The sequence below is a fragment of the Dipteris shenzhenensis genome, chromosome 25 (assembly GCF_047967505.1).
Source record: "Dipteris shenzhenensis isolate YYH24624 ecotype China chromosome 25, Dip_SZ_1.0, whole genome shotgun sequence".
NCBI lineage: Eukaryota > Viridiplantae > Streptophyta > Polypodiopsida > Gleicheniales > Dipteridaceae > Dipteris > Dipteris shenzhenensis.
Genome location: NC_141620.1, coordinates 24570179 through 24642267, shown reverse-complemented (window position 1 = coordinate 24642267; position 72089 = coordinate 24570179). Strand labels below are relative to the sequence as shown.

The window sequence follows — 72089 nt, the reverse complement described above, 5'->3', positions numbered from 1 at the left end:
TCCTTGTAAACTCATCCTAAATTAATAAAGTGTGCCCTAGAGTGAAGCGTGCCCTAAAGGGTTGATCCTTGTAAACTCTTTGTGAATTAATAAAGACTATAATTTTAAGTTGATTTCTTTCTTTGTTATTATTTCCTTTCTTTGAATTGTATGTAAGTTAAATAGAGAAAGACAAAATATTTTTTTTTTCATATTGCATGTAAAGAAATTGGAGATTGCAATGAAAAAGATAGACTACAAAGAATATAAAAAAGGACACTTTATTATATTCATAGGAGCAAAATACAACATCGAGAATCTGATCGCCCAAGGTGCAATAAATGCTACATCTCTAGCCATCACCCAAGGTGTAATAAATAAAACAACCCTAAGTACCCTTGGGTTTCCTAAGGCATATGATGAACTGCATATCTTTGTCAGATGCAGTGACCCTCTTCCTATGGATGGCAACTAGCTGTGTATCATCTAGGAGGTCTGTCAAGTAGGCCTCAGCTACGTGCTGTAAACCAAGAAGGGCATCTATCGAAATACGCCAAGGGGCCTCCACTATCCTTGGCCTATACCACCTAGACATTGTGCTCTAGTTGAGGTCTTGTATGACCTCATGCACTACCCTTGCAAAGCTCGGCCTTTGGGATGAGGAGCTCCACAGACTTTTGGTACTTTGTATCTCCCGAAGTGCCATAGTGCCTGGTTTAAACCTATACCTCTTCACTGGAGGAGGACCTCTTTGGCTTGGATGTATTGGTGGATGACCTCCTCTCCCTGGGGCTGGACGACACTGTGGCTGTTGTGCTCTCCCTGGGGTTGGACGGCGAGGTGGCTGCTACTCCACGTGCTTCTTCGACCTCTGCTCCTCACGTATTTTTTGGGTCTCTTCATTCTCTGATTCCGTCTCCTCCGTATCTTTTTGGGGCTTCTGTGGCTTTCGCACTGGAAGCTTCTGGCGGGGGTGTTCTGAGGGGGGGTTTGAATCGTCGTCACTGGAGGAGCTCCAATTAGAAGAGGAAACTACTAGAGCAGTGAGCTTCTCTGCCTTCTTCTTTGTCTTGGCCATGGGGGATGGACAAAGAGGGAGAGAGGGTGCGAGAGTGAGAGAGGGGTATGGGGGATCACGGGCAAGTGGGAGGGGGTGTTGGAGTGTGAGAGGGGAGAACTCTTAAAACAATGAAATGAAAATGAGACCAAATTCCTTTATATAGGGCCCAAAACCCTGATTTTTTAAAATACTTGTTTTCAACATAAACTCGTAGAACATAAACTTGGTGCAAGCTTGAGCTCAACATAACCTCCAAAAGCATAAAATTGGCGCAACCTAGATTTGGAAACCTATAATTAACATCGAACAACTTAAAATTTTCCTTTTTTTTGCATTGATACGCTGACTTTATTGCATATCATCTAACTAAAATTACAAATAAATTTTGAAATTTATGAATGGGCATCCACATTGGAAGAGTCTACACCATCAGTTTCATCTGACTCCACCCATATGCGCCCTTCTCTGTGACGGGTTGCACGCCACCTTGCATGATTTTGTCTTGCATTTGATGAATTGTATATTTTTCTTCTACGTTCAGCATTAACATCTCACACTGCATGGGACACTAAGGACTGTTTGAATGCTAGTGTTGCAGCTGCTTTTATTTTGATATGCCTGTACCACCATTGAACCAACTGAACCATCAGACTTGACTTAGTTCTACCACCCCCATGTTGGGTTGCCCTGTTATACGCACAATGTGCTTGCCAATGCAATCTTTCCATGCCCTAAATGGACCACACTCCAATGCTTCCCCATGCCATGTATGGTGCATGTGCATATAAACTATGCTGCCAAGCAAGAAAACAAATAAGTATGGGACAAATCAATATGTACATCTTAATATGTAGTTAGAGATTACCATGTACTGTGTGAAATGATTCTGTCCCCAAGCGATCTCCATATTCTAGCTAAAGTCATTCACAACATTGATAAAATGGTGCGCATCATGATCTTCGAACCTTTTCTTTTGTAGCAAAGGTACCAAGCTATCAAGAGCTAACCAAACTTGAGCTTTTTACAATCTTTTTTTCTCCTTTCCCCCTCGTTCACAACAGGCATTTTGTAACTTTCGCCATACATCAAACTCATTAGCACGTTTGAGCCTATCATTCTTTTTCTTTGTAGAAAGAAATTTTAAAGCCTTGACACCTCCAAAACTTGGCTTACAAGGAACATTGCCTATTTTTCCAGATCTTTTCTCATCTTCTATAATCTTGACTTGCCCAGAGTGTAATCCCATATTTGAAAGCACTATTTCAATTCTTGCAATCATTCTCTCACTTTCTTGTTGGGGCTTTAAGTTATATGCATCAATGATATATAGGTGCACTAGCTTTTCAATTACTCTAACAATGGCATGAAGGGAACAAATGTGTTGGAACATCACGATCTGGTGCCTTTCTCTGATCGATCTCTACAAGTTCACAAGCCTATTGCTTTTGGTTCTTTTTCCCTACCTGCAATGGTACTCTCTTTTGCATTCACAATGGACAAGGATGGCTTGTATTTGCTGTTGAGATATCGAGCTCCACTCGTGATATGCCAGGGTGACCGTTATGCATTTATGTCACCAACTTGTTAGCTACAGATGCAGTTGGTACACCGCCCATGAATAATAGCTAGATGACAGCTATCTTTATGTACTCTAGTTAGTGGCTCAGTTAGTATGCCACCTAGGTTAGCTGAGTTTGGTTGAAACCCACATATAGGGTTCACCTATTCCTTTTGCACTAAGAGAGTACTTTTGGCTTTCAGCCTCCACCTTTGTGTGTATTCTCCCATTGTGTATGTGAGAAAGCTGCAAGTGAGATTCCTTACTTCTCTCCCACTCTCTTCACATGGTATCAGAGCTCGCGGTTCATGGTAAGGAGCTCAAGAAAGCAAACCAAGTTCACAGTGCCTTGGTAAGAGGATCAGTGTTGCTTTCCTTTCTCAAGTTTGGGAGCAAATCTCTATAGGTAGCACAACCGGAAAGTGCAAGAGTGCAATGTCTCAGATTGGGATGCCCTTCGTGGTGCAGCGAGGGCATAATATATGCTGCGGGTCAGGGCAAAGCCCTTGGTGGCATTATTTTTTTGATTCGAGGCCGCTTTGGGGCCTGTTTTGGTGGCGGAAGTTTTTTACAAGCACTCAAAAAAGCGCCTTGTTTTTGCTATGCGACCACTGTTCTGTAGGTTGGTGAAAAGTTGCTGCAGAAATTGCATCGTATGCTTGTGTACAGAGATATTGGGAGTGACAGAATCATTCTTATTGCCTGTTGATGCAAACTCATCACTAGGAAGTGACTGTGTGGTCAAATACCACTTTCATTAGTTTTGCAGATTTGCCCTTGTGAGGCAGAAGTTGTGCTTTTTGGAGTGACAGAATATTTTTACAGTGTTCTGTAATGGCGTCTAATGCTCTTTCATAGATAGTCACTGAAAATCTTCACAAGAACAACTTCCAAGCATGGAAGTTTAGAATGACGAATTTCCTTAAGGGAAAAGGCTATTGGGAGTTCATTACTAGAGCTGAACAAGAACCAGTTATTCCTAATGTTCCCAATCAAAAGGAGTTGCAAGCATTAAAAGGCTAGCATGCAAGAGCAAGAAAAGTTATGTACTGGATGTCTATCAGTATTTTAGATTCTATGATTATGCATATTCAGGATGCAAGCACACTGAAGGAGGCATGGGATACTTTGACAAAAATGTATAGCACAAATACCCAAGCCAGGAAAATGCAGCTTAAGCAGGAGTTGCATAATGTGCAGAGAGAAAATATGAGCATCAATGACTACCACATGAAGGTGAAGAAGATTGCAGATGCACTTGCATCCATTGGGTCACTAGTGGAAGATGATAAGTTTAGTTTCTGTGACCTTGAATGGTCTAGGAAAGGATTATGCACAGTTCTGGACATCCATTGCCATCCGTGAGAATTTTCCTGATTTTGGGGAGTTGATTGCTCTTCTAATTTTTGAAGAGCAAAGAAACGGTGGTGCATCTTCTATAGGAGGAACTTCAAAAGAAATTGTCTTCTACTCAAATGCTGGAAGAGGTAGAGGCAGAGGTAGAGCAGGCCGATCTAGAGGCCATGGTAGAAATTAGAATATGCAGCAAATTCAAGAAAACCAATCCTATGCAGGAGGACGTGGTAACTTTAGAGGTAAGGGGAGCCAAAAAGGTCATGGTGGATGGCAGAGAGGCCAAAATGCAAACTGCAATGTTGAATGCTACTACTGTGGTAAAATGGGTCATATGGTTAAAGATTGCTATAAAAAGCAAAATGACAACATGACTGCAAATTGCAGCAAGGCAATTATGCATCCTCTAGTAGACAGGGTGATGACAGAAATGAGCATTCGTTTATGGTGCAGCACATGACCAATTCTGTGACAAGTGCAGAAGAATGCAATGATGTGTGGTATGTTGACTCAGGTGCATCAAACCACAACACAGGTCATGTAGAATGGATGCAAGATGCAAGGAAAATGGAAACACTAGGATTTGTGGAGACTGGTGATGATACTGCACATCCTATTGTGCAGATTGGTAAAATTCCTTTGTCTATGCAGGATGGGAAAAAGAAATACCTATCTGATGTATTTCATGTCCCGAATATCACCAAGAACTTGGTTTCTATTGGTCAAATGGTTGAGCAGGCTTGCAGGTCAGATTTAATCCTCATGGATGCTTTGTTGAGGATATGAAAATTAAAGGTCGCTTGATAGCAAAAGGGAAGAAGAAGAGCAGGATGTTTATGTTGGATGTGGACATGCCTGAATTGAGTGTAGCAATGTTTGCACATGGGACCGGTGTAGTTGCAAATATTGATATCTGGCATAAACACATTGGTCATGTTAATGTACAGCGACTTAAATTAATGTAGGCCCAAAATATTATTACAGGATTGCCTAAGTTCCAGGTTGTAGAAATGCATAAGTTATGTGAAGCCTGTCAATTTGGAAAACAGGCAAGGAAACCATTTCCTAGACATGTTCAAGAGAGTAAGAGGCCATTGGAATTAATCCACTCTCATGTGTGGACTACTAAAGCTACATCTATTGGAGGCTATCATTATTTTGTCACTTTTGTTGATGACTACAGTAGAAAAGTTTGGGTGTATTTTATGAAAAAGAAAAGTGAAGTGTTTGGGCATTTCCAAGCCTTTAAAGCTATGGTTGAAAAAGAAACAGGCTTGCAAATAAAATGCCTAAGGTCAAATGGAGGGGGAGAGTACCTCTCAAATGAGTTTGCAAGGTTCCTACAAGAGCATGGCATAAAGCAGCAATATTCATGCAGTCATACCCCACAATAAAATGGACTTGCAGAAAGGAAAAACAAGCATATTGGAGAGGTATCTCGTGCCATGCTCAACAAAAAAGACCTGCCAGATTATTCTTGGGCTACATTAGTTGCTATAGCAGTCTACATAATGAAAAGGACTCCCACTACAGCAATACATGGCATGACACCAAGAAGAGGTATACTAGTAGGAAACCAGATATTTCTCATTTGAAAGTTTTTGGTTGCATTCCCTATGTTCATGTGCTAGATGAGTTGAGATCCAAGTTGGATCCAAAAGCTGAGAAGTGCATCTTTATTGGTTATTCTCTGCAGGAGAAATGGTATAGATGCTATAACCCTTCTACTCGTAAGTTTATAGTGAGCAGAGATGTTGTATTTGATGAGATGATCAGCTGGCATAAACCAGTAAATGTGATTGATGATGTAGATGCACAAAATGGTAATGTTGCACAGAATTCATTGCAGCAATCATAAAATATTAGTGGACCTGTAGTGTCCTCTAGCAGTGATTCACATACTTCGCCATGGATAGGCAGATTGAGATCAGGAGGATCTCTTCAAAGCAATGCAGATAGTGGTATGCAAGTATCATGAAAGGGAAAAGAGAAAGTAGATCAGCCCATGGCTAATGTGAATGCAGGTCACTCTTATGTGGATGGTGAATCCAGCGGCTCAGAACAGAGCCGTGATGATGAGTTGGGTATTCCTTCTATTGTTACACATGGAGTAAAAAGACAAGGGATGTTTTGAGAGCATCTGGTAGTGAGCCTATTTTATGCAGATCTACTAGAGCTAGGTATCCTATGGATAGGCTGAAATATGATGGATTTACAGCCATTCACTAAGCCTATATGGTCAAAGTGATACATGAACCGGAACCCACTTCTTTTGAGCAAGCCATGGGAAAAGAAAAATGGGAGAAAGCCATGGATGAAGAAATGGATGCCTTGGAAGCAAATGCTACATGGGAATTGGTGCCTTTTCCTAAAGACAAGAATGCAATTGGCTGCAAGTGGGTTTATAAGGTGAAGCACAATGCAAATGGTTCTGTGAATAGATACAAGGCAGGATTAGTTGTCAAGGGGTATGCACAGACATATGGCATTGATTATGAAGAAACATTCAGTCCAGTTGCAAGGATGGCAACTGTAAGAGCAGTCATTGCTATGGCTGCATCAAAGGGATGGTCTTTACATCATATGTATGTAAAGAATGCCTTCTTGCATGGTGATTTGCAAGAAGAGGTCTATATGGGGCAGCCAGCACATTATGTTCATGCCGTTTGTTTGCAGGTTGAAGAAATCCTTGTATGGCTTGAAGCAAGCACCCAGAGCATGGTCTGACAAGATAGGACAGTATCTTGTTACTATTGGCTTTCAGATTTCCAAGGTAGATTTCTCACTTTATGTGAGAAAAATAGACAAAAGCATTATGTTGATGATTTAATCATCACAGGTGATAGTGATGAAGATATCCTTCATGTGAAAATGCTATTGAAGCAGAAGTTTGAGATGAAGGATTTGGGAGAGCTATGTTACTTCTTGTGCATTGAGGTAATTAGATCCACAAGTGGGATATGGCTCTTGCAGAGGCGTATAGATTGGACATGCTATCCAAATATGGGATGATAGGCTGTAAGCCTATTTCAGTTCCTTTGGAGCAAAATGTGAAGTTGAGCGCAGATGCAGGTGAGCTTCTGGAAGACCCTACTATGTACAGACGCATAGTAGGGAGTTTGATTTATATGACTATTACCAGGTCAGATTTGAGCTATGCTGTTGGGTTGGTAAGTTAGTTTATGCAGGCTCCAAGGAAATCACATTTGGATGCGGCTAGATGCATACTGAGGTATGTGAAGTCCACATTGCAGTATGGACTGTTTTATGAGACTAGGGTTCAAATACAGTTGCATGGATACACTGATGTTGATTGGGTTGGTAATATTTCTGATAGACGATCTACCAGTGGATATGTGTTCTCTTTTGGGAGTGCTGCAGTCACTTGGAGCAGCAAGAAATAGCCTACAGTTGCCTTGTCGAGCACAAAGGCTAAGTATAGGGGTGTAGCAATGGCTGCATGTGAGGTAGCTTGGTTGCATAAGCTACCAGTTGTCATTTATTGTGATAACATGAGCAGTATACACTTGGCAAATAACCTAGTCTATCATGCTAGAACAAAGCACATTGAGGTAGATTATCACTATGTGCGGGAGAAGGTTCTAGCATGTTTTATTGATCTAGTTTATGTCAGCACAGAGGATTAGATAGCTAATATATTCACGAAGGCATTGGGTGCAAAGAAGCTGTGCAAGTTCAGAGACCTGCTTGGTGTTCAAAAATTGGGATTGAGCTCGAGGGGGAGTGTTGAGATATCGAGCTCCACTCGTGATATGCCAGGGTGACCGTTGTGCATTTATGTCACCGACTTGTTAGCTGCAGATGCGGTTGGTACACCGCCCATGAATAATAGCTGGATGACAGCTATCTTTATGTACTCTAGTTAGTGGCTCAGTTAGTATGCCACCTAGGTTAGCTAAGTTTGGTTTGAGACCCACATATAGGGTTCACCTATTCCTTTTGTACTAAGAGAGGTCTTTTGGCTTTCACAACTAAGAAGAGGAAAACTGTCTTTTTAGCCTCCTCCTTTGTGTGTATTCCCCCATTGTGTATGTGAGAAAGCTGCAAGTGAGACTCCTTACTTCTCTCCCACTCTCTTCACATTTGCTTTATGTGCCACATTAAACATACATTTAATAGTCTTGAGGTCAGCAGCAGCTAGATGCCATTCCACGCAGTAGGATCCATAGCCCTCAACCTCAAGCAACTCACCATTGTTATGACCTTTGATCACACTTGGGATATCTGTTTGGTCAAAGAACCACTTCAAAATTGAATGTGACTCCTTTGGCACCTGTAAAACCAACTCACATTCTATTTCAAAATATTCCAAGCATTTTCCATTATTACCAAATCAAAATTCAAATTTCCATGGTACCTCAAATGCAGCTAGCCACCAAATCTCCTGTTCTGATTGAACACTGAACTGCCTTGCATCATCAAGCTCAACCTAAAGGTCCAATATTCTATTCATCAATGTCAAACTGACTCTTTCTAATTTTTGACCTTTGACAACCTCACTTTCATCAAGCTTCAGTATGATCTTTAGTTGACCATTGCATTCTTCCACAAGCATATCATAAAACTTGAACATGGACTGCAAAACTCTTTGAACATCCATCACAAAGTTGTTGACTGTGAGTTCCAATTCTTTAGATTCTCCAGCCTTCCCTTTCACAGTTAGTGTACTACATACATGCTGAGGCTCACCAAATAAATCAAGTACACCCAAATCGAGAGCATGCCTTGCCTTATCAACATTAGTGGGTTTTGGAAGCGGGGTTTTAACTTTTGTTCCAACAGAAAGGCATGCTTTCTTTAAGCTCTTAAATATGAGATGATATGCCCTACTACTTATCCCTGCAGTGTCACAAACTCCCTAGCATTAGTTGCATTGAATTGCTCCACAACTTTGCTCATGGAATCAGATGTTATCTCTTATTTTAGACTTTTGAATTTGGGATGTTGTATAGCAGACTCCAACATTTTTTTCATAAACACTTCACCCAGAGCACAAGATTGTTCATCATGGACAGACATGAGTTCTAAAACAGTCCTACAAGCTGTCACTCAATGCTTCCAGTGACCACTTTTCTTGGATATTTCATCCATTGGATACAATTTCCTCTTACGAAGTCTTGGACCCATAAGAGTATCCTTCATGAATGCTAATGTTCTTTCCAATGTTCTGATCTCATCTTTAAGAGATGTGTTTTGCATCTGTAATTGAATTACATTTACAGTGTGCTCTCCCAACTGAGCATCTAATGTTTGAACCTTTTCCTACAATTCATGATTTTTATTCTCTATGCCATCATACCATTTTTCTTTTGTAGCCATCTGAATAGTTGTGGCTTGCATGGATGATACCAAATGTTGATTCCAAGACTCTAACATTGAAATCCTTTTGTCTCTTTCGTTAAGCAAACATTCATAGTGGGTGTGAAGGCTCCTTGCTCCATGAGCAATCAACCTTTTACAATATTCTAACAAACCATTCTCACCCTTACATAGAAAATGTATTAAGCTGGTCAACCCATGGAATTGAGGGGCTTGACAAGTTTGTGGATCTATTGGATATATCTTCCCATCTAACCACAAATCCATATGAGTTTTTCCTTGATTTCAAAGAGCACCTCCTGAGGTTCAAGATGCTTCTTTTCTTGAAAAAAAAAAATTTATGGATCACATATTGATCCTGCAATTGTACGATCACATGGTAATATGGGAGATCTCCTCAAATGGTGCCATCAATAGTCGCAGACTTTACAGAGACTGTGATAAGCCATGATACAAGGTAGGTGATGTTTGAGGAGGGATGAGAAGGACCATGAATGATTACGAGGGAGGAGAAGCAAGCAGAGGACTAGGTGTAAGGATGAGGGCAGACGAATATGCATGAGTAGGAGGAGTAGAAGCAACAGGAGCAAGCATAAGTATGAGGCAACAAGGGCTTGCATGAGTAGGAGGAAGGAGGAGTAGGCATGAGCATGAGGGAAGAGGAGAATGGATGAGCATGAGGGAGGAGGAGGAGCAAGAAAAAGCAGTAGGGGGGAGGAGGAGGACGCATGTGGGAGGAGGGAGGAGGAGGAAAAAGCAGCAGGGGGGAGGAGGAGGATGCATGTGGGAGGAGGGAGGAGGAGGCATGTGGACAAAGGGAGGGGGAGGCGGGGAGGGAGGAGGAGGAGGAATGGGACGTGTGGAAGAGGAGGAGAGAGGAGGGGGACAAGGAGGAGGATTTGGGAAGGAGGAGGGAATTCAAATTCAAATTTTAAAATTCAAAAGTTTGACTTTGGAGGATGGGGGGAGGAGGGAGAGAGAGGGAATTCAAATTCAAAATTCAAAATTTTGACTTTGGGAAAAGTGCCCCCTCCTTGGTGTAAGAGGTGTAAGAGATGGCCCCCTCCTAGGTGTAAGAGGTTGGATCAACTGGGCTTAATCCACCTAGGTAGGGGGGGTGAGGACTCCCTTGGACCCCACAAGAGGGCTTGCATTAGGCCTAATCCATTTCTTAACCCATTCCTTATGAGGCCCTTTTGAGACCCCAATTCTCCCCTGATGAATGATAGATTTAATCATGTAGATTATAAGCTAAAAGGGGGTTCATAGAGTGCAAGATTGTATTAATCAACAAGGGAACTTGATGACAAAGATTGTTCTTTTTTGTTGAAAGTTTCTCGGTTGCCACTGCAAATTCTTGAAATTTTAAAGAGCATTACATAGAACATCTAATCTTCTTGGAATCCCCTCTTTAATAAAAGGCCGTTGCATATTCCTCAATTTTCAAATTTTCATGCAACCTCTTATTAAAAATATTTGTTAAAAACCTCAACTTTAGATTTAAAAATTTAGATTGAACCACCATTGGGTGGTGCCTAGTGCAATGACTCCTACTTCATGGTGGTGGACAATAAATCATACTAGGAATAGAGATGTACTAGGAATTGAGACATACTAGGATGGTCTTTGTCTCAAGTCCCTTGGTGGGCGATTGTTGGTTATAGATGATGGCCATTAAAAAGGAATGAGGGGTTTGTTCCAAGGGTTGGATTTTGGTTGTCTAAAATTTAAACCACCATGGGCATTGCCTAATGCAATGATGCTACCCCATGGTAGTGTGAACCTGAATGTATTGGGATGGTCTTTGTTCCCAAGGTTGCGATGAGTCTCATTGATAGATGTTTTCCATGAAGAAAAGAGTACCAAGGGTTGGATTGTGGTTGTCTAACATATTTGAACCACCACGTGCACTGCATAGTACAATGCTCCCTAACCCATGGTGGTAGGACTTGAGCCCACCAAGAAAGTATTTATTGCTAGAGTTGATTTAATTGATAGATGGTGTTCTTGATAAGCATAAGAGTTGGGTTGTACTACATAAACATTTGAACCACCACATGAATTGCCTAGTGCAATGACCCTACCCCATGGTAAAAAGAGAGAGAAATTTAATTTTTTTAGGGTTTCGTGGCTTATATATTGGCTCTTCCCTCCTCTCTTCCTCCCTTTTCTTTTACCTTCCTCTCCTCTCTTCCTCCCTTTTCTTTCACCTTCCTCTCCCCTCCCCTCCCCTCCCCTCTCCCTCTCTCTTTCCTCTTCTTCCTCTCGGTGTCGTGCGATTTGTCTTTGTTGGGAGGCAAAGGGGGAGGGGAAAGAGGAAGGTGACAGGAAGAGAAGAAGAGGGAGAGGGAGGCAAAAGAGAGAGGGAGAGGGGAGGGGAATGGAAGAGAGGGAGAGGAGAGAGGGAGAGGGGAGAGGAAGAGGAGGGAAGATAGGAAGAAGAGAGAGGGAGAGGGGAACGGAGGCATGCTTCCCCTTCCTCACCCTCCCCTTTCCTTCCCTTCCCTCTTCCTTCCCTTCCCTTCCCTTTCGTCCCCCCTCCCGTCTCCTTCGCTTCCCCCTTCCTTCCCTTCCATTCCCTTCCCCAACCTCTTCCCTTTCCCCTTCTATCTCTTTCTCTCTTACCCCCCTCCCTTTCTCTCTTTCCCTCTCCCTCCCCTTAGACAATAGCTGTAGTGTGAATCTCATACCAACACGAATGAACTAAAAGCCCCACGGGCATGTTCGTGTCATGTGGGCAAGTGCAATGCACCGCTCTTGCCATATGTACCAATGGTGGCTAACCATCTCTTATGTTGAACCAAGGGCATGTGCAGTGTCGTGTGACACCATATCTACCAGATTTTAGAGTTTTTAAACTCTCAAAAGGTGCTTATTAATACCGTAATGATATCTTGAAGATTTTAGAGGATTCCTATGGTAAATTAATGTCATGCATGGGCCATATATGTATGCGTACATATACATACATACATGCAGATATATAATTTTCTCATGCATATAAATTATTTTTGTTAATTTAAATTATTAAAAAGTGCAACATGTGATTTAGTTGGAGGGTTGGGAAATTCCCAACCCTTCAAATTGCATTCTATTGCACACTTCCTTCTAGTGCATAGTTTTTATGCCAGGGTTGTCCAAAGAAGTTTAGAAAGCATAGTAGAGAGAGAGAGAGAGAGAGAGAGAGAGAGAGGTTTATATAAAAGGTGGGCATTCTATTGGATAATTAAATTTCTTGATTTGCTAATTTTAGGTAGGTCAATGTTGGCGGGAGGTGGGACACACACGTGCACACACAGAGGCATGCAAGCATGCACCCACACAACACACACACACACACACACATAGTAGATAGATAGATAGATATATATATATATATATATATATATATATATATAGAGAGAGAGAGAGAGAGGTGTTTCATTTTTTGATGCAAGGTGTAGAAGAAAAGATGGAAAAGAGAAGGCAAGTATATAAAGTTTAGAGAGTTAATTATAACTTATGAGGCTAAATAGATAAAAGGAGGCCACCTTGAAGAGAAAAAAGCAAAATAATACAAACCAATTATATTGTATTTCCCATTGTTACAAAGGACTACAACAAAAGATAGGGAACTCTGACTTTGTATTAAATTTCTTAAATACATCATATAGTCTCTGCTTTTCTCGAATGGGTTGTACATTGTTAAGTCACTATTTTGTGCTAGCAAGTACCAAAAAGATCTGCCTTACAAGAAAGATTAGGTTTGCTTACCATATAGTGTGTTATGTTGCAACTTTTCCAAGCTTGTTCATTGATTTTCCAAAAGCTTTAAGCTCCTCTTCTAATGCATGGTGATTGCTCTTGGCCCGTGTCTTTTTGTCACAAAGTATGAATAGCTTGTCTAATGATTTCCATACTTCTGGTTTAACATTTCTAGCAACACCATCTACCTCATCATCTTTGATAGCATTATGCACAAGCTTCCAAAGGCCATATCTCACCCTTGAAACGTATCTTGATTATCTACCAAGCTTCTCTTACCTTTGTGGTTCTAATAAAAACCTTCTAGCTTTGACTCCACCAATTGACAGTTTGCTAGGAACATCCTTTCCATTTGTTGAGTTCTTAAGGGGATCTTAAGGTTTGTTATGATATGAACATCTCCTCCATGAAGACCCTTGTCCGATGATACTTTTTCTAATGCAGCAATTTCTTTTTTCCTATGCTTTTCTAGTCAAAGCTTTCAAGCAAATCCAATATATTAAAAAACTGACTTTTCAATGATTTGACAAAGCATGCAATGTGCATATATGTACATTGCACAAAGGAATGTCCAAGATTGCTCTGAATTCTGGATCAATCTTACCTCTATTAGGGACTCTCCTCCACCATTTAGGATCCATGACATGGGCTGGCTCCTTGTAGTGAAGGCATGGATATTTTGAATTACCTCCTTTGCTATGTTGAACATGCACTTGAGGGTCTTGAGGTCGGCCACCCCATACACCAATCAACTTGGAAATCACCTTTGCCTTCGACATGAAGTTTCCCTCCTTGAACTTGGTTTTTTATGACTGTTGGTATTTTGTATAGTGGAACACCCAAAATAGAGTTTGGAGGTCCTCTATCTTAATTTGCCATTGGAAAATGCAACTCTATTAAAGCATCAAGACATTATAAATAGAGTCAGACATCAACACATTATAAATATGAAAAACCATTTAATGTCCAAGTTTGTGCTTACCTCAAATCCGCCCAACCACCACATGTGCTTCTCTAAGTGTACACTGAAATATTTTGAGTCTCCTTTTGTCATTGATGGATGAAGAGCTCTATTCATAAGCATGATGGTCACTCTTTCAATCTCTCTCTCCTTAACAATTTAACATTCATCCAGCTTAGTAATGAATATTAGTCATCCCAAGCACTCTTCAAATGTAATTCCATAGAATTCAACCACCTTCTTTGTAATTGTTCAAGATCAACAAGATATTGTTCCAAGGATTATACATAGTGCTACCAATACGCAACCAATGCCTAATAAAATCAACTACTTGTTGGTTGAGTAAACCTCTTAACTTCCCTACTTTGGTAGGATTTGAAAGAAGCACACGTTTAATCCTCTGATCTTTTAAAGTTGATGATACTACTTTGAAAATAGAAGAGTAACCTTTCCTACTAACTCCACTCTCATCAAGAGCCTCTTGGATTAAGTTCACATCAACTTTGTTGCTTTCCACAAATTGATGCACGTCGCGTTGATGGTTTTAAACTTATTTTCCTCAATCATCCCTTTTGCAATAGTAGTTGAAAATCCAAATTTTCTCTACAAACAGCGCTTGTACATAAGAGTTTTGCTCGATTTCCATCTACATAACAAGATTGAACATAGCTACATTCCAAATAGCAAAAGCAATTTAAAAACTTACCATTGTTCTTGAACTCGTTGCTTGCACCCTCCACTTTTTGCTTTGAATTTTGCAAGGTTGCAAAGTTTTCTTTTTATAAGCCTATCTCCCAATGGGGTTTCTTTTGAGCTTTCTTTCGATAACTTCTCTTTCATCTTTGTATGTTCTTCAATTTCATTATGTAGTTTGTCATTCAATCAAAAGTTTTTGGCTATCTATTGCATTTTCATGTTTGCCTATTGCTCATATAGACACTTAAACATATGCATAATTTCAGATTGAGCTGTGATGTATCCATGCATACCTTTATTTATGTCACCCACAAGCTTGACTAAAGTTATCGGATTTGAAAATGTAGTGGTAGAGTTTTTTAGTAGACATTTTGGATAAATGCTTCCATCACACCATAAGTTGATATGATGTAAGCCTTCTCTCCTCTTGTTCTCTCTTTGCATGGCACCTACGTACTGTTGTTTTGGCAAAGGCGTGTATTCTTCCACTAAATCAATATGAAGATGGTGCTGCCATCTCTTGTTGGCTTTTTCTATAGTATTTTAGTTGGGCACTACCATTTTGAGAGCAATATGTTTCTATTCCTTCATAATCTCATCATCTTTTCATAAGGCAAAGAGTTCATATGCTTGAAAGCTTGAAAAACAAGGCTACGGCACGATTAGTTATGGTGTCCTGTGGAGCTAATTGGATCATGGAGGTGGCTGCAAAATTATTGACAGAGTAGTGGCTTGTAGGAGCATTGGATGCAAATGATTGTGGGATACTAAGTGTTGAATGTAGAATATCTTTATTCTTCTATCCTCTGACATGTTTACAGTACTTGTATATATTTTATTGAGTATTTCATTATTTTTTCATATTTTTAAACGAACAAAAAAAGAAGAAATCGTGAATTTCTCTCAAGGCCCCAAAATGAGCTTCCTTTTTTCTAGTGGGGGTAGGGGAGGCAAGAGAGAGCGGAGAAAGAGGGGGCGGGGAAGGGGGCTGTAACAAGGATGTGAACATATTTTGTTGGCAAGGGCAAGTGCCATGCTTGCCGCCGACTCATTCTATACCACCATCTTTTGTATTATATTCATTTGGCTTGTACATATTGAGACTCTTTATATTTTATGCTTCATCACATCCGGGCACCAAAATGCCTGGTGTGATGAGCGGACCGAAGGATTGGCTCGCACCATGTCATGACCACGAAAGCTCATGATCTGCAGAATCCAAGGTGTTGAGATATGGAACAGTGAACATGACTTGGTACTAGGTTGGCACTAGGTCATCTAAGTGACCATTGTGTAAAGGTTCAATGAAAAGGTGCATCCACGAATGGGTACATGCCCTAAGCCAAAGAAGGCACGTTTGGAATTCAGACATCACTTCAATCTAGCTCTCTTTGGAAGAATGAGATCTCAAAAGACAAGGAAGAAAAGGATGCCTTGCACCAATGCGTTTCACCCTGATGCACCAAGGTAGCACACCACTGGCAACAACGGAACCTTGACAGTCTGAAGAAAAGGCAAAATTTTGCACAGCCCAAGATGAACCTCAGGAGGAATGGCTCATGTAAAAATGACAAACTCTGAGACACGATGCAAAACTTATCTGATCATGAAAGTTTTTGAAACAGAGTCAGACGTGATATTTCTTGATGAGGAAAGTGTTTGCTTGTCTCGATTTGGTAACTCTATAAAACAACCATTTGACCCAAACTAATTAAGAGATCTCAACAAGAGCGAAACAGAAGAAGGTGAGAGAAAGGGAGAGCCAAAAGAGAGAGCCACACAAGTTTTGGTGGGTATAAAACACCCTAATCTTCCATGTCATCCATATATATAAGTGTTTGAGTATTGTACATAACCAAGGTTAAGATACATTGACCTTTAACCCCCACAACCTCCCACTTAAAGGCCAATGTGCCTTTAAGGGAGAAAAACCAATGGACATACTATCCAATGCCCATCAATACACGACAATACTCAAACAATATATTAATTTACATAATTCTTGCTTGATTGTCCTAGAAAATTTGCAAGTAACACCGTATCAATTGCTTCTTCTCTTTTATTAACAACTTGATAATCAATAACTTGAGGGAAAGTTGCCCTCAAGTAGCTACGTCAGATTAGGCCCTATCAACCATCATTATTCTCTAGTAGTTGAATAAGGGTAGTGCTACAAACAACTCTCTTGAACCTTGCTACGCCTCGAAAACAAAATCTAAACCTTGTTGTAGCAATATCAACAAGAGGCACAGGGTGCCGATAGCATGCCTCTATTGAAGGGACTCAAAGATGGGAGGAAAGGATGGTTGCATTCAAAAATTGGACATAAAGTGCAGAGGTATACAACAAGCAACTATTCGAACAAAGGAGCCCTTTCCATACGAATCACCTTTTACCAAAAAATACAGGAGGGAGAGCGGGCAAAATTTCACCGGACAACAAATCGACCATAATTAAAGGGCATATTGGAAGGAAATTTGCAGATCCTTTTCCTACATGTACACAGTTGCCCTTGCCACCTCCAGAAGATGACGATAGAATTGCAGGACCGTAGGGAAGATCGAAGCAGAGCCATTTGGCAATTTCACATCAGCAGCACAAGGAGCAATAGGTACAGATAGGTCAATTTGCAAGCCAAACAATGAACAACAACAGCGGGAGGAGCTAGAAGTAAATCAGCTTATAAGCGCTCCAGTATCATCATCACGTCTCCAAGAACCCTCAAGAAAATTTGGATGGTAAAAATAGTAGTGATGGCACCAGCATCTGCATCTGATCAGACATTGGCAGTAAGGAATTTACGAGTTCAAGATTCAGATGTAGAGTTCAGGTTACGATGGAAATCAACTGGGTCCTCTCCTGCGCATTTTGGGTGCAAATTCGACAACTAAATGTCTTGCTACATGCTGGTCTTGAGCTTGACGATGGTGCTGCAATTCAAGTCCACAACAGGGATAGTTGTCAGGATTTCAACGGTGAAATCCGAAGTGAAATTAGAGTTATATTAACGAAGTTATCACAATCACTGTCGGATGTATCACTTTCTATTTCATCCCCATCGGATTTGTTGTCTAATTCCCTTGTATTGGATTCATATTCACTCTGTATCATATTTTTCTTTCTTGGATTGTGTCCTTGGCGATTCCCTTGTATTGGATTCATATTCACTGTTTGTATCATATTTTCCTTTCTTGGATTGTGTCCTTAGCGACCCACATCTTCTGTTGGCTCTTTTGGCCGCATCAACTAATTCATTGAATCTGTTTGGACCCAGAATCGCAGAAAATATTTGGTGAGTGTCTCAGTTGTCAATCTTTCCACTGAATCCAACCGTGCATTGAGATTATGGAATTTTTTAGCGTAATCTTCAACAAATAGCTTCTTCTGTCTTAGTTCTCTTGATTTTTACCAAATGTCAGTGTTGCAATTGAACTAAATTCTACAATTTACTAGATCATATTTGAGTGGAGGCCACCACTTCACAGGTTACATTCATTCACTCTCTCAATAGGTGACGAATTGTTTCGTCAAATTGAGAGTGCTCCATTTTTCCTCCCACCAATGCTGATGGAATCGCTCTTACCATCCCCACGCAGCGTTCAACCCAGAGAGACTCAAGGCATCCACCTTGAAACTTCAGTTCAACAGGACATCATCCACCTTGAAACTTGACATCCTGGCAGGAATTTTCCACCTTAATCTCGCTCCTCTCCAATCTTTACTCTAGGGCTACAGCTAGAATGCCACTGTTACGGCGCGTGACAATCTATGTGCTTCGATTGCAAAGGAACATTTTCCACTGGCGTAGTAAGATGAGTAACAGTTGGGTTTAGATAGGAAAACCTTGAGGAAGCAGAGACACAACAGGGCAATAGGGCAACACAGGCAAGACAGCAAAATCAACAGCACGGCGACACAACATCCTTCCAAAATCGTCATACCACCTTTTAAGGCATGTCCACTTTAGAAGGGAAATCATCCCATCGTCAAAGGAAGAGACTAAAGAAGCCGGTAAACGCGAGGAAGAGGAAGACCCAAATCACCAAAACGCAGCAAAAGAACTCTCGATTCTCAAACAGGAAGAGAAAATTGAGATGTCTACAAAGAACCACATGTCCGATGCGCTTTAGACGCAGATCTTTCTTGTTGCTATAGCCTGCCCCTAGCTGGGAGCTGTGCTAATAATAATATAAGATGGGCATTTAAATTTAAAAGACGATTTTACAAAAAACTACTACTTTTTGAACGCTTCTACTAGCTTTGAAGGTTGCGTCCTTGTGTTTTCTTTATTGAGCAACGCCTGCAGGAATTGTCTAGGCTTTTGTAATCAATTTTGGCCCATGCCAAGCTTGCTGTTCTCATATTTTTCTTTGACATTGCGACGGTCGCAACTTCACTTGAGTGCTCAGGTTTCATTTCACCCTTGATGTTTTCTTTGGCCGCTATGTTAGCTTTGGAGTCAGATAAGCGTCCAAGAGCTAGAGTTCGAGGTGAGTCTGAGTTCTTTAGCCTCTCACCCTTCTACACGGCAATCTTTTGTAGTAACTAGTGCTTTCTTTGTCGCCTCTTATTGGATTCTCCCAAGAACTTTATCGTCAAAGTGAACATCACTCCCAAAGGCAAGTTGGTAAGTTAACACAATATGAAGCAAAGCATATAGAAGTTGGGTCCACAGCTCTCCTTTGTAGATCGATGAACTTGGGTCTAAATGTGGATATGTGGGTATTACTTAATATATAATTAGGTAGCTTGAAGGGATGGATAACATAAAGAGAACTGCAAAGACTCCTATAAGAAGAGTTGTTACAAAGCCTGATGCTCAAACAAATTTCAATGAGACCTGTCATCTAGCTTTATGGATCTTGAGAAATGATAAAATCACCAGGAGGTTTGTGATGCTACTCATTACAATCTTGTAGCTACAAGTTATGGGATCGTTCTTTCAATATTAAAAAAAAGTTATGGGATCGTTGGGACTGTTGCCTTCCATACTAGTGCTGCGCACTTTTCAATCATTAATTGCAATACCACTAAATTAGAAAGACCATCTACCTTATGCACCATAAGTGAACCATTAAAGCTACAGAAATGAAAGAAATTCTTATACTCAAAAATACAGGTCTTGTAAGTGTGACAACTTGAGTTGGGTGTTGAAACTGTCATGCGATTTGCTGCTTAAAATGGTCACTTAAATTGTGTTTGTTTGGATAATTTATCAGAGAACTCTTTCATGCTGAAATCAAATGCAATGCTTTCATCAAAGGAAGCCATTTTACTCTGATCTGCACATTTGTGCATAGATGCAACAATTTCATAGCCATGTGAAAGATATCAGATATAATACCTGGCACAGTTAAGAAACAAACCAGAGGCTGCAAACATCCTCAGCAGTAAAATATTTTCACAGACGATTTGTGTTCTTCTGTTTGTATGCTTTTTTGGTTTAGGAAGCGCAAAATCCGTCCAAGTTAAGAAAATTCAAAGTTGAGGGATGACCGAAAAAGAAACAAAAACAAGAATTAGTGGTATTTTCTAGCTCCTGGGATTATCAACAGGGCGTGCGGTATTTATTTTCTCTTTTGCATTCTCAATATATCAGGAGGGAATCTGAAATGTGAGTTTCGTCTTCTGACCAAGAACGCAGACGACTTTACAGACTCTCACAAAGTGAACTCTACTTCCTGATTTACCGAGTGCAGGGTTTTAAAAGTAACTATCAAGGAAAAAGGCCATCATGCCATTATAAAGAGAAGGCAATTCCTTTGTTTAAGTGGCTTGTCTTTTTTAAAGACAGTGAAAGCTTGTTCTTATGCAGAAGACCTGTACAGTATTTACAGGGTTAGTGATATTTTCTAGCTCAGATTCCCAGCAGACAGTTTGGAATTTATTTGCTCTATATATATGCCTTCATAAGACTAGAATATGGCCAATCTGAGGAATTGTAATTTTTCATATAACAGGCGAAACAACGAAGGGATTTATTCCCTTTATATATCTGGCTTCTCAGGATGTCGGACAGATGCCTAGAAGAACTCCTATGTAGTTGGATGATGGGGCATATAATAAATTATTCCAACGTAGGTAAATATATACATGTGTCATATCCACAACAAAATTCCCACATTTCCTGATCTTCAGGGTAAGTACTAGACTTGTTGTTCTCTTAGGTGTAAGCCTGGATAGAAATATCAGTGAATTTTTCCAGCGTTACACCTGAATCTTTTATTTCCATCCAAAAAATAATGAATAAACAATCCTTTTGATACTAACTACACAGTGAAGGATTCTCGGCTATGAAACTATAGCTCATTCAGAATTTGAATCGTAGAAATCACTTGGACAAGGTGACATGATTTCAGCTTCCAGCATCTTGACAACTCTATGCATGGTTGGCCTATCGTCTGGCATCGGACTCAAACACAGAGCAGCAACGTGAAGCAGCGACTCTAAACTATCCATAAACGCCTCCTCACATCTCGGATCTAGAATTTCTCTTAAGTTCTTCTCCTTTTTAAGAGAAATTGCCTGCCCACAAGTTGACACAGAGTTAGTACATCTGAAGCAGTAAAGATATGTGAGACACAGTGGAAAGATTACTTTTATGAGCATCATGCCACCAATAAAAACCGAATAGAAGGCAATGGAGTTGAGAACGGACAAGCCAAACAACTTAAATAAGCATCATCACAAGATAAAAGGGATAGAAGAAAAATGACTTAAGCTTAATCTTCGTACCCATCCAACAATATTAAGTCCCTTTTCTACAAAAGATGCATCACTTGGCCGCTTCCCACTTATCAGTTCTAGCAAAACAATCCCATAGCTATAAACATCGGTTTTCTCTGTTGCTCTTCCGCTTTGAAGATACTCTACAGGAAAAAAAATATTCATATTTTGTAAGTTTAAAAGCAAAATGAAGCTATTCTTCATATTTGTGTATCTATAACATCCTGGTTGTAGCACAAAGCTTGTACCCAACCACAAGCTGGTAGAAGTTATATAGAGAGTTGCTCTGAACTGTACAGTGCACAGGAACAAGAAGGGACATGCAAACCTCCAAGTTTGAGCAAGCATACCTGGAGCCAAATAGCCAAAAGTACCAGCAACCATAGTTGTAACATGGGAAATATTGTCTTCTAATAATTTGGCCAGTCCAAAATCAGATACCTGTGGCTCAAGATTTTCAGCAAGAAGTATATTGCTTGACTTGACATCACGATGTATAATTCGTGGAGAACAGTCATGATGTAAATATGCAAGTCCTCGTGCTGCTCCTAAAGCAACCTTCAGTCTATCTCCCCAGTTTAGAGATGATTCATGTGAATCGCGATCTGCAATGTGAGTAAGTCCGTTTAGATGGCTCACACTTTTGAAAGGCATTCCCCTTCATGCTACACATGTTATTAAGATTTCTGACTAATACATATTATATAATCACACTTTCCCAGGTAGTACGTCCCCCCATGTGCCTAGAGGACTTTTAAGATGTCAGGGTAAACACTATATTACTGCTGCAACCTATCTAACAGTTAGCCATGTCAGTGGAACTCCATGTCATCCTTATGAAAAGACACTTTTTGCTGCAGGAAAGAGTGCAAGCATAAGATCATAGTAAGGAGCTGGTTACAGTGTCACATCAAAACTCTTTCCCTCTAAATCCAACAAACTAGAGTAACCATTCTTTGAAAGAGCTTCACAGTTCGGTGAGAGGCTAACAAATGAACTTAGCAAACACAGGCAGCAGCCAGATCCAAGGACCAAAAAGTAGATCTGTAGAACCTAAGTGGGTTGCAATCAGATCGGTTTGAATCCAAAGGCAGATTCCCATAGGTAAAATTGAACAGCATCAGGAAAGAATGGAGCCCAATTTTCTTAATCATATATCCTCTATCCATTTTTCTCTCATCATATACCCTCTATCCATTCCAGAAAACATGAATTGCAGGTTTCTAGGATACATTTATATAAAGAACATTGATACAAACATATGAGAGCATTTGCATTAAGGAGGAAGGTCTCAGTTATTACCATGTAGTACTTCTTCCAAGGTCCCATTCTGCAGATAATCATAAATCAATAGTTTTGCTGAGGGGGAATTACAATATCCTCTTAAATTGACCAGATTGCGGTGCTTGATGCTTCCCAGAACCTCCAGCTCTCTCTCAAATTGCCGGTCAAAACTTAAACTGCTTTTGTCAATTTTTTTCACTGCAAACGTACTGCCATCGTCCATAACAAGCTTGTAAACCGTACCAAATCCTCCATAACCAATAACATGTGTCTCATCCAGTAAATCTATTTTTCTTATTATGTCTTTAGAAGTATAAGGCAGATCGCCATGAAATATGACAACCTTGGCACCTGTCATAATAATCCACTAAATCAGATACAAGCCTTTCTGATTCTTATAGCCATTCTTCAACGACCACACTTTGAATTCCTGTCACTCAAATATCCTCAAAAACACAAGCACATAATCAAATAGGCAAGGCGGCAAGTTCAATTGTAAATGGTCAGGATGCATAGATGGGTATGCTTCTTCTGCGGATGGATTGAGTTCTGAAATGGCAATCAACTGAAGTCCTACCTTGTAAGCATAGCATATTTTAACCAAAAACAATTTTGCTGTATGAAGAGACTGGAGGCAAGAACCACAAGACCAGTCCTTGGTTTTGCCGCACGTGCATGTGTGTGTTAGGAAGGGAAAGTGTATGGGCGGGCAGGGGAGTATGATGACGCGAAAAGGGAATGGAGCAAAGAGGAGAGGCTAGAAGAGGGCAAACAAGACACTACAAAGAGGGATGGAATTGCTTCGTTTAAGCCTATGAAAATGCCACAAAGTACTGGTGAAATGTATCTCCACCTTAGTATACCAGATTTTTTTACCAGCACCAACATAATTCACTTGAACAAAAAGCATTTCATGTTCCCAAATTGAGGAAGTGTGTTTCTATAGTCCAAAGTAGCGCATTGCAAGTCCTATGAACACAACCCACGACCATAGCCCTGACAGAATACAAACATGCCATTAAAGCAAACTTGCCTGGATCCATTTTGAACTCGCTAATCCCACAAGATATATAATTCTAGGTTTTCAAAGGCTTGAGTAACAGTTAACGTCTCAAACATTGGTTAAACCTTGGGTCAAGGCAATCAGAATTGCATAGGCGCAACTAATTAGTAAGTCTAAGAATCTCGCCTCAGGTTTGTGGGAGGAAAACAACCTGTAAGGCCCTCCCTAGTTTTAGCACATGGAAAAGCCTTACAGTTAGAGCTGTCCGAGCTCCCATCATATGTTGTGCACAAGCACTTGAGAATCAGTATCTCCCAATTCACTCCACTGCTGCAAATTTTAAAGATTTGTGGATAAAAATCAGAGCATGTATCTTTTCAGTTCTCATGCAGTCCAAGGCAATCCTTCATGTTAGTCTTCCCTTTCTTGAACTTGTCCCAAATATGAGGAAGAGGCTCGCATCCTTTCAGGCCTGATTTACTTACAGGCACGAGGATTGAGATGCCGTAATTAAGATGAAAATTCCCACACTTGGAAGTGCCTCATTTGAAAAGAATATACTTATAAGAGAACACGCAGTGACTTGAACCCTAGAGGCATAAGAGGCATTTTCGTTTTGTCTACTTCCTTTTATTTCTCATCGGTAGAGGTGACTTGACACTTAGAGATGCAAGCAGGTGCCAGGATTCATGCAGCTTTTATTTTGCCATAAGAGATAAGAGTACTATTTGCAAGAGACATACATATCACGGCAACACTGAAAATCCAGAATACAAATGTGTGAACTAGAATAGTTGGCATTAGGTGGCCTTAGTGGACTCATAACCATTTTCTTTCATAAAGACACTGGATGCATGTTAAATGTGTTCCATGCTGTAGGTACACACAGGACACCTCTAATGATGACCATCAGAGCCAGACCTAACCCTAAATTGGACATGGTATATCTGTTCATGTTGTATTCAAGGCTTCTGCTTTATAAGCCCATGGATTAGCTCTTATATCCCCTGACCACCTCTTTCAGTAACCCATGAAGCCTTTCACATCTGCGTGAGTGTATTCAGTGCATGAGATGATAGTACACAGAACAATTGAAACACAAGTAAAGTACAAGCCCTCTACATCCCAAAAAAGAGCTTCCAGTGTCATACGGTACCCTCTAGTACAATATCATCAGGTGTTGGAAAAACCTAGACCCTTCGCTAGTTTCTCCATGCACCGTAAATAGGAGGCGCATGCAACGGAAGAATGTTAGAGAAGGGAATGCTACAATTCAAAACTTCAACTTTATGTGTCCACAAGATAGAACTCACAAGCACCAAACTCAGGAGTTAGAAAACAGTAGAGCAGTTCAAAAAATGCCTCGTAATATATTGCACAAATCTGAGTCAAACACTTTTAACAGGCTTCACCAGAAATCCCAAAACCCACAGCAATCCACTGCCCTAGATGCTCTATGGTGAGCACAAACTTTGCTCCTCCTGTTGTTTTGGTTGCCTGCTCTCTCATTGAGCTTCAGTGACCTTTCACTAAGTGCTGATTCCTTGGACAGCACCCTCCCGCAGGCGAGTGCTCTACCTACTGGCTGTGGGTACGCACCAAGATCTGCTCCAAGAGGTAAGGCCTGCTTCCAGTCTGAACTGTGTGTGAGAATCTCTGCTGCTGCATCCTCTGCTGTCCAAAAGATCGTTGACCTGCACACTGGATAAGGTGGAATGTCCAGCGACTGATCTTCAACTGCCAAATGGCCCCACAATAGGGCCTTCTATAGAGGGTTGGGAAGCCCCCTGACAGGCCGACTTGGTCAGTAAACCCACCTACAAGTCTGTAAATAGACTGACCAGCCCACCAATCTGCCACAGACTGGGCCAGCCCAGTCTGTGGATCTGCAGACCTAACCATGCCTTTATAAGGCTCTTTCCTGTAGCCCTTGTGTGTCTTCTGCAGGCGCTTTTTGCTGGCTGTCTGCCGGTCCACCTGCTATTTTCCCATAGCATAACTAAGCCTCTTCAGCAGCATGTTCTTCTACTCTGCTTGCCTCTGCCAGCCACTTCTACAGCAGTCTATTGAAGGCTCTGCCTCTTCTGTTCCAGCCTGCGCAGTTCTGCACAGCAGCCATGTTCCAGATCCATGCCCTGTTCTGCATGCTGCTCACAGGTTTGCTATTCTGCGAGATTCTGCCCACCTCTAGCAGTGCAGCATGTGGCAGCCCATGTGACTGTCTTGTGGGTGATTCCCTCCACCTAGATCTACCCATGTGGCACCATACCTGATGCTCACAATGTAGACTCTCATGTGCACCAACTCAATCTTGGTGTCATGTCCATGTGGGGGCTTATAGATGGGACCCTAATCTCCAACACCCCCTCTCATTCTCACATTGTAGTCCCTCAATGTCTTAGGAACACTTCGAGAAAATGTGTTGAAATCACGTCCTGATACCAACGTATTGTTTACCTCCATGTCAAGCTCCTTGCACCGAGATCCTGTGCAGTCTCTTGTTCTATGGTTCTCTTGTGAGTGTTTGCGTCTTCTCTCCTTCATCGCTCCGCATCAGTGTGTTTCTCACATGGTATCAAAGCCTAAGGCTGGCCAAAAGACCTGAGCTGTGGAAAGGGGATTCAGCAAGCTTGGGAAGCTATTCATACGGGCTGCTGCTGATAAGCTTTGAAGGGTGTTTTCAGATCAAAGGGGTAGTTTGTGTGAAGGCCGGACGCTCAGAGGTTGAAGGAAGCATTTTTTTCTCCCTCAGACCTCTTCGGCCCCCTCTCCTACCTTCCTTCTTTCTTCCTTCATTGCTCTTCCTCTCTCCTGATCTTCTCCGTCCCTCTCACCTTTAGTTTATGGCTTCCCTACAAGAATTGGCAGAAAACAAGGTGAAAGACTCATGTTCTACCCACATTCCCTGTTTATCAACTAATGGACGGAAACAATTATGGTGTGTGGTGTGTTATGATGGAATCAGTATTGCAGTCTTATGACTTCGCATACTTCATCCTGGTAGGTGTCACAAGGCCAGATCCTCTTGATGAAAGTTTGGGCATTCTAGATAAGCAGACGGTCATGAATCTGGCCAAGATATGGGACCGTGTCAACGCAGGATCCGACTGTTCATTTTCTTGAACTGTACTTCTGATGTCATTAGTCATGTAAAGCACATGACAGCATCAAAGAGTATCTGGGAGCATTTGGCTTCCCTCTATAACCGGACTACTCCTATGAAAAGGGTCTCCCTTGAGGTTCAGACGCGGATATTAGAACCTGCTAAGTCATCTTCTATGAGGGAACATATCAATAAGCTTCACGATTTCCAACAGGAGATACTTCAGGCAGGGAAGGAGATATCATCTGAATATATGGCTATTACTTTATTACTTTGTTGTCCCATCTTACATCCCAGTACTCTGCTTTTTATTCTTCCCTAATTACAAGTGGCAGGATGAGTTCTCTCACCTGGGAGGAATTAGTGCCTATGGTGCTGGATCAAGAGGACCTGTTTCAAAGTTCAACCCATGGCAGTGGCTCCGATGCCCTGGCAGCCCCGCAGCCAGGCAAGTCTCAAGAACATTGTTCCTCTGATACGAGGACTGTAGTAGCTGAGAAAGAGGCATTGAAGGCGGAAAGGTCGTGTAATCCTTGTGGCGAGAAAGGACATTACTGAAGGCAGTGTCTGCACCGGGCTAATAACAAAGGCTCCGGTTCCTCCAGAGGGTCAAGATCTTCCTCTACTGCTATCACTCCAACTGTTGTGCATATTGAAATGCTTGATTCTCTTGCATCCTCTGTTGGAGAGGGGGTTCTGTCTCTCCAGGCCTCATATGTCCCAAAATATGAGTCCTTCTGCAGCAGGGTTGAAGGATTTTGTGATCTCCAATGGTGATGTCTGTATTGGTGATAGCTCAACCATCCAAGTTCTTGGTGAGGGCAACCTCGACATCATTCCCAATAGAAAAGGAGGGATGCAATCCTCTCGAGTTCTATTCGTGCCTTCTCTTGGGTTCAGTCTGTTGTCTGTCTATGAGACTTGCCGCCTTGGCACCACAGTACTGTTTGATGAAAATTATGTGGAAGTTCGAGATAAGGCTACTGGTCAGGTGATCCAGACTGGTACAGCTAGTCATGGCATTTACACCTTATCAGCACTCTCCACAATCACGTCATCTCGTCAAGGAGATCTTTGGCATTTTCTGTTTGGTCACTTGAACGTTGACGCTCTCCGACATGCTGCTCGAGAACATATGGTCCTCAGACTACCAAATGTGGGCAACAAGCACAAATAGTGCCGGTCATGTATTCAAGGCAAGCAACACCGAGACATGCAGACACCTAGGAAGACTCATTGGGATGCTGGTCTTTCAATTCTTCGGTATCTTCAGGGGTCTCGCAATCGTGGGTTTTTCTATCACTCCAGACAACATTCCAAGATCCAGCTTTCAGGTTGGAGTGACTCTGACTGGGGAGGAGATTCGGACACTTGCTGTTCCACCATTGGGTACTGTTTCACTCTTGGCTCGACGGCCATCACTAGGAGCAATAAGAGGCAACCGACAGTCCCTCTCGTCTACTGAGGTAGAGTATCGTGTTGCATGTTCTACTACTTGTGAGGCAGTTTGGCTCCGTCGCCTGCTTAGAGAGATTGGGTTTCCACAGTCAACCCGACCATCATCCAGAGTGACAATCAAAGCTATACCACTCTAGTCAGGATTCTGATGTTTCATGCTCGTACGAAGCATATTGAGATCCAGTACCACTATGTCCGAGAGAAGGTTCTTGACGATGTAATCTAGTTGACATATTGCAAGACAAAGGACAACAAGGCAGACCTCTACACCACGCCGTTGGTGCAACAGCTGCTTAGCGATCATTCCCGCTCTCTCCAGATGATTCATGATCCAGGAGCTCAGAGGGGGTGTTAGAGTTCATCTCCTGTCTCCTTGAGTGAGGGCCTTGGTTGTGCGTCTGCCTTGAGTGAGGGCCTTGGGTGTTAGAGTTCATCTCCTGTCTCCGAGAGAAGGTTCTTGACAATGTAATCTAGTTGACGTATTGCAAGACAAAGGACAACAAGGCAGACCTCTAAACCACGCCGTTGGTGCAACAGCTGCTTAGCGATCATTCCCGCTCTCTCCAGATGATTCATGATCCAGGAGCTCAGAGGGGGTGTTAGAGTTCATCTCCTGTCTCCTTGAGTGAGGGCCTTGGTTGTGGGTCTGCCCACCCATGTGAGGGAGAGTGGGTTTGCCCGCCCAGGAGAGACAGAGGGGGATCACCTTGGTCGCTGTCCATGCACCTGGACCGTACGAAGCAAGAGCATAGGCATGCGATGCCCGTATCTGCTTGCCACCAGTCCACGACTGCTGCAGGAAAGTGCGGGCGAGGGCATATGAGCCCACTCTGAGCTTGTTACCAGGCGGCCAACAAGATGCACATGTGGCATCTAGGTGGCCCCTTGCTTGGCGGGCATACAGGCCCTAACCAGGGCCATGAGGCCCGACCTGCTGGTCAGCTTGACCCAGCCTGCTGGTCGGCCATTTCCTGCCCCCCTCTAGTTGGTTTTTCTAGGCAGGGGGTGACTCCATAAATAGGGCCCCCTCCCCTCATTGTTTTCCATCGCAGTGCACACTTGTGCAGCCACCAGTGGAGGGTTTTTCTCTAGCAGTTGAGGAGGTTTTTCCCGAGATCCTGTGCAGTCTCTCTTGTTTTCTGGTACGATGCTGCCAGATGAGGGACACATACTCCACGTGCGACACGGAGAGGGACCAAAGCACGCACAATCGAGGTTTGGTCTATCTCAGCCCTCCTCAGAGGTGCCTGCCGGAGACAAGGTATCACCCTTGACGTAGCCCACCATATCCAGAGATCGAGGAACCCACACCCTCCCCCACGTCAAGAGACAGCTCAACAGACATAGATACGAGAGCTCCTCACATCTCATTAGAGAGCAACTAGGTTACCTGGATATACCAAACCTGAGCATGTACTAGGAGTGCTAGCTCTGAGCACCTCATACTTCTCTGTTATTTTGCTTTTACTACTCTAGTATTTGGACACTTGATTCACTAGTTTAGCACTTTAGCTTTCAGCAAGGGTCTTAGTGAACCCTTTGCTTCAGCCCTCTGTGGCTTGTATGAGTTACTTTTGGCTTGTATTTTGTCTCATTGTCTCTCTCTTTCTCTCTCTCTCTCTCTCTCTCTCTCTCCCCCCTTCGCCATGCACTTGAATACATGCCCAGCCATACTAGAAGAGTAATAGAAGGCAGCAGCAGTTCTATATGAAAATCAGCAAAGTATTGCTAGCCTAGAAAGGAGGAAGCCTGTGAATCCCAAGAGAAGCCCAGTCCAAATGAGTCAAGTAGGGACCTAATCCACAAATAAAGGTTTGCATCTTTCTTGAGTTTATAAACTTATGCACATACATTTGACATATAATCTTATCTAAATTAACAAACCTTTCAGTTGCAAAGCTCTTATCTAAAAAATTGCTTTATATTTTCACTCACCAAAAAATACTCACAAAAAAACAGTGCGCTTACCATCTCCTTCATTTACTTCAGGTGGCTTGGATTTTCTCCCAAACTTGTGGTATAAGAAGCATCCCCAGAAGCACATCAAGGCTATAAGAAGCGACAATCCAACTGTGCCCATAGCACTAATAAGAAGCTGAGCTGAATATTTGTCTGATTTCTTGCTTAAGCCTGTTCAGCCAGTGAAAACAAATTACAAATCACATGACCATACTAAGCACAGGATAATGTCAACGTGCAACCATGTGGATTGAAACAAATCTATTGGAGTTTCCAATCACATAGTATAAGCAGTGCACGTCTTCAGAAAACAATGTCATGCATGAGAGAGAAGAGCCCTATTTCTACAAACTTCAGTTGTCACGAACAGATCGGACAAGCTAACAGGCTGATCTTTAAAAGCTTTGATTATCTGCGAAGTTTGAAAAAGGCGAAAAGGCAATCACCAAATGGAGGACCTGGAACCCCCTCTAAAGGAGACGAAGAGGAGTCAGGTGTTATAGCTGGTTCTTCCAACTGACTTTTACAGATTTCATTGACTTGCTGGCCACAGAGTCCCAGATTTCCAACAAAACTGCATAATTTGAAGACAATGAAACCCAACGAACTTGAATGCAAGTTAACTTCAATGTTTAAAATTTTCCATTACATAGACATCTTACTGGCTGCACTTGGTCCTAATTTCCTGCCTTAAAATGCTTCTCTACTTCAAGCATGTCCAAAAGTTACTCACGATTCTGCCCCAAAATTTTTCAGCACTCCATTTTCAGGAATCTCACCAACCAAAAAGTTTGTTGAAACATTGCTGAAAAGCAGCAGTTGGTAACGTTAGTGGTAATCAAGAAATCCTTTTATTACATTCTTTAATCGAGATAATTCTCTCTACTCTATTTGCAAAGAAAAAAAAAAGAAACATTGAGACCAAAAATTCAGAAGTTCGTTAGAGTACTTACAAGCTCTGAAGCTTCTGAAGGTTTCCTAACGAAATTGGAATTGTACCACTAAGTGTGTTACTAGAAACATCCCTGATAAGAAGGTTCAAAAAGCATGCAAGTTCAGAACCAACAAGGTTGCCATACCTGATACTTTCTCTAGCACTACAGTGACTCAAAGTCAGCCTCAGCATGAAGTGGTTTTAAAAGCACCTAATAAATTTACTGCAAATGAAGGTTGTCTTGCTTGAATGCACAAATGTTGAATATTTTGTAGATAAACAATGTGTGCTTGATATGCACACTCCTACTGGCTTGCAAACTGCTGTGTCAATGCTAAATTGGTCATCAGCGTTATACATGACAGCTATATCATCCTCGTATCAGGAAGGATCATAACATGGTCACTCAGTATCTTAATTGAAAAGACTGGATGGGATGTAGTAAAGCTACTAGGAAACCTGATTACGAAACACCTTGAATTTCCTGCCGTATGTCAAAAAGGATTATGGAACTTACAAGATCCTGAAAAAATGAAAAGCAAACTTACAAGATCCTTCAAAAATGAAAAACAAACTTACAAGATCCTGAGATCTGACAGTTGGCCAAGCTCAGTAGGGATATGGCCACTCAAATAGTTGTCCTGCAAAAGCCTGTGAAAGATCTATTTAAGGGATAGGAAAAAGTAATTTTCTGTTGAATAAAACTACACCAATCTAGGGAAGCACACCTCTCTAGCTTTCATAGAGTATTAAAATAATATTAAACCCCCAAAAAAAATATCTAAACAATTTTTGTACACTCTCTCTCACACATGCCTCTATAGGTATATACACTTATGGGTGTATATCAACAGACATATATATATATAGAGAGAGAGAGAGAGAGAGAGAGATACAGAGAAAGAGAGAGAGAGGACATAATAAACTTTTGTTGAATACATGCAAACTTGGGCACCACATTTAATAATGGGTTCAATAAAGACATTGGCCTAGTACAAACATGGGGAATGAGGGCAAGCTTTCTCTCTCTCTCTTTCTCTGGATACTGTGACTAGAAAACCATGTGGAGATGCGTGCATACCATGTATCAACCCCGCTCTTTGCTAGTCCTATGGAAGACTCTAGTGCCAACCTCAGTATTCTCAAGTGAGGTAAGGCCCATGCTCTATGGAGGAAAGTCACTGTTTGGAAGATGGCATCGATCTGTAGTAGTGTCATGGCGAACTTTGACTATACTATCTGGTGTGGGACTAAGGGCTTGCTCATCTTGGGAACCATAATCACCTGTAGTTGTTCAAATTTCTTCCGCTCCATCGTCGAAAGGTCGCTCTCCCAAAAAGGTGCTGCATAGTTGGCCTCACTTGGGTGTCAAAAAGCCAGCCCTTTGTCGATGGGTCTTCATGTTAATTTTCAAAAGTCTAAGCTGCTCTCTTTGCATTCCAAAGACTGGCATAGTCTATTATGGCCCGGGGATATCATTCCACCCACTCAATTTGTTCGTCATCTTAGTTACCCTTTGGGGTGGGAACTCACTCGCCAACAACAAACTGATTGAGTTTTGGCTAAGCTTCGGAAAAAGCTTGAGTATTGGAAACTAGCAACCTAGCCTTTGCACGTTCGTCTTCAAATAGTGCAATCCATCCTTGTGGCATATATTCAATTTTACTTGCCATTGATCGTGTTCACTAAGGCAGATCTTACATTTTTCATGTCTGTCTTTATCAAACTCTTATGGCGATCCAAACATGGCAGAAAAGTCTCAGGCTGCTTTCGATGCATCACATTTGTTCTCCCAAGATGCGTGGTGGATTGAACATCACGGATATTCATGTGCATATTCTTGCCCACAGGGGGAAAATGTTGCTGCAATTTCTGCAAGGTGATCAGCCTTGGGCTCTTATGATTAGGACTCTGGTCACTCATATCAGTATTTCTACGTTTGGTCATTGGCAACTCGATCACTAGGATTTCTTTTTTGGCTAGCTCAATCAGCTTTGGCGAATGAATCGCCCAGTAAGTGGTGGCGCAAAAGATTGAGATACATTTGGCATTCTAAAATGCCACTTAGACAAGAAGTTTTCTTGTTGCAAGTATTGTTAGAAGTTTTTCCCTCTGGACAACTATTGGCATGCAAACATATTGCTCCGGCTGTTTGTCGCACATGCTTAGCTCCACGCGAGTTTCTCACTTTCCTTACGCAGCATTTACATGCCAGTTTTCAAAATGCTGTCTTTGGAAAGTTTTTCTAGATCTTTGTAATACACCCAGCTGCAAAAGAGTTTGATTTGTTTTTTGTTTGGGGTTGTTACTAGGCGCTCTCGACTCTATGGAAGGATAGAAATCATAGGGTCTTTGGTGATTTTCACGCTCTCTGGCAATCTTTCTATGATTGCTTATAGACAAAGTGCATAGATCATGATGTATATACCTAGATAATTCTGGGATGATGATTTTGTAATATAAAGCAACTCAATTTTTCAACCCAAAAAAAAAAGTGTGTGTGTGTGTTTGTGGCTTTTCTTGTAATATAAACAATCATAGCTTTCACTCTTAAAAAAAGTCTCTCTCTCTCTCTCTCTCTCTCTCTCTCTCTCTCTGTGTGTGTCTCGCACATATTTCTCATCGTCCTATTCTGGGATGATGATTTTGTAATAGAAGCAACTCAATTTTCACCCCAAAAAAGAAAAAAATGTGTGCGTATCTCTCTCTCTCTCTCTCTCACACACACACACCCCCCCCTTGGAAAGTTCTTCTGGCTCTTTGGGATACAGCCACCTAGACAAGATTTTGATCTGTTTTTTGTTTGGGTTTGCTACCGAGCACTCTGGACTCTATGGAAGGATTGAAATCATAGTCTTTGGTGATCCTACTTTTTTACTTTTTTCTTTCTTCAGGCACTTTCTACAGCAATCTTTCTATGATTGCTTGCAAACTAAGTACATAGATGATGATGTGGATCGGTCTTATACTAAGATCTTCTCGTGATGTATTTTTTCACATCCCGGTTTGGGATAGTGATTCTGTAATATAAAGCTACAACATTTTCACCCAAAAAAAAAGGGTGTGGTTTCATGCAAGCTCGGATTTGCCACTTCTTTAATTTGCAGGATCAAGAAAGATGATGGTACCTGGACCACTTCCAAATCAGAATTGGAATTGCAATGCTCTAGTCATTTTCAGCATCTCCTCTCTCTTCACCCTGATCATTTGATGCAAGTGAATGCAGCTAGATCTCAATTTCTCATGCATGTCCAGCCCATATTGTCTCGGGAACAGGCCTATGCATTGGAGCAGCATTTTATGCTTAGTGAACTGGATGATGCCTTGAGTCATCTACGCAAAAACAGCTCTCCTGGTTGGGATGGATTGACTGTTGAATTTTTCCGTGCATTTTGGGATGATCTCAAGAACACTCTTCTTCTCATGATCAATCATGCTTGGGCAGAACAATCTCTTCCTCCATCCTGGAAACATGGCCTAGTAAAATTGATTCCCAAAAAAAGGTTATGTGAGACGATGGCTGATTGGCAGCCTATATCTCTCATGCCTGTCATTTACAAACTCATTGCTAAAATGATTGTCCTCAGGGTTCGCTTCTTTTTGCAAGCAAGACTTCATCCTAGGCAGTATGGGTTTGTCCCTAGAAGGCAGATCACACACAATATCTCCAATGCCCTACTTGCGATTGAGTATGCCAAATACTCTAAACAAGATGTTCTCATTCTGCAAGTAGACATTGCGAAAGCATTTGATACAGTCCATTGGGATTTTATCTCTTAGACTATGCATAAATTGGGATTTGGCCCTCGGCTTGTCCACATCATCTACTGGCTCTATTCTCAGGCCACGGCGCAATGCTTGCTTGGTGGTGGGTTGTCAAGAACCTGGACTATGACCCGCTCAGTGAGACAGGGTTGCCCTCTCAGTTCCTTACTGTATGCCATTTCTACCCATCCGTTATGCATATGGACTATCTTGCAGACACAGGACAGCTTCATGGCTTGCAAATCCCAGGGGCACAGTCATTTCTTGCACAGGCATATGCTGATGATTCATACTTTATGCCCAGGAATTCTCAAAGTGACCTTTCTCTTTTAATGCACACGCTGAACGACTTTGGCATAGCTGCTGGACTGCACATTAATTTCCAGAAATCAAAACTTCTAGCTTTGAAAGAAGCTGATTGGCATGCACTTCTCTGGCCAGGCCACATTATCTCTTCCCATACTATTGTCAGGCATCTAGGTTACCCCATTGGCTGGAATATTACCCCGCATCAACAGCTCAAATGGGTGCTTCAAAAGATTAACAAGAAGCTGGAATACTGGCATTTGTCCACCTGGCCTCTACATGTTCGACTTCGGATAGTACAGTCCATCATTATGGCATATGTGCAATTTTATTTGCCTCTTCTTCCCTGGTCTTTCAAGCATTTGGCTTCCTATATGTCCCAAGCTATGGAGATATTTTGGAAAAGCAAATCTCATAAAAAGGCCTTGCGACTACTACCTATGCAGTCCATTTGTTCACCTAAGACTCATGGGGGGCTGAATATTCTCAATCTCCAGGTTCATATGTTGGCAAGAAAGAGCACTATGATTGCTGATTTTCTTCAGCAAAAACAGCCATGGGCTATTATGTTAGCAGCTATGTGTGGAAACATGGCGACTCATGCATATGGGCATTGGATTACAGATCACTGGGAAGCAGTCATGTCCACATTTCAAGGGAAAATTCCTGGTTGCCCTGTTTCTTCTGCTTTTATTCATGATTGGAAGAGAATTCTCTCATATGCAAAATGGACAGGTGCTTCTTCTCATCATGGTAATTCTTTTCGATTGGAAAGCATCCATTGGAGCAAGGTGTTTGAATTGCCTCTCGCTCTACAGGCACCTATTAAAGCATACAATCTCATGAAATTGGGCGTCAGATTTGTTGGTGATGTTGTGGATCAATTCCTTTCACTTCTCCAACATGACACTCCATTGACCCAATGTGGCCTTCCAATGACATGCTTGTTTGCTTTCATTTCCACAAGCTTGCAGGACATTCTCCTTGGGCCTGCATCATAGGTCCATTTGGAGAACACTTTCAGCTATGTTGCAGCCTTTTGTTCCAGTTCCTCCACTGTTTGCACAAGACAGATTAATGGACTGGAATTTGACTTCTTTACCTCCTGCTACCCATACGCTCTCAATGCACAATCTGACCTCTTCGAAGGTCTACAGATTTCTTCTTCCACCGCCATGGATTGACAAGCATGCCAACACTCTTTGGAATTTGGATAGGCCTTTATCTTGGTGGCAATCACGACTCATGAAAATCTGGAAAGCCAAATTGCCATTGAAACAGAGGCTTTTCTTTTGGAGATGTATTGTGGGAGCCTTTTCCATTGGGGTTAAATTGGCAGCACGCCGCATTGCTTCCCCTTCCTGTCCCCGTTGCTCTCATCAGTACGAGACAGTTCCTCACCTATTATGGTCTTGTCCACAATCCCGCATACTGATCACTCATGTTTCTCATTTGCTGCAGCTTCGGTTTCCCTCTATCAGATTTGGGAAACTCTTCTGGATGTTTGGATGCCTCTCATCTCAGATGTCTCCATTCCTCCTCTTCTTTTACTGGACTCGCTTTTGGGTACTATGGACCATTTGGACGCAGAGACTGCATTCTAGGATGGGTCAACAGTTTCCTCAGGCATATATTTTCTTCAGAATGTCCCTCAAGCAATCCTTATATGACAGTTTTGCTGCAAGGGACTTGGATGCCACTAGCCTTGAAGTGTTCTCTACCTGTTTTTGAGTTTTTCCATTGGGCTCTTTTTTTTAGTCTCATGTCAGTGAGTGGGAGACTTCCCATCTTGTAAATTTATGATAATATAAATACTGGATTTTACCAAAAAAAGTGTGTGTGTGTGTGAGGTGGTGAGAGAGAGTGGTGTGTATAGTGTGTGTGTGTGTGAGAGAGCTGAGGAGCACGATCGTGCCATCCCCGCGAGCTTGTCAGGGTCCGGTGCCTTCCAGCCACCGTCGTGACTTTTGCGACCTCCCATACCACCTGTACGGCTACCCGTACGGGTCGTACAGCTGTTCCGTACAGGTTCCAGTCTGCCCTCAGCGTTTCTATACAGGCCCGCATCTACTGCTGCTCTTCCGTACCTTTTCTACAGTCTCCTAGGTGTGTGTGCACTGCTCGCGGTGTATTTGTGTGATCCAAGTGAGGTGTACGCCGCTCTATTTTTTCGTCCTCGTCAAGAACCCTGTGCAGCCCCGTCCGTACAGCTGTACGGTCGACGTACAGCGTCCGTACGTCCGTACGATTCCATACATCTGCGTCAGTTCTGGTCCCCCTCTGCAAATTCACGTACATAGCCCCGTACCTTCTTCCTGCGGGTCTTTCCGTACACTAGTCAGTCAGACTTCTCTCCGTGCAGCGTCATCCGTACAGTCCCGTACTTCCTGCCCTACAACTCTTTGGGGTTTTTGGGCTCCAGTGTCTTCCCTAACAGTCTTGTGTTCCAGCCAAAATCTTACATTTCCCTCTGCTATCTCCTTACCAACTATACTCTTCTTCTCCTCTCTTGTGGGCTTCCTGTGGATATTTCTTTGGGACTGGTTTTTTTTGGCTTCCACTACCCTTTTACAGGTACTTTATTCCTGAGCTCCCTTTCATACAAAGTCATGGCAGAATATTCATATGAAAAAACGTTTCAAAAGGAGCGCTCGGTTCCCTGCAAGAAGCAAAAGCAGGTTGAGGGTCAGCATGACCCAATGCATGATACTCTTGAGGCGCAACTGGTATATGATGTCATGCATGAAGGATTTGCAGATACGAGGAAAGAGTGGAAAGACTCGGTTCCTTCAGTTGGCCTCATGGTTGAGGTTGATGAAATTGTGGATCCAGTCAGAGAATATGCTAAGAATGCAGTCATTTTATTTTTTCCAGGCCAAATGCCACCTGCTGCAGAGATAGGCAACTGACTGACACGCACTTTGGTTGGCTCGTTTGTTCGTAAAGTACACTATGCAGCCAGGGGCTTTTTTGAGGTTATCATGGTGGATGAGATACACAGACAAATGCTTTGGGAACATTCACCTCTCTTTTTTGGGCAGCAAATGGTACATGTATTGCCATGGTCTCCCACAAGGGACTTTCAAGCTTTAATCCGACACAGATGCCCGGTTTGGGTTGAAGTTGTCGATTTCCCACAATGTATGGCCTCACTTTTGCCTAAAATTTTAGCATCTTTAGGAAAAGTGGTCTGCCCACCACGGCCAAATGGCAACTCAAACAGATTTTGCATTCTCTGGGATACTGATAATCCCACACCGGACTCACAGTGAATAATGTGAACATGGAAAGTGCCTTTTACAAACTCAAATGGGGTTTATTTGCAGGGGCTTGTTTTGAGTGCAAAAAGTTTGGACACATGGCTTCACAGTGTCCAATGAATCAGCATAAAATGCCTCGTACCACTTTGCCGGTTCAAATGCCTACCAAGGATGCTCCTACTCCAGTTGCCAATAAAAATAAAAGCAGTAGACAGCCTTCTGGGAGTCAGGATAAAGGCAAAGCTCCAGTGGCTCCCAATGGAAATCTCACTTCACATTTACCTCCTACTATTCAATCCATGACCAAAGGACAGCAACCTCCAACTGATGGCTGGCAAAGTCCAAGAAAAGTTATTTCTGCTCGAAGAATTCCACCCCCCCGCACTTGGAATGGTGCATCTTCTAGCGGAAATACCCCAGAGATAAATACAGGAATTGGGATTACATGGGCTGCAGTAACAGCCAGCAGAACACTCTTCCCTGAAGAAGAGGTTGCTGCTTTGCTGTCTACTTCTCAGGTGGCTACTTCTTCTCAGGGGCAAGGCCATGACCCTGAGATAGAAATGCAAGGCTGACCCCATAAATTTTGCTGCTGTACATAGTTGTTATATTACTATAAATACCTGTACATATGACTGCTCACATCAAATGCTTTACACTCGATGTCCAGGGCATGTGTGACAGTAGGAAATGGAAATCTGTGTGGTTGCACATCAACAGATTTCAGCCTGACATAGTGGCATTACAAGAACACAATCAACATATCTATGCAGGCAAGACAGGACACTACTGTGGATATGATATTTTCTATGCTGGGGAGCACTCTTTCTCAGGGGTAGTCCTTCTGATCAAACATGAGTTTCAACCAGTCATTGCTTTAAATGACAACAAAGACAGATGGCTTGTTCTCCAATGCATTATTAGAGGAGAGGTGTTTGAATTGGTTCTGTTTATGCACCTCAGTCCTCTAGAGAAAGAACTGCAATTTGGGATGCCATGCAACAACATCCATGGAGATATCATGCCTACATATGTGGGGATTTCAATAATGCTCCACAACAAGGAGACAACACTTCCAGACATGACCATATGTTATCTCCTGAAAGGCATGCATGGTCTCAACTACTATTGCATCTGGATTTGGTTGACCTTTGGAAGGAATTGCAGCCTTTGTCACCGGGCTACACTTTTCAACATAATGCTTTTTCCGCTTATCAGGCACGTCTGGATCGATGGTATAGTGTAGCTCCCCAACAAAATGGGGATTTTACATGCAAAATGTGGATTGACTATGCCTTTGTGCATTCAGACCATGCACCTCTATGGTTGAGGTTATCTTTTCATAATATGCCTGATGATAGATTGCCACAAAGGAGACATCTAATCATAAACAATAGCTATTTGAAACATGCTGATTTCAAGGCAATGGTTACTGAAGCATCTCATTGTCTATCCTCTAGCAGCCATATTCATGTTGATGGTGCCTGGGATTCTTTTATTTCCAAAATGCAAGTTGTGATTAGAGCTTATGGCAAGTCTTACATGAAGACTCTAAGGGAAACCATTGCTCAGGCCAAATCCACTTGTCAAGATCTCACTGAACTCAGCCATCATCGTTCGTTGTCCATGCATGAGCAAACAACACTATGCCAGGCCAGACATTGTCTTAAACTAAATGATCACAAGAAACTGGCCAAATGGGAGACTAGAGCAAGACAAAGAGCCTTTACAGATAAAGGTTGCTCTTCCAAAGAATTTTTCAAAAGTTTACATCAGAGGAGAATCAAAACAGAAATTTGCAGAGTGCTCCTGCTTGATGGATCATGGACTACTTCACGGTCACAGCTTGCTTCTGTTTGTGCGCATCATTTCTCTCAGCAATTTGGCTCTGCAGCTCCTCCCTCGCAACAGATTTTGCTTGCACGAAATTTACTGTTGCAGCATGTTTCTCCTATCATTTCCCATACTCAAGCTTTGGAATTGGAGGAACCCTTTACCGAGAGGGAACTGTCATATGCGATCAAATCATGTGGCAGATGGAAATCTCCAGGATGGGATGGTTTAACAGTCGAGTTTTTTCTAGAATATTGGCCTATTTTGAAGCATACATTGCTATATATGGTGAATGCTGCGTGGCAAAATCAGCAAATGCCGGACACATGGAAGAGAGGTCTTGTTAAACTCCTTCCCAAAAAACAAATTTGTGAGTCTTTGGCAGACTGGAGACCTATCACTCTTATGCCCGTAATTTACAAAGTCACTACCAAAATGATTGTTGATCGGCTAAAGGGGTTTTTACATGATGGGTTGCATCCTGCTCAATATGGCTTTGTCCCGCGTAGGCATATCACAGATAACATTGCTAATGCCTACATTGGAATTGAATATGCCAAATACACACAGCAGGATGTTTTGTTATTGCAAGTTGATATTGCCAAAGCCTTTGATACTGTTCAGTGGGATTTTATTTCATCGACTATGCAGGCATTGGGTTTTGGCACAAAAATGCAGCAACTCATCACTTCACTATATCAAGATAGTAAAGCTGCCTGCATACTTTCAGGGGATATTTCTCCATCCTGGACTCTTGGTTGTTCTGTCAGGCAAGGATGTCCCCTGAGTGCTTTACTTTTTGCCATAGCCACTCATCCACTGCTTCAATATCTGGATCACCTCTTGGACACTGACCAGCTGCACGGTTTGGAGATTCTTGGCAGTCATAGCATGATTGCTCAGGCATATGCTGATGATTCATTCTTTACTCCAAAAAATACTCGGGCTGATCTGTCCATGATTATGCACGCTCTTTCTACATATGGATTGGCTGCTGGCCTTCGGGTAAATTTTCAGAAATCAAAATTGCTGCCGTTACATGCACAGGAATGGCACAACCTTCTGTGACCTGGGGAAATTGTCCCCGCTTCTCAATTCATTTAACATCTCGGTTATCCTCTAGGCTGGAGACTCACCCGTTCACAACAAACTGATTGGGTGCTAGTAAAGTTAAGGGCAAAACTTGAATATTGGAAGCTTGCAACATGTTCGTTTGCGAATCACATACAATTTTATCTGCCTCTCACTATGTTCACTAAGGCAGATCTGGTTTCATTTATGTCAGCTATCATGGAAATTTTCTGGTGTTCAAAACATGGCAAGAAAAGTCTCAGATTACTCTCTATGCATCGTCTCTCTTCTCCAAAGATGCACGGGGGTCTGAACATTCTCAATATTCAAATGCATTTACTTGCTCACAGAGGGAAAATGATGATACAGTTTATGCAAGGAGATCATCCCTGGGCTTTCATGATCCGCTCTCTCTTATTACATCTTCATACATCTGCCTTTGGGAATTGGCAGCCTACTCAGTGGGATTTTTTATTTGGCTCTATCCAAGGCAAGATCAGAGGCTGCCCTTTTGTCTCTCGTCTGCTTCTTGATTGGAAACACATCTTATCCCACTTGGAATGGCATGGCAGGGACTCTCTGTCGGGCAACTCTTTGAGGGTAGAGAATATTTTTTTGTCTGAAGTATTCCACCCTCCTTTGGCCATACAAGAACCCAGACGTTCTTATTTTCTCTCTTTCAAAGGCATTTCATCTGTGGCGGATGCACTTCAAGATGATGGCACAATTTTATCTTTTTCTATGGCTGCTCGCAAGTATGGCTTGGGAGCTCACTATCGTCCTTTATGGCATAAAATTTCAGCAATGCTCCAACCTTACTTGCCGGTACCTCATTTGGAACTTCAGAATCGGCTTGAGGATTGGATTTTACGCTCTCCTTCCTTATACGCCCGTCCTTTGAAGCTCTCACATATCACAGTGTCATCTCTGTATAAAGTGTTATTACCTCCACCTTGGATTTCTCACCGAGCAAATACTGTTTGGCATATGGATCGTTCAATAAAGTGGTGGAGAAAAAGGCTGCGTCTCCTTTGGCATTACAAAATCCCTCTTCGACAACAGCTTTTCCTATGGCGAGTTCTCCTTGGCATTTTTCCATCCGGACAGTTACTCGCACACAGACATATTGCTTCAGCTGTTTGTCACAGATGCCAGCACTCTACTGAATCGGTGCTTCACATTTTTTGGTTCTGTCCACATATTTCTGCTCTCATCCGACAGAGGCTTCGAGCGCGATTTCCAACTGTTATTTTTGGCAGATTTTTCTGGTTGTTTGGTTTTCATCCGCAGAGAGGGTTTTGATTTATTTTTTGTTTGGGTGCGCTATTGGACCCTATGGACTTCATGGATGGACAGAAATCATAGTCTTTGGTGATCCACTATTTTCATCCTTTCTTTTTTTCAAACGCTCTCTGCAACAATCATTCTATGATTGTTTTCAGACTCGTTTGATTGATCAGGATGTGTATACAGCTTATACTGAGATCTTTAGTTGAGTAGTAGCTACTTCGCTATTGAAGTAACTATGAATGTAATTAGTTTCCCCCAGGTAAACAGCCCCCAAACTAATTGAGTAAACTACTCCTTTCCCAAGCGGGCATTCCCACATAGAAGTCCTCACCCCACACATGAGATGCCCTACATTCTAACACCCTCCCTGCATCTCAGTGTCTGCAAAAGTCTGAAGAAGAAAGCTTTCAAGATACAACCATGGACTCTCTAGGACCGCAAATACTAGAATCACCTTCACAAGAGCACCTTATAACCTGATTCCTTGAAACACAATGCCACCACGAACAGCAAAGAGATCTACTTGGCTTTGGATTCCCATACCTTAGTGAATTGCAAGTAAATAGTAGGATAAACCATGCCCCAATATCCCCTGGTGAACACATCACATCCAGGAACCACAAACAATGAACTCGGGACACATCCTGTCCATAGTCTCCGCTACACAAAGCAATCACTTTGAACACATCTTTTTCATAGCTCTGTTTCCAAAGCTTACTTTACCAGCCAGATTTCAGTTTTATAGGAGCTGTAATCAGCCTGCTCTCCCACCCATAACTCATACCTTACTGCTAGAAAGCAGGTACGGTCTGATTTTTCTAAGCAAGAGCTGCCCTCCAATCATGTAAGTGTTGGAGATTAACATCTCCTGATGTCACCTAAGTGCGTGAGGGCCTTGCTTCTGGGTGTGCCCGCCCAGAGAAGGGTAGGTTAGACTATGGAGAGAGGGCCTTTGCTTGTGGGTGTGCGCGCCCCCCCGTGAGGCTAGGGTCTTGTGATGGCCTCCGCCATGTCTGGGTCACTTCTGAGATGCTGCACCAGGGCCAGGGATAGATCAGCCTGGTGGACCTGCTCATGTGCTACATAGGCAATCCCTAGAGCAGCCCTTGCCATGCACCTTGTAAACCAAAAGGGAGGGCCAGTATGGCGGCTTGGTGGGCTTCCTATTGGACTGTGGAGTTGGCCCTATAGGGCTTCTGGTCAACCCTCACATAGGGGGGGGTGAGCCCCTTATATAGGGGTGTGGCTGGCCTCATGGAGGCAGCCTGATCGGCCCCTATAGAGCTGTTGAGTCGGCTCCCTAGGCAGAGGGGGTGCCCTCATATAGGGCTGTGTGCCAGCCCCATGGGCTGGAGGGTGGGTCAGCCCACTGTGCAGGCGGGTCAGCCAGCATGCTCCATCTGACTGGAGGAGGGTGAGGGGCTATGTGTGCCAGCCCCATGGGCTGGAGGATGGGTCGGCCCACTGTGCACGCTGATCGGCCAGCATGCTGCACCAACTGGAGGAGGGTGAGGGCTATATATAGGCCCCCCCCACTCCTTGTTTGCCATCTCAGTGTGCTGCATCTTGAGCACTGCTGTCAGCCCTTGAGCAACTTGTTGTGCAGAGGTTTTCCCTAGCAGTAGAGGTGCTTTTGCCTGAGATCACTTGCAGTTATGTCTTGTTTCTTTCTCTCCCTCTCAGTGTGGTGTGTCACTGTGTGTGAGGTTTTCTCTCTCTCTCTCTCTCTCTCTCTCTCTCCATTTCTGTTCATTTCCACTGCACTTCTCACACTAACCTGTCATCCTGTGCCTGAGTTGATGAGGTCACATCCTTGTCTTCAGAGTTTCCTTTGTCCTTAGAACTTGCCAGGTGACTTCTCTTCCCACAAGTATAAAACCGGCTCTGGAAATTGCCTGATACCACCATGATACATCCTCAGATAGTAGAACAAAGCCTTCTCCAAGAGAAGGGAGCAAAGATCATCAAGTCCAACTGATTTGTCATGACCTAGCACAGCCACGCTCAAGAAACCCTTTCATCCTCTTGTGGTAGCTTCGTGAGGATAACTGCAGCCAACTGAGTAGAGCGATAAGCCAACACCCATTGCCAATAGCTGGTCATGGATAACCTTGTCCCTCATTAAAAACGACTGCATCAAGCTACCGGCATGAAACTCAAGACTATAGAGCTAACCCTGCAAAGTGATAGCCAGCATAGAAGAATCCCAAGCATAGAGATCCTCCGACTTAGACCACACTTCAGAAGCACTAGTCAAGGTTTGCACCGTTAGAGAGGCCTCCTTGGTGATGGCCCTCACAAACACCAAGTGTGCCTTAAGAGTCAGGGTCCTTCCAAACCTACAATTCCTCAAGAAAAGCTTCCTCCCGAGTCCCACTCAACGTACCAACGCAACGAGTTATTTGGACGTTCGGGCTTCCTTTCTTACCCCTGAACGATTTCCAAGAGGCCCTTGTGGATGAACCATGTCTTTAATTTCAACTTCCAATGAGCTGAGTTGGATCTGTCAAGTTTCTCTTCCTTGCTCTTGCTCATACACAACTGCCTCCGACTGTGCTTCACCTACTTCCCGACCTTTCCACATGCACGATGCAATCAATGGTTCGGATAAGGACGGGCGATATCCCGGATTCAGCGTGTAGCAACCTCCGAACTATTCACAGTAAACATGACCAAGCCCAAGGATCAAGATGACCTACGGCTCTGATACGATGTCAACATTGCACATTGTGGAAGTATAAACGAGAGAGAGAGAGAGAGAGAGAGAGAGAGAGAGAGGGCAAGATAACTTCATCTATGCAGGGAAAAGGTGCCAACCAAAGGTGTGTGTGAGGATGAAATGGAACAAGCAAGGAAGCCCTATTTATAGTGTGGGAGTAGGGACTGCAGACAGCCGACCCAGTTGGTTGGTGGGTCTGCTTGACCTGACCCAGCTCAGGTCGACTAAATCCACTTTAGTTAGGCCCAGCCAGCTGACACAAGACGAGCCTGAAACAGGCCCACTCTTCTCGCATGACATGCTCTAAAATCTAGCACTGAACTCATAGACACCTCAAAAGAGCTCAAAAGAGGGAGAGAAATGATCACCAATGAAGCCTGTGGTCATAGTAGCAACGGCACCCCTGGAGTGTTTCCGATGGACAAAGGCTTTGCTGTTCTAAAATTAGGGTTTGCTGTCCTCAAACATGAGACAAAAGAGTGAAATAAACACCTCAAAATGGCTCGAATCCTTACAAGTTTTGATCAAGTGTGATGTCATGAGGATAAAGGACTGCTTGCTGTAGATTGATCCAAATGGCTGTACACACTTCCTTGCTGTAAGCCTGATAGAAATCAGATAAAACAGCAAGTATTGCTGCAAAATATCACCTTTAAGGGATAACAACCAATCCAAAAGGTCCACTGAGGAAGGTATTTCACCTTCATACCCATATATGGCCTCAAGCAGATATCTAGATGAATTCAGGAACATGCCCGAACTCGACCTCTAAAAACACAACGCAGAGTGCAGTTTCACTCTCATGATAGTCACTCATAAAGTTGAGAACTATAAACTCCATTACACATAGCAGGGACTAGCTATTATGACATCCCCACTGACGTCATCAGCACCTCAAGCAGGCTCATAGGAGTTACTTGGAGTTGAAAGGGGACTTTGTTCACTTAACGATTCTTCAAAAACAGGCACGCCTCGTTGAAGGGTAACGCCAGCATCAAACTGGCCGATGAGTATTATGGCCCCTTCAGGATAATCCGCAGGACTTTGCAAAGTAGCATATTACCACCCACTTTCAAAAACCATAATTTGTTTCACCTCCCATTAGTGATTCTGCATGTAGATGGGTGTAGAACATGCAAGTTTTTTTAAAATTTTGAGCTGCCACCCATGGACGAGGACTCAGGAGGTCTGCATCCTCTATATTCCAGGATGGATTATAGATCCTTTGAAACAGGATTTACATAGAGTAATTCATCCAAAATCCTACCAGTAGATGAGAAATTGTGGCAGCCAGAGAGCATTGAGCAGGAGCACCCCCACCTAGAAATATAAGTAACCCACACAGACATAAGCACAAAGTACTCACAAAGTTTTTAGTTGAGAGCAGTTCCCTAAAGCTGAGGGTATAGAACCATACAGACTGTTTCGATGAAGTGCCCTGAGGATGTCAACAGCCAATAAGCCATCAGAAACCAAAAGAACTTTGCATTTGTGATCCAATCCCAAATTATTTTAAAATGTTAAATCTTCAAGTCTGATATTGAGTTTCGTTACCAAGAACTTACAATCTTTGTAACTGATCAAGCTTTCCTAAGTCAGGGGCTATGTTTCCCCAAATCCTGTGAAAAGCAAGGTTTCTGCTTTGACACATCAGGCAGAACTGTTAGCCAGCAAGTCCAATAAACTGTCAAACTTGTTCTAGACTGCTGAAGGGTTTTCTAGTGTATTTTAAAGACGCATTATAAAATACTCACAAAGAAACCACCCGGCCTGTTTGGTGATCACATGTGACTCCACGCCAGTTGCATGGGTTTGGATCACTTTCCTTCCAATAGGCAAGTACACCATCAGAGCTTCTCAGGCCCATTTTGAACGCCAGCAAAGCCTCACCTAGTGATACAAAGCATAAAGACAATCATAACTAAAACGCACTGCTTAAAAAAGTGCCTGACATTTTGTATAGTGAATGTAGTATATCATTCCTTAGGAAATGAAGGTTCGAGGTATGTCATGCATACATACCGTCTGCAGATAAAGCATAGCTGTGATAACTGAACAGAATGATTATGAACAAACACCGTAAGAGCGCTTCTTTCAATCTCATTTTTTAGAAAGAGCCTTCCTCACAGTGCAGGAGTCAAATCCTGACATTGCCTACTTGACCTGCCACAAAGAACGTACGTCTATGAGTTGAGACAATTCACAGTGTGCATCCCCTGTTGTAAAACGCTTGAATCACATGGTACAGAGCAATATGTCAACTACATCAACCGCCTGAAGAGACACAGCTCCATTTTCTCTATACTCTGCTTTTCACCCTCCATCTGGCTTTGTAAAACACAGACACTCCTAGCTGTTATTTCGAGAGGCTCATTTGCTTTTGAAAAATGCCATACACAATGTGCGTCCTCAATATGTACATCCTCTTGGCCGACGAGTCACAATCAGGGTATAGAGTAGATTGGCGGTTTTTGCTTCTACGGTTCCAGTGGATTGCTGCAATATGTGGCCCTACCCATATGCAGTGTTGCAATGTGCTATTTAAAGTGACCTTCCTGTCTTTCCAACTGCTCTCTGTGCAAACAAGTGGAATCAAACGTCCTGATGTTTATGTTCGTACAAAATAACCAAGCTTTAGATTCCTCTGATAACGGTTAATGAAGGTAATTGAAGTTCCCCTGCTATCGTGATCTTTCCAAAGCTTTCTTGTACTGAATAGTCAAATTATAACGAGGATTGGATCTGCGCTGACCAACGTTATGGTTTGCAATGATAGACGTCAATTGCAATTTGAACATATAATGCCGGGATTGATTTGGCTTTTTCCCTTCAAGACAGTATAAAATTGGAGGAAGCGAGCTTTCCTGTTTTCAACAAAAAAAAGTGACTTTCTCATGCTCTACAAAGAGTGGTTTGCATTTCGCGTGGTATGGTAGAGACTAAAGTACCGTTCCGATCGGTGGCAAAGGTCCATTTCAGTCGATAGTTTGATTGGAGCTGCCCTGGACATAATCGACCAAAGGGAAACGTATACCTGCGAGGTCACAACGGTTCAACAGGGTATAGATGCAAGCGAATGATTTTCTTGCAAATTTCCGGGACCCTGAAGAAACATTCTAAGTCCCGCTTGAGTTCGCTACCTGTAAAAGAAGGCGCACGACAGCCACCTTCATTGAACCGTAGTGGAGCTAGTTGTCGATGACCCATGTGCGTCCAAGATCTGTGTCCACTGACAACGAAAAATAGAAAGCGGTATAAAGCAGGCACCTTACAAGTCCTGGCGCGACGGCTTTGCTATCATTCCCCTGAGGGAAAGTCCGCAACCGATCTAAATCAGTTCGCTAATGAAGGTCGGATTGCACCTGCTGAGCGCCCATACGCATTTGATCACTTCCCAAAACTCCACCTTGACACCGCCGTGAGAGACTCCACAGTCACTTGTAAGGAAATGGCGCTCTCACAAAGGCATCCGAGCACACCTTCTGCTGTCACGTTTCATGCAAAAAGGAACGTCGCTTTGAGAGGGTAATAAAAAAAGAGAAGCTTTGCGCACAAGGGTCTGGCTGATGGTCAGCGGATCCCTTCCCGGCAATGCAGGCCTGGGCGTTCGAAAGCATACGGGGAGCAGGCTTGCTTCCACCGAGAAAAGGAAAAGGGTGAGCTCAGCAGCGGGGCAACGATGATCTTGGAGCAATCCAGAAAAACAAAGTGGTGCTAGTGCAAAGTACGGGGATGCTCCGGGCAAAGTGGAAGCAGCAGAAGAAGGCTACAATACACAAATACGCAGCAGAGCAGGGCTGGGTAGCTGGTCCGTTGAGAAGGGCGGGCAGAAAGGGGATGATGATCAAGGGCAAAGGTGTAAAGCGCAAGATAAGGGGAATGGGAAGTGAGGCGAAGGGCTCTGAGCGCCATTAGAGGTGTACAGAAGGCTTGTCAGGGACGGGTGTATGAACGGGACATTCATCCTGTGTGACAATGAGCCGCCCAACTGGCAAAAAGCAAGATTGGCAGGAGCACAGGTTGCTCGCAACCCAACCCAAAAGATGTAACTTACACCGTAGAGGAGAGAAGATTACCTTTCTGATCAGCTTCTGATCAAGTTGATGAGCTCTCTGTGCACTCTCCGGCGTTGATTTTGTTGCCAAGGAGCGGTTTTGGCCGGTGAAACTGCGAGAGAAATACATAAGCTGTAGTAATACGTTCGAGCACAAAGAATTTGAGTGTTGTTGTTTTTTGGCAGTCGCTGCTGCAAAGCATTTCGTGTTGTTGCTACGGCCAGTGCTGTGTGCTTACTTGCCTTTTTGTGTGTGCGCGTGTGTGTGGTTGTAAACAATCGATGCTATACGTATATATATATATATATATATAAATGTATGGTTTTGCAGTTTTTTGGGGTGCTGGGAAATGTCTGTGCGTGATTTGCTTTTGTGGGGGTGTGAGAGATTATATACAAATTCGATGGGACGCCGTAAAAGGCTTGCTCAAAGTGGAGCTTTTTGGAGACATGTTGACGTTTGGGTGTCGTTGTTCGATGCTACAGCGCGCGGCTGTGTTGCATATGCTGTTGTGTTTGTGAGTGAATTGATGATGATTGATGATGAGATTGAGGGGCTTGTTGGGACGGATGGGCAATGTAGCATTAACTGCTGGATGTCGATATGTGATACCACAATCCTGTGAGCTGAAATGGATAGCAGCAGGCATGTTAGCGAATCGATGCTACAAGGATATGATTGCATATTTGCAAGCTGTGAAATAGCTGTGGTTGTTTGATGCTACAGGAAATGGCTGACAAAAGTTTTAGGATCCTACTTGGCTTTGGAAGAATTGATGAACCAAATGTTGATGTTGATGGAGGAGGACAAACTCAACGGTTATAAGTAATTCAAAGGCTCATTGTTTGATGCTACGGACTGTGATGAGTACTACTGTAGAGAATGCCCACAAGGAATGGGGGACAGAAACAAAAGATGAAGAAGAAAGGGAACTGAACAGGATTGGATGGGCAAAGTAGACTAATAAAGAGGACTGATGAGCTGACTTTGATTTGATTTACAAAAAAAATGGTCAGGCACGGAAAAAATTCGGTCTGCAGGGCAGGCAAGAATTGGGATTGGATTAAATGGAGCCACAAAAAGAATTGGGAACGATGTAAATTGTTGTTGCTTGATGTGTGTGCAAAAATCACAATCGGATTTGATGCGAGTCGGCAGGGGATCATCTCTTTCTTTTCCATCTATCATCTATCTATCTACCACCGCCCATCAAGGTCGCTTGTAGTTGGCAAAATTTTTCAAATTTGGATTACTATTCCGGTGCCAGATTTTTGAAATTTGGATTTTCCTATTCCGAGAAGGATTAGAGTCGCCATAGCTGGGATTCTTCGATTGGATACATCAAATGCCAACTTTTGATTTTATTATTATCTGCTGATGAAGATGAGAGTTGGGGGGAAGCTCCAGCTCCACCCTCCTCAAAATTGAGCTGCTGTACTGTTGTTGCTCGCCATAGCTGGCATTATTCTCGAGCAGTTCAAATTCCACTGACTCTGATTTCTTGTTCGCCATAGCTCATACTGGGTTTTTGATGATTCTTCTCTCACAGGCTACTGGTTTTGATCGTAACTGTGGTAATCAAATGCGGACTTTTGATTCAAATTGGGCAGGATTGCTGGCAAGCCAGATTGTTTTGATTTGATCTCTTTCGCCATAGCTCCTATTCTCACAGCTGGGTTCTGATTCTTCCTGTGAGCTAATCTGGGTTGATTGATTGATTGATTTATGGCTAGTCTAAAATTTACCCAACAGAGGACGAATTGAAACATGATTTCTGTTGGGCTTGGGGGTGGTTGTTGCACCACGTGATTGATGGAAAGAAAGGCGTTGTTGGGTGGTCGGTTGGAAGGGGTTGAGAAAAGTAAACACCCCTTTTTCCCTCTTTTTTCACAGGATCTCCGATTGCTGCCCCCATTGCATCATCTTGTCATGGAGCATTTCCCATGCGGATTTTTTAAGCCTAGTAGCACTTAGGCTGGTTTCACAAACAAGTGCCCACAAGTCCGCGGACTAAACCTTAGCCAATCGAACAACACAAAACTTGAAAATTGAGGATGTCGCATTTCACAAACAGGCGGACATGGCCGTGACATGGCGGGTGACTCATGTCCGTCTATGCATAAATCTTGGGCGGCATGAAGAGTTTGCCCAAGTGCTTGGGCGGACCGAAAAGTTTGGAGGGTCGATGCTTAGTTTCCAAAATTAAGGTAGAATAAGACTTGAACCCAGGGCCACAATCTTCGCACTAGCTAATTTTATCATTGAGATACCACACAATCGATGTAATAGAACGTGCACATATTTACATATGCATCCGCCCTTTGTGAAAGGGAGCGTGAACAACTCCATCTTAATGCTTCTTCCACCACGAACGGTTGCTCCCTCAATTTTCGCGAGCGCCGCGTGTTTGTGAATCCAGCCTTAGCTACGATTCAGGTTTCGCAGGAGAGAAATTCGGTGTTATTTGTGGTCTTCCTTCTCGGAGTGTCTTCCGGCCCACTTCTCTCTCTCTCTCTCTCTCTCTCTCTCTCTCCCTCTCCCTCTCCCTCTCAACTTTCAATTCATCATCTCCCATTGTCTCCACCCTCTTTTTCGTGTCACACATCCAATTCGTCTTCTTTTTCGCTATTTCGGATCTCGAAAATTATTTATTATCATTCACTTGTTTTCTATCTTCTTATTTCTTAAAATTTTGAAAGGGGCTTTTTTTGGTTCACACACACTACAAGGGGTGAACCACCCTCTGTGCTAACAAACAACAAAGAAGCTTCCCCAGGGAAGCAAACACTAGCAACCAGCTCCAGTGGGCAAACACCCAAACTACCTGAATGGCGTTACACATTTTCATTTTATTTTCCCACACACACACATGATGAAATAGAGGGGCAATGGGGCATCGGCAAGGGGATGGAGGGGGAGGGCAACGCGGGGGGGGTAACATAACCCAAGTAGGTACATCACTTGGTTGGGTCATCTCCCTATGGGAATTTTAACACAAGCGGCTCCTCAAGGGGGCCAACACCCTTCATCGTTCAGCTCATAGATGGCCATGTGTGTGTGTGTGTGGACCTGTGTGAGTGTGTTGGGGTGGGGGCAAGCCCAACTCAACTACCGCTTCCCTTCACATGTTGATTGTTTGCCCTTAGCAATTGTAGGTGCACTAAATTCACCACAACAAAAATGCACAAACCTCGCCCCCCCTTCGATCTCACCTCTATCTCCCTAGTCACTTGACCTTCGCTTGTTTTTAAGATGTTCCCCTTTCACCATTTCACAAAAGGAAATCTTAAAAGTTCCTTTTTTTGTGTTTTCCAAAGTGACTCACAAAAAGACCAACATCGTCATTCACCAAGTCAAGTTTCAAGCATGATCCCCCCCTCTCCTTAGAGCCTTCCCCACAAGGGAATCAACGAGCATAGATCATGCCTCTAGGTGTTCCAATTAGGATGGCATTCCACCTCTCCCACAAGGAAGCAGTGTGACTTAATCTCAACCATCCACATTGAGTTCTTGAAATAGGACACGTCAATTGAATTAAGCATTGCATAAGCTAGCCAAGGGGTTCATTATGGCAATCTAAATGTGTAGAAATCTACAAAATGAAACAGCAAAAGTCCATAGTCTACTACCCTAGGAACATTTACATGTCTAGACAAGTTCATGCACACCCAAATGAGGGCTTAATCAACCTATTTAAGGTGCATAAGAACCACTTAGAAGTTCAAAGGCCATCATGTTGCATGCAATGGAGTGCATACCTACTTGTAAGTAGAGTAGACGGTCGTTGTCCTTTTTGTGATGGCTGATCCTTAGTTCCTTTGTCTTGAACAAGCCTACTTCTTGCTAGAGTTCCCAAGGTCGTTAGGCCTTTAGCTCCTAGAGAGATATAGGCAATGTTCTCTAGCACCAATGTCTTAGGTTCAAGTCTTTAGGGCACATCTTAACAAAACTTGATTGCAATTCTAACAAGAACCATGGGAGTTCTTAGGAACCTTTTCAATGCTTCTTAGGAGATAACTACTTCCACATCCACATAGAGCGGGTGTATGGGCGATGGTAAGTTGTGCTGGCATGAATATTGATTTTCTTCTTTGGCCCCAAAAAAAAAAGTCACTTTGGCTGCAACACCTCTCCCAACCCCCCCATGTCTTGGAGTTCTTTTAGGGGCAAAAGACCAAGAATTAAATTGCTTGAGACTATGTGGACAATCTAAAATTTTCCCATCATTTAAATATTTATGAGGGTGTAGGTTGATTAATGTAGCATAATAGCAATTTGTTGAGCTAGATGCATAGCGTCAATCGTCTTTGCCTAGATGTTTAAAAAGTTAAACTCTATGTGTGGGATGATAAACCTTCTTGACATTCTAGTTGAACTCTCATGTTATGTGCAATTAGATGCATCTAAGTTACCATTCATAAATATTGGCATTTGTCAAACCAACTCATATGAGGAAACGAGGCCTCTTGCACACCCAAGATAGCATGACCCGAAAAAAAAATTATCCCTCTATATTCTCATGAACTTCCAAAGTGCTTCACTATTGACAATTATGGTCAAGCAAAACGCATCCTTTTATGCTCTTTGCAAAGATATGAATGGTAGAATGTTACATGGTGCAATATGATCTACTATGTGCACCTTTGTTTGAGCTATAAGCCATATCAAAACAAAGTAGTGAAGTGCACACAGATAGGATATGCCCATACTATTATTGAGAAATGTGAGGATTTATAAGAGCCTTATTGAATTTTATATCTTTCTCTAAAAAAAGGGAACATGCTAACCCATCTCATTTTGCTCCCGCATGCTTCCTTACTATAATTGTGAACTCTAGTAAAATCAATGTACCAAAAAACTCCATCACACTCGATGCATCCATATATGTGCCACCAATCTCAAATATGTGGTCATCACAAATAGTACAACAATTTATTGATGTTACATTTTAATCACCAACCAAAGTATGCTTATGTGATGTGCATGGAGATTAGTTCAAGGTATATAACTATAACCCAACAAGGAGATCCAACATTCATCCTAAGCGCTCACTTGGTTCACTACCCATTGAACAAGGTAAAAGTGCATTTAAGACTATACTTCTAGAGGAATACAACTACAACCCAACAAAGAGATCTATCACTATCTTAAGCGTTCACTTTATTGATTATCCCTTGAATAAACAAGGCATTGGAAAAAAATGCACAAAAAAATGTGTCTTGTTTTTTAAATGCATGGATAAGCCTTATAAGGTTCTTTATAGCGTCTTATTACTGACCAAATTTGAAACAAGGAACATCTTTTGACATTATTTAATAATCATAATTTATTTGCATTACTCTTGTATGCCTTGTGTTTACTCATGTATATAAGGGATATAAGCATCTATCATAATATTATTCTAGTGGAAGTCATCGATCTACCACTTGGTAAGGCACAATATGGTGCTCGGTTCCCCATTGAATATTTTAAAGACGTCCATTATAATATTGATATAAGGGATATAAGCATCCATCATAGTATTGATTTTGCTGGAAGTCATAGATGTAGCTACCTCTTTGCAAGCAATGTGGTGGTCGGGTTCCCCATCGAATATTATAAAAGACAAACACCTAATGGATAAAAAGCTTAAAAGGTGAGCAATTTCTTTTTTTTCTATTCCACTAGTGCACTCAAATCAAAACAAATCCCAAGTTATTCCATTGTACATCCTCACATGCTTTTGAAATTGATACATGCATGTATGTTAGACCTCTACTTGGATATTGAAGTTGATGCCTAAACCAACCTCCTTCCACCTCTTGTAAGCTAGCTTAAGACCTATAGGCTCAAAGTTTGAGCACTTTTCCAACCTCATCCTCTCTTTAGTCATAAAATATTCAAAATGGAGTTTGAGCATCCCTTTGGTATAAGAGTCTTTCTAAGCATATGTATCACTAAGATGGTCAAGCTACCGATACCCTTTAGGCACCTTATGCAAATTATATCGGTGCCTATACCCTTTAAGTAGATTGTATGGCTAAGATGGTCTAGCTACTTATACCCTTTACGCCTTATGCAAATTATATAGGTACGATAGGAACTTGCACTTCTTTTTGTTGCCTCTATATTTTTATGGTACATGTTTTCCTATGGATGCCAACCAAACATATTACTTGTATCAACACTATATGTTTTATATTGAAAGGTTCTTAAAATTGTGGCATATTATATTCAATGTCTACATGGCTACTGCTGTAAGTTACATTCTTGTGTTTGAAACTACATCACTACATCTCATAGGTAATCAAACTCTCAAACTTTATGTCGATTGAATAGTGTTTAAAATGTACAATAAATTTAAGCAATGGAACGTGCCTCTTGCTACTCAATTTGGTACCCCCACAAAAGTAGTCAAATGCATGTCACATATGCTTGCATAAAGTCATATGAAATAGAATGTTTACCCATTAAAGAAGTTTTAAAATACCTATAAGCTTAATTGAATATGTGTACATTACTAGGGGCCAATGTGAAAATAAGCAATTAATTTTTTGTGTAAGTATTCTTTATAGGTATGAAATTTTTTATGTATTGAACAATACTTCAAGATTTTCACATTATCTAACAATATTTCATGACTTCAAAATTTAACAATACTTATTTTTAAAGGCATTGATATAAGGGGGGGAAATGTTTAGGATCAGAATGGACTTTTGATTGAGGAGTTAAAATATACTCTTTCCAAAGGTAGTCTGACATGAAACCACAAACCTTTGCACAAAAGCTTGATTGATCTCTATCAAACATTTTTATATGGAAATCAATGAGTCTATTTCATTATATGACAAACCTTTTGGACATATATCAAGTTAATTACTAGTAAAATTTCTTAAAAGCGTAAGTTTATCCACTCTGACAAGTATAGATGTAGAAAGATATTAGCAAAGGAAAGGTTCATTTTTGCCAAAATACTAGGGATGTATTGTTTTCTTACAGATGTGTCTATATGTCCAATAAGTATTATCATACATAGAAGTCTTGGGAGCCTACACATGCCCCTTAAGATAGCAAATTTCCAATGTATTCTTATCTTTCAAGGTGGAATTATGTATCGACTAGCAACACAAATTGATGATGTGTGAGCGGACATGTGTTTGCCTGACATCAAGGTCATACTCAAAGGCAAAACTTCATTCATTCCTCATCCTTGCTACCTATTGTTCTCTCTTCTTCATTATATGCCAAGGATTCTTACCCTTTACTCCCTCATGGGTGAGTATTGCTTATGTAGGGTTGTTCTTCCCCCCCTCTGAGTTGTGTTTCTTAGAGGGTTGTTTTTCCCCTTTGAGCTATCTTTCTCATCTATGGATGAGTTTAGGGGACATTTGCTCCTTCATTTATCCTCCTCGGGGGGAATTCTCAGTCCAAGGTCGTCTTTTGCCTTTGTGTATTTCTTAAGAGCAAACATTCTTAAACTCTAATTTACAACTTAGGCCTCCTCATGGGTGATCTGTGGTGAGAAGTTTCCTTCCTCGTTTGAATTTTATTCTAGCCATGTAAACTTCTAATTTTCTAATCACCTAAGCTCTTTTGGAGTCTTTTCTTGGTCATTCTTCATGAGGCTCTTACATCCTCAACGAGCCTAGACCTTCAATCGACAAGTCATGAGTTGACTTTATAGAGAGTAGAAAATGGGGCACTTCACCTTTGACTAGATCTCACAGGTCACATACAGATGATCGTGCTTTAGGAGATAGCCATCCTTGACAAAGTACTGGTGCCTTTTACAAAGCCTCTTTGGGCTTACTTTATCCAAAATGAATCACGTCCCATTCTTTTTTTAAAGCCACTTTGGATTTGCTTTGTCCAAAAATGTTTATGATATCAATGGAATACAAAATTGTCATCACCTCTACAGTAGATAGATTGGGATCATTGGTCCATTCTACATTCACATAATGGGTTGATAGACTGATTGTTGACACTATTTTGGCCAATAATCTTGCAAAAATTCTTGAAATTTTGGAAATTCATAGCACATCTATAACTTTGATCTTGCAAGCCCTAGAACCATAGTATTCTATCTTTGGAAGGACCATAGCCTTTGATCTTGAAGTCCTAGCACAAGGATTGACAAATGTTGATGTCTTTAACCACCACTTGGAGACTAGGGGAAATCCATAGAGAACGTGAATTATTCATATGATTGTTGCCTTTACTTAGGTGGGTGGGGCTGGTGGGAAGTAAGGCATGACATTACTAGCCAATGGAGGTTACTGTAGGTAAGCCACACTTCTAATGCAATGGAGTATGTATGAAGTGGATCTAGTGAGTCTGACTTATTTGTGACTTGAATGACATTCTTCATCCTTGTTACATTTGATTCCCAAGTACTTCCACTATGAAAATTCCCAATGCTAGCATACGTCCTAGTAACAAACCAAAGTTACAATTAAGTTCAGCATTCTAACAATGCCATATTTGTACAGGATGAGACATTCGGTTCTTACCTTTATAGTGCATTGCTAAAACTTATACAGCATTGCAATGGTAGACTAACAATGAATACAATGCCAAAGAGGGATTCTATTTCAACACACACACACACACACACACACACACATGTATGTATATATGTCTATACGTATGCATGTGTGTATATATTAATGTATCACATGTGTGTGTGTACATATGTATGTATGTATGCGTGTATATATTAATGTATCACATGTGTGTGTGTGTGTGTGTGTGTTTGTGTGTGTCATGTGATACTTTAATATATACATACATACATACATGTGTGTTTTGTATGTATGTATGTATATATTAATGTGTCACATGTGTATGTGTGTGTGCATGTGCACATGCGTGCGTGAGTGTATGTGTGTGCATATGTATGTATGTATGTTTGAACACAAACACACACATGTGCATGCACGCATGCGTGAGCGCATCCACACATGTGTTGATTATAGAGATCTTTTTTATCAATACATATATGAGAATCTTTATGGAGCGCATGGGTACCAATGTATACAAATATTTGATAAAAGATACAATGCATATGGTTTTAGGTCTTCAACTCATTGTTGCTATGTTTTCTCTCATAACACATATATGGGGAATTGCAAATGTCTCTATACTACCATGCATAAACACTATAGATAAATTTGTGTGGCTATTAAAAAATGGAGACACTTCCATTGGACTAATGGGTGTGACTAAGGTATGTAGCCATAGAAAATGCTTTAGACGTATGGGGCATTAAAAAAGCTGCAAAATTTGGCTGCTTGGATTAATGGTTACGTGAAATTTCATGGTCTGGAGTAGGTCTTCAATTTAGTGGGTTAGAGTTTTCCTTTATAAACAAGGGTTGCTTGCCCTTCATCTTCATCGGCTTGAAATCCTACCTGTTTAACTCTTTTCTCCTTGCCTAACATCTACATCTAATCACCTCACATGGAAAACATGTATGCAACTATGCTTGAGCCCTAGCATTCCTATTCTATTGTTCCCTGAGGTATTACTTGACTATACATTGTCTTACAATCTTGTCCTTGTAGTTTTTATTGCTTGCAAGCATCATAGTTATCAAAATGATTTTTCTTGGCTATTATATGCTTGGGAATGGAGATACTCAACAAGCTATCTCCCATGATGTTAACATGGTAGAAGTCAACTACGAGAGAAATCTATACAAGCAATAAATCTGCAAATACTAGATAAAACGTTGCACTTGTTGGGTAAGTCTCCTACCTTGATTTGGCATGGATGGCATATTGATTCATTGGTATGCAGATTTTAAATGTAAGGTGATGCTTAGAGCATGGAGTTAATCAGCGAGATATCTCCCTTATGATGGAAAAGTATTTCTCGATACATTGCTATAAGATCACTTTTTGTGGAAGAACTTCAGCTTATTGCTACAATCATCAGATTTGCAAGTCTTGGTTATAGACATTGTACTTGCTGGTTCACATCGAGTTAAAAGTGGATTGGTAGCTTTAAGTGAGAGTAGATTTTAGTGTAGTTTTCCACTTTTCCATAATATGTGCAGCAGTTGTCAGATTATCAGCATAGAAGATAAATATCAGGACTGATTTACAACTACTTGGTTACCTAATCACATTACATTGGTTATAGATGTTTTGATATAAGGTTTTTGATTTCTTGTAGCATCTTTTTCTAATAGCATAATGTTACCTACATAAGGGTAATCATGACTTATGTATATTGGTCTTTGGGTAACTTCACATAATGTTACCTACACAAGGGTAATCATGACTTACATATATTGGTCTTTGGGTAACTTTACCAAAAAGGATGCATATGATTTTAGTTGGATTGTTAAAGGAATTTTCTTGCATACCACTAAATTTTTAGAAGTATGAGAAATGCCACTACACTTGTGTATACTTAAAATTAATTTTCATGTGCCTAAGGAAGTATAGACGTTCTTCCTTTAGATATGATATTGTGAGGCAAATGAAACAAGCATGTAATTGCCTTAGGATATGCCGGTGGCTAAGGTTTTCTAAAATTGACTTTTCTTTATGCATTGTATATTTCATTAAATAACTCTATAATTAGTACCCCAGTGTGCTTATATCCCTTACATGATTATCAATGTCAAGATCTTTTCTTTGAAGTATATAGTCCCACAAATGAAGGTCTCTTGCTCTAATAGGCCTTTGTTGTGGATGTATGCATGTGACTAGAGCTCCTTCAATATTATCATGTGTAAAGATTGTCATATTGTAAACCCTAGTTATTTGATAGCTTGCTCCATCTCAATGTTCTTCTATCTTGTTAATGATATCCATCCTCTTATGTAGAATGCTGATATAGTTATATTTTTCTTATGAAAGTTAAAATTTGGGTATGCCATTAGTCTTATAGAACACATATGTCTGGTGGGATGGAGAAGGGAGATGCCTTTTATCTCATCTAGTGCTGTCCACAACATAACCCTCTTTTTCATCTTATTGTCCACATATAGGACTCTATTTGGCATGGTTATCTCATCAACATTGGATACAATGATAAGCTACTAGCATTTGCCCTATCCATATAGGCTTGCTATCATTATGCATATGGACATTCACAGGTTCATCGAAAATTTTGATGGTGATTTGCTAGCCAATGATTGTGTGTGCCAAGAACTATTACTATCCATATAGGCTTGCTATTATTATGCATATGGGTATTCACAAGTTCGGTCAAAAATTTTGATGGTGATTTTGCTAGCCAATGATTGTGTGCACCAAGAACTATTACTCATTCAACTCAGTGTATCAGATTGGTATAGGATTTGGAAACTTTCCATACATACGCCTGATAGAGCACTCTCTATGGTTTATAAAACTCTAAACTCTACTTGAGAAGATTGTGAATATTGACTATTTATAGTATGAGAATTATAGAAAAGAATTTGACGGCATTGTGAAAACTTTCTACAGATTGCACAATGCAAAATATTCCCACTTGAGAGGGAAACACTGGCAAAAAATGAAATGCAACCATTTCTCATTTTAGCAATCAAGTGCATTCCCTAATTCCTTATGATACTTTGTCCTATACTAAAAAGGAAGTGATCTAGGTCTTCCCTACTCCTAGAGACACATCTAGTGGAGGTAACAAGGAGGTTAGTGCTAACCCTTTCATCCCAAGGAGGATCCTTGAAGGGGCTATCTCATTTCAAGTTGATCACAAACTTTGGATAATGAATGATCTTAGTATTGTAGCACCTATCACATTTGAAATGTGGGGGGGTATTGGGTGGCATTACTGAGGATGCCACCCTAAAACTCTTGTTATAGAAGCAAGGCCAACACATGTGGATAATGTTATCCTTTTAGGATTATTTACTCTTGGGGACATCTACAGCCCAAAGTTCATGTGTTTTGCAATCATAAGATACTACTGCCACCCAAGAAGGTCCTTGACATTTGGAATTCCATGTGACCTTACTTGAAATGCAATTGTGCATTAGTTGGTGCCTTCTATCCTAATAAATTACCATGGTTTGATCATGTTATATGGTATATCCTTAAGCATGTTAATAGCTTTATGCAAGGCGACACATTGCAGCAGTTAAGATGTATTCATTTTTGCAATCATGCTCTTTCTTTTTTAATTATTTTGTCAGACAAGCTATGATATTTTCATGCTACAAGGAGATAGTCATAGAGCATTGAAAGTTCAAGATCCTAAAGTTGAGTTATTTATTGGCCTTAATGGATGAGAGGTTAACTTCATGATCAAATCGATCAACCCCTCAAAAGCTGGACTTGCAAAGGAAAGAGCATATAAGTCTACAAAGATTGGTAGTACCTCCACCAATGTGGTGGTAAATGGAATAACATTCCTAGGAGAGGTGGTCTCAGACCCCATACCACTGGTAGAGGCAACGGATAGAGGATGGTGGATTCACATGCAGTCACTACTTAGAGGGACAAAGACGCCAATTATTGGACTATCTTCCCCCTCCCATTGATTAGTTTGAGGGGATAGAAGATATGAAGATGCACGTGAGCCTCAACATGGGGACTCACAAAATCATCAATACAACAATGATGGTAGCAATAGGTCTTCACATGTTACTCTAATTGAGGATGATAACCCTATTAAGCAGGTGCTTTTTTTATGCTTTTAGGTTATAAGAACCATTACTCATTTAGAGCATGGGCAGTTTTGCTTAAAGAGCACTCGGGTTGATAGCTATACCTATATTATTCATGTCCTTTTTAATAACCCCGTTTTGGAGGGTATTGATTATTTTTCCATCATGCAAGTTGTGAATGTAGTCTTCAGGTTGATATGGATTTCCTTTAATGCAAGTTCCATAAAAACTTAAATAATGTTACATATGCACCAAAAGAGATGTTTTATGAGGACATTGGTATGCAGTGTATGTGCCATGATTTTTGAAAGTTTGAGATGTTAAATGGGGACATGTTGTTACATGTGATCTTGATAGTGTTGATTATATCCCTTTAAAAGTAGAACTTGGTAAAGGGCTCAACCACATCCCCTGCAAAAAGCCTTGCATTAAAGGGGCAATGATGCACTTGAGTGTGGGGTGATGTATGACATATACTTGGGGACTTCACCCATGAGCTCATTTTTTATCTTTTGGGATGTTTACTTATGGGTGGTTGAATAGAAAATTTATTGCATTGCCACCTCCCAGAATAAGTAGATACAAAACTTGGGAGGAATGGCACATTGTTACGACGAGCATTCCACTCGAGGGAGGATATGGCCTTATTAGTGTGATGGAATGGGTAATATAGGCAACTGTTAGAACTTCAAAGAAGAAATTTATAGCCTTCAAATACATACCATCTTTTCCCATCCTCAGTTAATGGAATGTATATAACACATATTAGAGAGATGTGTTTTGATATGAATAAGGTTAGTGAAATAAATTCTTGGCTCATCTCCAACATGATTATATACTTTAACAATTTCACTTGGAGACACGCTACAGGGATTCCCATGGGTCTATCATGCCCCCCATTTGGTGTGACTTGTACCTTTTCTATTTTGAATACAATTTCTATATCAAGCTGGCAAGACTTGAGAAATGGCACATCCTCAAGTGTTTCCATGGCTCTAGTCAGTACATTAATGATATATGTTTGATTGATGTACCTAGTCCAATGATCTTTTTTATTGAAGGGGAACTATCTATTCACCGCATCCATTTTGCCAAAATCTCTGTAGACATTATCTGCTTGTGTCAACTTGAAAATGGATGCATACTTGGTACAAGTGCAAAATTTCTAAACATGGAAATAGTAGTGACTTCTGTGATGGATAGATTGTTTAATATTAGCAAATATGATAAGAGGGAATTTATACTATTTGAGGTCACTGGGTACATTGTTAACAACCATAGCTTGTAGGCTTAGTAGAGTTCTAGAATGCATGGTAATGAGTGATTAGGCTTCATGATTTACTTTAACAGCCACAGCCATGGAGCATAGTTAAGGGCCATATGGGTTATGAGCCCCAAAATGGCTCAACATCGACCTCGCCATCTGGGTTTTGAGCCTCAAATGGATTAGGACAAAGGTAGGTGCAGGGACCCCATCCAGATTGGCGAGGTTAACATAAACTCTATTTGGGATCATGGTAGGACGGGAGTTGAGGATGATCTCCCAGATGCTCCCCTATTCCTCATTGACATCATTCCTGAATGGGCAGCTCAAGAGGGTTGAAAGCCCTTAAGAGGGACAGATCCTGCATACTCATCAAGGATGCAGTGCCATGTCAGTTAATTTTGCAGGCTAGCTATACCACATGGGCAAGGATGGCATCATGCACAGATGCATGTGTGAGCACAAATACATCGACGTGCTCAAAGAAGCACATTCCAAAATAGCAAGCGGCCATGCTGATGTTATAGCACGTAAAGTGCTATAGGTTGGCCTTTGGTGGTCGACTCTCTTTGAAGATGTAGCTAAGTTTATCAAGTGATGTGACCCTTGCCACAATGAGAGCAAATCCCACATAAAGCGGACATGATGTCCCTAATGGGAATATTAACCAATCAACCCTTTGAGAAATGGGACATAAACTTTATTAGATTGATAAGCCCAATGGCTGAAGGAACATGGGCTAGATACATTATTTTGGTCATAGGTTATTTCACCAAATGGGTGGAAGGGAGAGCCACAAGAAAAGCTGGTGTGCAATCCACCGCTTATGCGAGCAAGTCATCGCACGGTTCAAGTATCCCTCAGTATTGGTCAGTGACTGAGGAGCTCATTTCCTCAATGAAACTATATTGATCGTGACTATTGAATTCATGATCATAGATAGAAAGTCAACGCATACTACCCCAAGGCAAACGCTTGGCTGAGAGCTCGAACAAAATGTGCTATAGGATTATAACTTGCACGGTTGAAGCCAGTCGTACCGACTAGGAGCACAAGCTCATTACAGCCTTATGGGCCTCTTTACTTACATATGCTCGAAGCATATCCTCAATGATCTGGTTGACCCTTTCAGTTTGACCATCACTCTATGGATGATCCGGGGTGCTCATATTCAATGAAGTTTCTAACCTCTTAAACACAACCCTCCAAAAATGGCTGTTAAATTTGCCATCCCGGTCACTAACAATACTGGCTAGTAGCCCATACAGCCTAGCCTTTTTGGGTGGAAGCAGTTATGCCAATGGAATATGTAGTGCCTAGCCTCCGTATCAGTCAAGGAAAGGCTCATAGAGAATGCCTTGGTGGAGCACTTAATTGATCTTGAATGGCTAGACGAGACAAGATTGCTTGCAGCCTATTGCCTCTGGGTGGAGAAGGCACGGTGAAAAAAATGGTTCATCTGCAATTTTCAAAAACAAGGGCTTTGAGGAAGGAGATCTCACAATCCTCTATAGTATCCGCAACACAAGCATAAGCTTAAATATAGGGGCATGGGTCCCTACTGTGTGGTGGAGATTACTTTGCAAGAGGCATGTTGAATAGCTACCCTGGACGGAGTAGAAATGGATGGCTACCTCAACGGGAGTAAATTGAAAAGATACTACTGCCCCCTCACCCTGTAGACCCTCCAGGCCATCCATAGGGAAAAGGAGCTGAAGACCGAGGTGGCCTGAATGAAACGTCACGTCCTCAAAGGAGCCAAGGCATGTAATGCCAAGATCAAAGAACATAAGCAAATGACCTTGCTTAAGGCAACACTAGAACATCTAGGACTGATTGATGAACTAACAGTAGATCTAGCTAGGATGAATGTCTGATTGTAGGGTCTGAGCTTACACATCTAGACACTCCTGGATCTGGGAGCGAGCCATAACTTCATCTCCTGCGAAGTATGCAAAACGCTGCAAGTACCCCTAAACCTTACTATGGCTTTAGTCTGCGCCATCAACAGTCAACTCTTAAGCACATTAGGGTATGTAGACTTGAAACCAATGGTTGTTTGCCAAGAAGTAGAGATTTGTTTTTATGTTCTCCCCACATAGGCAACCGATGAATAGATGATATTGGGAAGGACTTGGTGCTATGCTATGAATTGCCAAATTGACTGGAGGGCTAGAATATCATCTCTCATGAATGGGGGGAGGATTGAAGTAATTCGGCTTTGTGAATAACATTCCACTTCCCCCATAGTACCACCACTCGCTAGAGGCAAGGGAACTTTAATTGAAGGCGATTCTTGGGCCCTAGCAACCTCCAACACTCTTGTCCTTGACCCATAGAAGGAAGTCCATACTCGAAAAGTACAAAGTCCTAATCATAGTGATAGCAGAGTTGCACCGCAAGCTACTCTGCCACCCCTACCACCCACCTAGAAATGCCATGAACAATAGGTGCAGAAGCTGTTCTCTGTGCTCAACACCAGTTCAACACGCCAGTTCAACAGTAGTCGACGGCAAGAAAGGACCAAATTATGGAAAGGGCCTCCAATCCCCTCTTGGCCTACACCCACATGGACAACCCCCTCTAAGAGAAGAACTCAACGTCGCCAATTGCCTTGACTACTAGGACTGAATCCACCACTCCAAGCATAGCAGCCCCACAATTGTGCGTCACCACAAAGCTCTTGGAAGCCTAGGGCTATTACCAAGGTAAGCAGGCCACTTGGGTCCAAAAACTTCTAACAGCACCAAATACATGATCCCAACTCACTAGGGTTCAGAAGGTAGTAACACAAGAAAATGTGTGAACCTTGAATGCAGTTCCACAAGAACCTACCCTCGAGCCCGTCATGACGGATAGGCCACTAAGCCCCCTAAGTGTCATGATTCCACATATAGTGCAACTCAATGAGAAGGTCACCTAGTTCATTGAGGAAGCAACACAAGAACCAGCCCCTAGAAAGGGGGTAGTTACACAAGAACCTTCCTCTAGGCTCGTTTGCATGCCATCAAAGGACATCTTACTCACTAGAGCACCCATAGTGCTACTCGGGCATAAACCGCCTACTATAGCAAGGGTCACAGTACCACAAGAACCTATTTCCACATCGGTTATAGCCACACAAGAACTCGCATACCCTACCTCAAAAGAGTTTCATAAGAGTGAATGCCACAATGCCACTATACCCCTGACAACCAGGATGAGGCACAAACTCAACATGTGCTCTTCTTGGTTGATGACATGGTATGTGGTTGCTCGACATTCGTCTCCATTGCATTCCACATAATCATCAAGTCTAGGTGTAGGTGAGTTTGTACGGTAGTCATATCACCACCATGCACCTACAGCTCACAAGTCCTTGGTATGCGAATGAACCCACTCACATTCACAATCAACAGTAGGTGAATACGACCAGTACATCTCTTGTGCATTATCTTCATGTTTTGATTCTTGCACGTTGACCTCACAAGTCCACACGGCACCTAGTCCGCCGTTCACCTCATGTTTCCCTTTGCACGACACCCTTGGCATCCATAACCCCCTCATTTTTCTTTTTTCCTTTTTCCCTTCTTCCGTGCTCTTTCCTCTGTCTCCCCCTCCCCCCCCTCCTTCTTCCTCCCCCCCCCCCACTCTCTCTCTCAAATTTTGACAACTGCTATCCCCACGACCGTTGTCTTTCTGCTATCCCCACGATCGTCACCTTTCTGCTATCCCCATGGCCCATTGCCCTAGCTTCTATCCCACCAACTGTTGCCTTCCTGGTAACCCGACTGATTGTTGCCATAGCTCCCATCCCGCTGACCGTTGCCATAGCTCCTATCCCCATGACCCCTTATGCCATCCCCCCAACCGTAGGGATACTAAAAACTATAAAAGGCTCCCCTATCCCCTTGGGTCATCACCTTAGCAAAAACAACAAATTGTGTCAAATTTTTGCCAGACCTTCCCCAGCCCTTTGCCCTCTTCTAGCCTGCATTCTTGCTCCCATTTAATGTACTTAGCCTCCTCCTCCTCCATCAACTCTCTTCTCATGCAACTACCCTCCTTTTTTCCCATGGATCTTGAGAACGAATTCTTCGAATTCAAGATAGAGCTCGGCCTCCCCCCCCCCCAATTCTGTAGCCCACTATGTTAGATTCTCACTCACTCACTCTCTCTCTCTCTCTCTCTCTCTCTCTCTCTCTCATAATCCCCTCTCCCATCCTCTCCTCTGTTCACCTCTTTCCTTCCAACCCCCCCCTTCTCTCTCTCTCTCTCTCTCTAGCCTCTCTCCCTCCCCCTCTCTCTCTTTTACTCTCTTTACCTTCTCTCCCTCCCCCTCTCGCTGTCTTCTTCCCTCTCTCTCTTCTTTTCTCTCTATAATCTCTCCCTGTTTTCTCTAATTCTCCCTAATATCCACGTTTACACCATGAATCATGGTGTCCCAAAACTTTTTATCACTACCTTGTGCTAAAGAGGCCACATATTTATGGGCACTTAGACTCTCTAGAAAGTTAAATTTCGTATAACTAATGGGTAGTTTAAGAAATTATGTGTTGCACTATCACATCAACCATTACTCTTAATCTTTGCCCCTGAAATTTTCCATGCATCCTCATTAAATTATGAGGACCAAAGGTGGGCTGCCACATTGTCAATGATAGATAGCACATACAGGTGTAGTCCTCATGATAAACCTCTACCTTAGTATACTTTTCAGTACCATTAAGTAGCAACACGTACACTGCGTGTACATGTTTTTGTGGAGGTTTATTTTTGGCTTTAGCTCCGACCTATTTGTTTTTAGGGCAGTTCCAAGTAGCATGATATTTGCCCAAACATTTAAAGCAAAGATTTTCCTACTTGGCCCTTTCATAATCCTCTTTCTTCAAGAGAGAATATTTTTGTGTTTGAGGTTCCTTAGGTGGTGCGCCTGAGAAGCCTCCTTCTTGAAGTGTCTCTTCCTTTTCAAATTGGAAAATTTGTTGAAAATGGAATAAAACCTATTTGTTCCAAAGCTCCAACTTTGGATTTCCCCATCGTGTCATTGTATATTTGGGCATATTTAATTGCTTCTTCGAAGGTGATGGGAGAAAGTGCTTGGGAGGCTTGTGAAAGTTATGTCACTTTTAAAAGTGTTGTCCAGTGAAAATACCTTGGGAAGACCTACTTCAAGGGGGTTTCACTGGCGAAACTACCTTGATGGCCTACTTCGATGAGGTTTCTTTGGAGAAATCCTTTCATGAAGATAGGTTGAGAGAGGGTTTTCAATGTCACCCCCTATTAAGTAAAAGTTGCAAGAAGGATCTTAAGGGAATTTTCACAGAGATGTCCACTCTACATGTGGGTTTCCTCAAAAGCCATCCCATTAATGATCTTACTCACCATTCCCAAATATTCATTTAAAGATTTGTGTATAAAATAGTCATCACTGCTACAATACTTTGCATATTTCTAAGAGAAACTATGTTTTCTTTCGATCCATTTTTACCATATTTTTACATAGGTGGAAGCTTTTTTTTCCCCTTTTCTTGGATGCTTGGAAGATTTCGCTCAGAAAATGGTCACCCACGACAGGGGGTTGCTCCTAATTTAGATCTCTTGCCACACACCAACTCCCCTTGATCCCATGCTTTGAGAGTCATGTAGGGTAGTGGTCACAAAAGTGATTGCATCCTCCACTCATATGATATCTATAAGGGGAATCCCACATACTCTGACGTTGAGAGCCTTACTGGCCCTCTGTTGTACTCCAAGAGAGTAGCTGAGACAATAAATGAAATTTTGGACCATTTTGCAATTTGTGCGTATCATCCTTATGTAGGGGCCATGCCAATCTTATCTGTATCATTCTAATTTTATCAGACATCTCCACGGAGAGAGAAAGAGAGAGAGAGAGAGAGAGGGAGGGAGGGAGGGACGGAGGGACGGAGGGAGAGAGAGAGAGAGAGAGAGAGAGAGAGAGAGAGAGAGAGAGAGAGAGAGAGAGAGAGAGAGAGAGAGAGAGAGAGAGAGAGAGAGAGAGGGCATTAAAATGTTTCTTCTATGAACTCAATTGCCTTTTATAACTACTGAGGTGTAGACTCCAAAAAGGCTTCAATGGGTTTAAGAAAGATACATTGAACTCAATTCCATATTCCTTCAACATCACCTAAATTAGATTGATTTATAGGCTAATATGTGATTTGGCTATTAGCAATTATGAGGACCACTTGTCCCTTCTCCTCTCATGTGGCATACCTAGGCTTAACAATAACTCCTAGCTATACTAATGTTGAAAATTCCTCTACATATTTGAATTATTTCAAAGTTTGGATAACAAACTCTTAAAATTTATAATAGTTTTACATCCATGTTTTCATTTGCAAGCCATTTGGTGATTAGGTGATATACTATCAACTCATATCAATAAGGTAAATATATTATTGTTATATGGACATGTATTAATTGTCAACAAGGAATATACCTTACCAATGTATGCCAATATATGGATGGGCTGTGTGAATGCCCATACTGGTATGAGGGCCATCCCTGATGTGGTATTTTTATACATATAGATGGTAGACCGCACTAAGATCTTCAAGTTTGAGTTCTTTGGTGAGTGTCTGCTCTCTAATCATCAATTTATATTACAATATCATTGCTCTTTCTAGATTTAGACCAAGAGGGATGGAAAAATCATCATAGTAGGTCAAATCTTAATGTTATGTACCTATGGAAGATTTTGTTATTGCATGATTACTTTTGTATTCGGCACCGAGAAATTTGTTGTAGTGGTTGCCCATTAAGACTATTTATTTGTTATTGGGTCCTTTTTGCTATTGCATTGTTGCTCTTTCTTATCTTTGAATCAATTAGGATGAAAAACATGTCATAGAGGTTGCTATGTAGCATTTCCATTCTTCTAGTTTGTGAATTGGTTGGCATAAGGGAATAGCTACCCTATAAGTGTGTTTGTGTATCAAGAGGAGGTAGTAGCCTTGGTGCTACTAGACTTTTTGGTCTTCCAATAACAAGGGAATTTGAGAACACATCGTGGTTCTTTTTCCATAAGAGCTTAGAATATTGATTACTATAGTAGTAAGGCTTGAGCATAGCATACATGTGCATGGATAGGAAATGAGGGATGAGAGATTAGACACATTGAAATGATATCCTTTGAGATTAGGAAATCATAGGTATGCATTCACAATTTCTTTATTTTTCTTGAAAATTTGACAAAAATTATAGTATGCTATGTGCATCTTCATTTTAATGTATTCATAAAAAGCCCTTAACTTTCCCTTTTTTGGGTACAACTTGCAATCACTTGCAAGAAAATTATGTGTAGGTGCATTTTGTAATCATCTTTTCCACATGCAAAGGGGCATATGCTTCATCGCTTATCAATGCAAAAGATCTATATATATATTTTTCAAAAGGCTCACTGGTGTCCTTCTTACGTGAGTGACATGGCCTCAAATGTAAGTCTATCTCTCTATCTCTATCTCTCTCCCCCATTTACACACACACACACACACAAATTTTGATTAGTAAATGTATCTCACGAAAACACTTGTTTCTTTACACACACACACACACACACACACACATACACACACATACACACACACATGTATACTTCCCCAACTATGAATTATTTTTTTAAGTAACCCCCTATGAAATCTCCCCTTTACACTATCTTTTTAATCAACCCATGCACCAAGCATACTAATCCTCCCATACCTTCACTAATCCCTTCTCAACCCATGCACTCATTCTCTCCTTAATAGACTTGTGACTTAAACTTTATATATATAAAATCTACGAATTTATTTGGTTGTCTATATTCCTAGGTAAAGCGATAACAAGCTGGGGAAAACAAGCATTACTTGTCTACCCAATCATAACTATGATGTTCTAACATCTAGTTTGTTTGGATGGTGGCAGGTAAGTGGACTCTGACCTCGGAACATGGACTGCTTGAGGATTCAACATCTTTTTTCAATGTCGTGTTTGTCAAACTCAATATTATTGAAAATTCTTAATTTTGGTGAATTTTTTTGCAAACTTTGGTAATTGAATTTTTCAACTTAGATGTCTTAAACATCATAGTACTATCGGTGGCTACTCATAAAAAGTGGCCAATTTATTAAATGGATGTTAAATCATCATTCTTGAATGGTGTTGTGAGTTGTACACAATGAATGTTTGTAGTTTTCCTTGAGAGGGAATGCAAGGATGAATCATTGATTGGGGATGGACTCTCAACTTGTAATTTCATTGGAATATTGTAATTTTACTTTTAACTGTAATATAATTTGTAAGTTTTTCAATCATCTCATGTCTTCCATTCTTATCGCATTGAATTTTCATTTGCCTCAATAGTCATGAAGCTAAAGGAATTAGTAGGCTTAGAAACATGAACAATATTTGTGATGTGTGGTCTTCTTCTCTAGAGGTTTTTGCACCTCTTTGAAATGCAATGAGGTTTAATTTTATTCTCATTGGTGCTCAATGCACATGATTGACAGTCAACCAAGAGCATCAATGATCAATATCTCCAACTACATGCATTTTGTTGAATATGTCTACCCCAAACCCCATACCAATAGTAAACATTTTGAATATACCCCTCCCATGTCTACTATCAGCTTAGATATCTTCTCTAAGGGAGAATCTCATAGTGAAAGCTCCCTTTCAATCTCAAGCTTCCTACAACTATTCAATACCATTGTGTTGACTCTACAAAATGCACACAATGAAACACATGATGCATTCTATATAGCAAGATTAGAGATTATAT

At 41.7% G+C, this 72089-nt stretch overlaps 1 protein-coding gene and 1 non-coding gene across 5 annotated transcripts; both read right to left on the bottom strand.

The window, feature by feature from the left end:
• Positions 1-20656: 20656 nt before the first annotated feature.
• LOC147885646 (LRR receptor-like serine/threonine-protein kinase FEI 1) lies at positions 20657-49706 on the bottom strand. 4 transcript variants are annotated; one of them, XM_087396060.1, is made up of 16 exons: positions 49479-49705; positions 48543-48887; positions 48351-48436; positions 47425-47565; positions 47157-47292; positions 46968-47039; positions 46769-46840; positions 31738-31809; positions 31178-31249; positions 30958-31029; positions 30671-30798; positions 30234-30395; positions 22720-23052; positions 21768-22022; positions 21427-21560; positions 20657-21216 (listed from the first exon to the last, which is right to left on the bottom strand). In XM_087396060.1, exons 4-16 carry the CDS (start codon positions 47504-47506, stop codon positions 20998-21000), a joined length of 1809 nt encoding a protein of 602 aa, XP_087252186.1. In that variant the 5' UTR covers positions 47507-47565; positions 48351-48436; positions 48543-48887; positions 49479-49705; the 3' UTR covers positions 20657-20997. The 4 variants fall into 4 exon arrangements, with proteins under 4 accessions (XP_087252186.1, XP_087252187.1, XP_087252185.1 ...); XM_087396061.1 differs by having other exon boundaries at positions 48543-48884; XM_087396059.1 differs by having other exon boundaries at positions 48543-49705.
• Positions 49707-69082: 19376 nt separating this feature from the next.
• On the bottom strand, positions 69083-69189 carry LOC147885645 (U6 spliceosomal RNA). The gene has a single exon (XR_015543513.1). It is a non-coding gene; the product is annotated as a U6 spliceosomal RNA (small nuclear RNA).
• Positions 69190-72089: the final 2900 nt, after the last annotated feature.

Excerpts from the sequence above, each read along its gene's own strand:
- LOC147885646 (XM_087396062.1), bottom strand. The coding sequence starts at position 47,506 with ATGAGATTGAAAGAAGCGCTCTTACGGTGTTTGTTCATAATCATTCTG. Across the intron at positions 47,293-47,424 it reads CTATGCTTTATCTGCAGACG|GTGAGGCTTTGCTGGCGTTC; the intron begins GTATGTATGCAT and ends TTGTATCACTAG. Across the intron at positions 46,841-46,967 it reads CTTGATCAGTTACAAAGATT|GGCACTTCATCGAAACAGTC; the intron begins GTAAGTTCTTGG and ends TGACATCCTCAG.